The 72,089-nt window shown below is 37.5% G+C and overlaps 6 protein-coding genes across 6 annotated transcripts in view; 2 read left to right on the top strand and 4 right to left on the bottom strand.

Annotated features, from left to right (window-relative positions):
* Smp_000590.1 (hypothetical protein) overlaps window positions 1-1,270 on the bottom strand; it is a 4,187-nt gene extending 2,917 nt beyond the window's left edge. The window contains exon 1 of the mRNA XM_018790395.1: window positions 1,235-1,270. The gene's annotated coding sequence lies outside the window, so the exon portion shown is untranslated. The remainder of the gene's footprint in view (window positions 1-1,234) is intronic.
* A 19,852-nt stretch (window positions 1,271-21,122) lies between these two features.
* Window positions 21,123-39,191, top strand: Smp_000600 (notchless homolog 1; the record flags this gene model as incomplete). The annotated part of the gene is made up of 7 exons (XM_018790394.1): window positions 21,123-21,293; window positions 24,123-24,385; window positions 30,013-30,315; window positions 32,457-32,800; window positions 37,030-37,076; window positions 37,921-38,126; window positions 38,831-39,191. 7 exons carry the CDS (start codon window positions 21,123-21,125, stop codon window positions 39,189-39,191), a joined length of 1,695 nt encoding a protein of 564 aa, XP_018646306.1.
* A 112-nt stretch (window positions 39,192-39,303) lies between these two features.
* On the top strand, window positions 39,304-48,018 carry Smp_000610 (hypothetical protein; the record flags this gene model as incomplete). The annotated part of the gene is made up of 3 exons (XM_018790393.1): window positions 39,304-39,313; window positions 41,079-41,185; window positions 47,968-48,018. The coding sequence occupies 3 exons, from the start codon at window positions 39,304-39,306 to the stop codon at window positions 48,016-48,018; spliced, it is 168 nt and encodes a 55-aa protein (XP_018646305.1).
* Window positions 48,019-50,086: 2,068 nt separating this feature from the next.
* Window positions 50,087-50,818, bottom strand: Smp_000620 (hypothetical protein; the record flags this gene model as incomplete). The annotated part of the gene is made up of 1 exon (XM_018790392.1): window positions 50,087-50,818. One exon carries the CDS (start codon window positions 50,816-50,818, stop codon window positions 50,087-50,089), a length of 732 nt encoding a protein of 243 aa, XP_018646304.1.
* Window positions 50,819-53,215: 2,397 nt separating this feature from the next.
* On the bottom strand, window positions 53,216-57,922 carry Smp_000630 (isochorismatase family protein, putative). The gene is made up of 3 exons (XM_018790391.1): window positions 57,731-57,922; window positions 55,307-55,553; window positions 53,216-53,612 (listed from the first exon to the last, which is right to left on the bottom strand). The coding sequence occupies exons 1-3, from the start codon at window positions 57,915-57,917 to the stop codon at window positions 53,432-53,434; spliced, it is 615 nt and encodes a 204-aa protein (XP_018646303.1). The 5' UTR covers window positions 57,918-57,922; the 3' UTR covers window positions 53,216-53,431.
* A 711-nt stretch (window positions 57,923-58,633) lies between these two features.
* On the bottom strand, window positions 58,634-64,001 carry Smp_000640 (adapter molecule crk, putative). Its single transcript, XM_018790390.1, has 6 exons — window positions 63,966-64,001; window positions 63,817-63,933; window positions 63,597-63,786; window positions 63,439-63,564; window positions 61,777-61,932; window positions 58,634-58,992 (listed from the first exon to the last, which is right to left on the bottom strand). Exons 1-6 carry the CDS (start codon window positions 63,992-63,994, stop codon window positions 58,873-58,875), a joined length of 738 nt encoding a protein of 245 aa, XP_018646302.1. The 5' UTR covers window positions 63,995-64,001; the 3' UTR covers window positions 58,634-58,872.
* Between the last annotated feature and the right edge of the window lie 8,088 nt (window positions 64,002-72,089).

The following is a 72,089-nucleotide window of genomic DNA, read 5'->3' as shown; positions in this document are numbered from 1 at the left end:
CCGGATTGATGGCGTGAAGCCTTTTGAGAGTTTATTTGAGCACATAAATATTGATACAAAGGGGCACCAAATACATATGCGCCACACAAGCCACTTCATTTACGCGTGGGCTGTGATACTACCCAGGTGCCCAGACCGAAGCAGGTGGTTTTCTCAGGAGGCCACACCCGGAGCCTTAGACCTAAAGGTCTGGTCCACAAGGCAGTGGAACATCGCTAGGTGATGCAGTCCCATGGTAGCTAGCGGCCAATAATTAGTTCACACGTCCCTTGTTCCTTCGGGATCGTGGAGCCCGTGTGCACCACTGGTTTGGAATCACGGCTTTCCAACTCTCCTTGGTGGATTCTTCATATCCACGTGCGAAGTAGCCTTTGTTCAAAAAGCTGCTCAGCTAATCCTTTGAGGTTCATTCAATACAAAACAACAAGACAGAAACTAAAATTCCACCAGACGCTAAATAAGAACCTAACGATGCTGACTACAAAACGCCCACCCATGGACTGTAAAATGAAGCTTTATTACTTGGTGTTACCTTCGTCTAGATAGTTTCGATTAAGTCTTCAGCTTGTTTGCTACGAAATAGAGGTACAAAACAAGCACTCAAACAGTTAGGTTGCAGTCTTAAGGTCATCGAAACGAATATCACATGAATGGTCCAGAAAGTCGAAAAACCATGAGAGAGACGGATGAACTCCTTACAGGGATCCACTGATATACATTCGTAAGTTGTATCTAACAGGAATGCGTTAACGCTTTGAAAATAAAGTTATTTCGCAAGTGAAAGAGCAGTTTTCAAATGACCATACTTAATGCTAGGTACGCATGGTTCAAATGGTTGAGGACAGAATAGAAGAAGCTTTCGCTTAACGGGCTTCCGTGTCTGGTAGCAGTGGATCGCCAATACCTCCAGGCAAAAACCTAGGTATATGAACGATAATAGAGGAAAAAAAAGAATTTGGTAAATCATAATAATATGTTATCCTTAGTCCTTAAGAGTAAGTCAAGTTTCCTCTTAAAGGACTCCTGGGAGGTCGCTTGGACTAGCTCAGTCGGCAGCGAATTCCAGCACTTGACAACTCTAACGGAGTAGAAGTTGTATCTACAGTCTGTTCTGCTATGTAGGGTCTCCAATTTTTGGGTGTTACCTCTCATGGAAGAATAATGATGAAAAGGTAGGAGGAAAACTGAACTACCTCAATAATACTGAGACTTTCGACAAAACATGAGAAAGTACCGTAACATTGGGTTTTTCCGCGTCCTATTCAAAGCATGTCAAAGGGTACAGATGACAATAGACTCAAGTGGTTCAAATGGTTCTGGACAAAATATAAGAAACTTTCGCTTAACGAGCTTCCGTATTTAGTAGCAGTAGATCACCTATGCCTCCATCTAGGAACCCACGTATAATAACGGTAAAAGAGGAAAACGAAAACATTTAGTGGAACATAGTAAAGTAATGTCCTCAGTCCTTAAGAATATATCAAGTTTTCTCTTAAAGGAGCCCTAGGGAATCGCTTGGACTATTTCGTCAGACGGCGAACTCCAGCATTTGTCTCTCCTTAGGGAGTAGAAGGTGTGTCTACAGTATGTTCTGTTGTGTTGTGTCTCCAGTTTCTGGATATAACCCCAAGGTTTGTGTTCGTACTAAGCTTAAGTAGATGTCTAAGGTAATATTCAGAAGTATTAAAGATGCTGTAAGTCATTAGAAGGTCAAATTCAAGACTCCTGTGTTCTAATGGATAAATGCTCAGTGATTGGAGGCACTCTTCATAAGACTTGAATTGGAGTCCCTGAACAGATTTCGTGGCTCGCAGTTAGACACACTTCAGTGTCCTTATCCTTTGGGAATGAGGGAAGAAGTACTATTTTTCCAAACTCTAAATGGTGGCGAATAAAACTGATGAAGATTACATATAAGGTTCTTCCATCGAACTGGCCAAAAATGCTCTTCAATGTTACCCATGAAAGGTTTACTCGAAAGGCATTTTTGTCTCATTTAGAGTAAGACTTCAGATCGTAGGGTGCCGATACTCCTAGATGTTTTTTTACCTTGGGTTCCTGTAGGGGGGAGTTGCCTAAGTTGTAGTTGTGGTCTGCAACACGTTTCAGATGGGCTACTTTACATATTGAATTGTTAGGGATGAGTCAGTTTTCGTTTGCACAACTATAGAGTCGAGTCAGATCGTTCTGAAGTTCCTGTATATCTTATTGGTTGCGTACCTCTACCCAAAGTTTCACACCATCGGCAAAAAGTAATAAACCTGATGATACCTTTACTTCAAATTAATTCCCTGAGGTCTTACAAATATATTACTCCTATTTACCTGATTATACCTGTTGTGGAAGATCACCTATATAAATCAAGAAAAGAAGTCCTAGTAATGAACCCTGGGGGACTTCACCAGGACATTACATAGCCTGAGAGAAAGTGAAGTAAACGCTGACCTTAAAAAGTCGACCGGTTAGATATGAAGAAGCCAGACAATCAATGGTGATATGGTGCCTAATCGTTCGAGCTTATCGACAAGACATATATGGCTGATCATATCAGAAGCTTTTGGGAAGTCAAGGCAAATGACGTCAACCCTCCCCTTGAGATCAAGGATGGTCATTCATCTGTCTACTGCAGTCAGCAAGTTGGTTATACAATGATGACTTTTTCCGAGACTGTGCTGTTGGGGTGAATAGAAGTTTATGGATAGTAGATGGCCACGTAGGTCTTCGCATATCAGGGACTCCATAATATTTGAGGATATGGAGAGGACTGCTACCGGTCGGTAGCCTAAAGGTTCTCTGAGTCAACCTCCTTTGAAAATCAGTGTGATATGAGCCAGCTTCCAGTTTCCTGGTAATGTACCGCGGCTTAGCGAGTGTGAGAACATCACGCTGTGAGGTGCTACCAAGTTTGAAGTTGCTTTCCCCAGTATAGTAAAATGGCCCCTATCTGGACCAGGAGCAGTGTCTTTCTTGTGAGCTGTAATTTCCGGTGTACGAAGTCAGCGCCCAGGTTCACTTCTGAAAGTCCTATGGAGTTGGAGGTGAAGCTTTCATCAGTATAAGTGATGTGGGTTGTTTGAAATGTCAGGCAGTACTGTTCTTCCATAAGGTCAGCGGCGTCACCATCGTTGTTGGTTGGACTATTCGAACCTAGTAGTCTACAAACTCCAGTTTTGGCCTGTCGAAGAGAGGCTGCATGGCAGAACAAGTTTTTCGGATTGGATACAAATTTATTTATAAGCTCTATCTGGTACTGAAGCCTGCCCTCTCTTATTACCCTTGTGCATATGTTCCTTACTTGTTTAGATTGCTTGTATGCTCTGTTGTCACCAGTTCATTTGTATTCCACTCAGTAGTGTCTTTTGCAGCTCAGCAGACGGAGAGTGTGGTTCTTGATGACTTTAGGTTGCTTGTAGATTTTGGGGACAGTTAATGGAACAGACTGCTTTGTAGCACATAAGATCGTGTACATTAAGAAATCCCACTGAGCATCCACTTCAAGTTGAGAGCAAACTGACCAGTCTACCTGCTGTAGATTATCCTGTAAAACTGACACATCCAAATGTTTGAAGTTGACAGAATGGGAAAAACTATCGCTCAGCAAACGTTTTCACCTCTTAGCGGTGGGATAATAGTACTTGAGGGCGCAGATCTAATTATATAGGACATTTTGAAAAGAAGTATTAGTAAATTAACTTAAATTGTGCTTGAAAGAATGAACAAACTATATATAGCTTACGATTCATGTCTTGGGTAGTTGAAGAGCATTCTTACTTACAGAGGTGTGTGATTCTTGTTTGAGTTTTTTCGTAAATAATTGGCCAAACAATTTACTAAATGATAAAAATGATCAGGGAGCAATCCACAGCGAAACCCCACCAAGTGACTACAGGTGTGGCTTCTCCTGAAACCATCTGTAGCGGTAAAAAAAGATCCCCGGAACAAACAGTTCTGTTAGTCTTCCACATTGATGCAGACCTCATTAGGTTTACTAGACACACCTACCTGGAGGTGCTCGGTCACTCATCTGAACCAGATGACGAGTGAGTATGTCGTACTACGCACCTCTTACAAATGCTTACCAGCTTAGGCCAAACTTTTCTCGAGAAATCGACAGTTTTTCAAAATAACTTCGAACCTCCCCACTTCTGACTTCTGATTTGACTGGGTTAGTATGCTTCGAATATAATGATATTACTGGTAAAGGCATTGTAAAATTCCGAATAGCTCTGGCATTTTTGCGTTCTATGGTAGTAAGATTAATTTAACAGATAATTATAGGTGAAATGAGATTCTTTGGGCCAGCGATTTCATATTGTCTGACGGTATTCGAAAGAGAGTTACTGGCTGGTAGTTTTTAGCATCAACTCGTCAGGCTTCTTTGTTGAAGTGTCAAAACAGCAAATTGTTGGGATTTTCATAAAAGAAAACACCTCAAAGTTGTGGAGTAAAACATATCGATTTAATGAGGTGTGTGTAAGAATCTGATTTTTTTAAATGTGTGGTAAAATCTCAACATATTTACTCAAACGTAAAGTTTGTAGTATCGGTTGCTATGGTAAGCTCATGTAGCTTATTCTAGCTTCTTGTAAAGCCAATTTATTCATTATTCTTGAGGCACGTTTTCGCCATCACTCGTCAATACCAACTGTCTTTATGTAAGCGTACGTGTGTGCATTTCGTATCTTACTCACCACATATCTGTAGCTTATTTTTGCCTGGCTATAAATATCTATTCACGCTTAGTTAAATCGAATTGGCTAACAGGCCTTCTCCACCGCGCATCGATTCGCTTCACTCTCTTCCCTTTGATTTCAATCTCCAATCGTTTATCTGGATCAACGATCGTATAAAATATACGTATTCAAAAGTCCATTCTCGTATTTGACTTATTTAATAATAATTTTTTCTCAAACAACAATCTGTTACATGACGCATGCCATTTTACGGGAAAGATCAGTTTGTTACGAAAGATAGTCTTTACTGTGGTAGGTTACTCAAGGTGTTATTTTATAAGGTAGATAATGGGTAATAGAACTTCTCACATACGAATCCAAACAATATCAGTGACATTCGTATAGTCAATATAACTGCTGGCGCTCATTATGGACGTTGCGTTGCGACATGCAACTGGTAGTCACGAGTAGAGTCACGTAAAATCAAGAGCTTCTATGAACTGTGACCCTATATCCTTCTGGAACATTCGAGCCATTAATAATGGCACACGACGAAGTCACCTGTTCTATATACGTCTTCGGAGGCATATCTCACGAAGGCTGAAAAACAGGGTAAGAAAAAGATAGGACGAGAAACAAAATAGACAATCTTCATGCGTGCTGAAGTTTAGCCATTTGTGGAGGAATAATTAGGGTATGACTACTTAGTCTAATGCTCTTTTATTAGGATACTTTTTAAGCAAGTGTATTCCAACAGATTAAAGAAAATACTGGTAAATAAGACATGAGTGGACAAAGAATTATATAATTGGAGGTGGTTCAAAAACTGAAATTGATGGGTTAAGTGTGATTAACAAATATGGTACCGAAAACAGTATTCTGATTCACAAATGACTGTCCCTCTTTTTGTCGAATCTATTTCAGCTCATTTCTTTCATTTTTATAGATTTTATACTGTCATGAGCAGGCTTCTTTCTAACGAATCGTCTAGTTTTGTCTTTAATGAAATTACTCGGTAGAAAGTGTGTAGATTGTGTCGGGTTGCGATCGACTGTGATCACCATTACAAGAAGATTACGTGCCAGATATCGAGTTGGATCCCTCTGTAAGCCACAATCCAGAAGGCTGTTGACGGTTGAAATAAGATATATTCGTTGGCGATTTCGTCGTATGGAAAGGATACCGAGACGTGCCAGAGTTTGAAAGCGGAACTACCGAGCGTAAGCGAGTTTGCGCGAGGTCACAGACAACAGACGAAAGTGTGTCTTTGGTATACTTAAACAAACAGGTGCAGTGAAACAATCACTGGTACAAGTGGTTATAATAATAATTGTTTCCATTACATCAATCGCGTTCTCGCCACAACAAGTGGAACCGATTCAGCGTTGCGAACATGATGTGAAAAAGTATTTTGCGTAATAAATTAGCATCAATACCACTGATTCGTGACATTCCACTTGATCATAAAGGGTAGTAATTCAACATGTTCTGCCTTACAGACATGGGCGGATTGAGTTTATTTCCCCACCATCATGTTTGTCAGTCAGTAGTGCCGACCTACCTCCTTTCGTTATGTTAGGCTCTCTTATGTTTGTGGTTTGCATGAATATTGCCTTAATATAAGCCCCTCGTTGTAGAACACTATCTCTACTAGTTTCATGTTACAAGCAAATCAGATAGTTAAAGCTTTTTTATTATGGTTTGGACATCCATTTAGTATACCACACTGAAATGAAGATAATTAATGGTACAAGTTGTAAGATACTGGACAGATTACATGTGATTTAGAGATGTTAAGAACAGATAGCAAATCAAAGAATACGAAAGCATAGGAACCTTAATTTTCAGAACAAGGAAACAAAACATTGAGGAACTCACAAGAATTTAGGACATGATGAGCTTTTCGCGGTCGGCCTTAGTTGATCAGCATCCCTATGATTGGTGAGTTATCTGTCTACTTGTAACAGAAAAGAGGGGGCATGGCACTTAAGAAGAATAATCCAACTTTAACCATTAAAGAGATTCAGAATCTTCAAGCGAATAGTAGAAGCATAAGAGCATGATGATGTGAACCGCAAAACAAGAAGCCTTAACAAATTACGGAAGCTATTTTTGGGGACGTTAATTCATTTAATTCAAAGCTTGCAAAACTGTAACATTTACTTTTGTCCCTAGCCTATTCTACAGATCATAAGCTTTCGTTTGATGTATAACTCATTGTCATAGCATTTTCTGTTCTAAAGCTATTGTCATTTAGACGTAATCTTTTGTACCCTATTTTCTACTATAATCCCCCAGTTTTGGACATAATTGTATTTTCCTAATTATTGTACGTTGTGGTCAGCCTATCCATATATTTAGTCATGTAACTTTTCACCCTAATCTGAATCGGGAATTCGAGTGCTAGATCGGGGTTGGAATAAAGTGATTAGTGTTCCAGCTGTCTTTGTCTTCTTTCTCTCTCGCGTGCTTGCCAGCCAATCAGGGATAGAATAGTTTTCGTCTCTCTACCCCCACTTCGAACTCACGCATATCAGCCTCAAGGTTAAGCCAGTCAGCCTATCGGGTCAAGGTCTTAATCTACATTAGACAAGTCATACTCGGCACTAAAGTGGGTAGACAGGTTCAAGGACGTAACACATGACTAATAATGATTAATGGGAGAGGGCAAACATTGTGTTCTATCATTTGGTTATATTTATATCAATGATAATAAGGTCCGTTATATTCATGGTCGGTCTAGATACTGGGCGACCCACAATATAGTGCCTCATTGGTGGGCAAGAGTTCAGAGGATAGTTGATGATTTATGTCGATGATTACATGCGAGAACTGGCGATATACACAATTTTTATTATCAATAACAATCCTTCGTACGATCCAAATGGAGTCACATATCGGTTCACTAAACTCTTGCATGTGTTGTCTTTATTTTAAAACATGTTTTGATCCGTGTAAGATGACAATAGTCGGTTTCGTTCTTGATGTCAATTTTTCGATCTCTCACCTGCTATTACATGGATGGCTGATTATTATTATTACTATTATTCACAACCACCTTATGTATACATATGTGTTGTGAAGAAACCATTCCGGGTTTCTTCGAAAATGCAATAATACACAAGTTTCAATAATGGTAGCATTATATTCGCCATATTTGAAAAAGAGAAATAACTGAAAAAAACAAATATTAACAGTATGGTAATAAATCATGTTCTGCGTAACTGAGAAAAATATCGAATTGATTTTAAAGAAGGTGAGGAACAAACTAAGGAAATAGAAATAAAGGAGACGCGAAATACGTAAACAGTTTAATAAGCGTGTTTACGAACACAGAATAAGAATAAACGACTAGGTATGTATCGCTAAATGAGTAATAAAAATAAAACAAAATAAATTAATAAGTAAACAACTTGTTATTGTGGCAAAGTATGACGTCGGAATAAGTGTTTGTGCAGTCATAGCTTGGGGTGATGCTACGAAAGTCTCAATCAAGTGCAAAGGATAATCAAAATGTATGAGTCGTACATGCATGGTAACGATAAAATGAGTGTGATAAGTTTATTTAAGCCTAATACAAGTTATTTTCTTAATTACAAACTTCGTAATCTTAAGAATGATATTCTTTTAGAAGGAAAAAGGAGAGAGAAGAAATGAACACCTTGTTGGGAACGTGTATGGCCATTAAAAACTTTGATAACTCATCATTTGAGTGGATGGACTAGTAACCTTTCTGCGTCCCTGAATTTTCACGAGAGTATTATTTTACGGTAAGATGTTATTCTTTGAGCCCAACTAAACCCATGTGTCCTCGTTTTGGGGTACTTGTTAACCGCATAGACCCTGTTAAAGACTCAAGTGTTCCATAATTATGTGTTTCGTATACATTTTGTTCGAATTGGTACCACTTAGGTAACGAGTTATCGTGTCTCAGAATTTTCGGGTCAGTGGACACATTACTGCTACACCTACTTTCATGCAGGAAGTGGTTCCAGAGTTCCAATCATTCTAGAATCTGCAATTTGTCGTTATTTCCGTGATTTAGCCTTGTATTTTAGTTAACTTTCAAGATAATTGTCAACCTACACTTGAGGTCCTCATCAGTGTGGGTTGTAGATGATGACTGACATTTGAGCAATACTGTTTTACCAGTAGCTCAGAGTACGCACCGTCACTATCATTTAGGAAATTTTGACCAAACAGCTAGGAATCCTTGTATTTGACTTGCTGGGAATAAACTGCATCACCATCCAATCTGTTTATCCTGGAACTGGCGCCTGTCTTCTTCCAGAGCATTTATGTGTCGATCATTAGACTGTTAGGACTCCTCGTAGATACTGTCGTCAGTGTTGGACTTAAACTTTACCCAGCAACACACTTTCGATTTTATAATTTGAAATGTGATGTTTCCGATTATTTAAGACTGTTAGCAACATTCGAGGACCATTCGTGTAACTGGCAGATTTGTGGCATATAAATTGTGCCGCAATGATCATCCTTATCAAAATGAGGGCAGACTTTCGAATCCAACTGCTATACATTATCGTGTATGACTGGGACATTCAACCGCATGAAATTCGAATACGCATTATCAACAAGATGTCTTGGAGCTAAAATTGAACCGAGAAACGGAAATTCCACTTCTTCATAAGAGCGCCAGGATTGAGAAGTTATCAACTGGGAACTATCCGTTCGTAAAGTGCAATATGGGCATGACAGCATTAGGTTGCGTAATCATTGAGTTTGTGACATCAAATTTTCGAATGGTTTCAATTTCAAGTGAGGTTTAAGAACCATGATTCAGTAGAATCATTTCTTCTCTTGATTAAGCGATTAAACTCCGCCTGTATCTCTTCTAGAGTTACTGCCAGTACCAAAATCGCATAAAGTGGGGTTGGACATGGGGTCGACAATCCCATCATGCAGAATACAACTTTGCTAAAAGGAAACCAACCAGACTAAACAACTTAAACCATTTAAACTCTGTCATCCTAATTAAAGGAATAATTATGACACCCAATGATGAAGACCGAAATTCTTTGCAATTCTCAAAGCAACAATTTTTGTAGGTACATGGAATGTCTAGACAGTGTGGGAGACGGAGTCCAAAGCCTGACAAGATTTATTCAAGCAAGAAGAAACTAATGTGAAGGACAATAGCAAAAGGATCAAAGAAGCATTGAATTCAAAATATCAGGAGGTGGTGGGTCACAACAAGCACCACCATAAGCAATAGATCCCTATGGACATCCTAGTTAAGATTGGAGATAGGAAGAAGAAGGAGAAGAAGAAGACAGCAATTAACAACAGTCGAACAAGAACAGAGAAAGTCAAGGCATAGGCTGAATACACAGAAGCAAACATGCAAATGATGAGGAGCATTAGGACTGACAAGCACAAATATATGGAACAGCTAGCAACTAGTAGGGGAAAACCTGCAGGAGGTAATACGAAAGAACTACATGACACGATGAAGAAACCGAAAAGGAAATATAGTAAACTAGAGAGGTAGGTCAAAGACAAAGAAGGCAAACCAATCACGGATATTCAAGAACAAAGGAACAGATGGATAGAATACTTCGAGGAACTCTTGAACAGACCAGTTCCAGTGAATCCACCGGACATTTATAAACAATTGCCTACGTAGGATACTGAATATTCATTGACCGGATACTATCAGCAACAGGGTATTGTGGGAGAAAGCAAACCGCCTTAGCGCTGAATAGGAAATTGGGAGTTGTTGGAAGTGGATAAGATGCATATTGGGGAAATTATCAAACTGCTTAACGATGCAAGAGCTAACTTGGACTTCCAAATGGAAACGGAAAAGAGGGACGTTAAAGAATACACTTTGTCGGGAAATAGAAGCGGACATGAAGAGGATGAATAGGAACTGGAAAGAACTGAAGAGTTTTGCCCAGGGCAGGGTTGGACGGGGGGTGTTTGTGGGTGGCCTATGCTCATCTTCGAGGGATAGCAGGCCTAAGTAAGTATGTAGGTCGTGCGTTTAGGAAAGTCGAGTTCTAGAAGATTAAGGTCCCTTAAGATTCAAGTGAGTGTGTTCTCATGTAACAAACTGTTGTGTGAGAATAAATTATTATTATTACACACGATTATTTTAGTAGCGTTTGGTATGGTTCGGGGTATTTATCAAGTATCTATTGATAGGATGGATCGATAATTTGATCTTGCCTGTAAACCGGTATGCCTCATGTAACAATGTTATTTGAGAATAAATTATTATTATTATTATTATAATCTCCATTTGAGTGTGTCAACGATTTGGTTATGATGTTGTAGAAGGTCTGTAATAATGATTGGCATAGAAAAGTCTGTAACAACGAAAATCCAATGAATGGGTTTACGTAGAAGCACGTTAAGGAATACATATCGCTTACTGTAAGTGGGGATCGGTAAGTTGAAAATTGCCTCATGCAGTCAGTCGTTAGAAATTTCAGGAAGAATACCAACTTCTGCACCAGTGTCGACGAGATAGCGAACTTTCGCCATCATATCAGTGGTATATAACAGATAGTTGTGTTCGTCGGCTACGGTGGCCGTTTATAAATGTCATCAAGAAAGTTTCCGGAAACGTTTTTCGTGTCGGGTGGTTTGGAGCTCGAAAAAATGCAGGGCTCGCTGAGATTTCGTGAAGACTTACAATACTGATTATAGTGCCAGCACAAATCAGGGCGATCTGTCTCATATGATCTAGAGTCAGATCGTTTTCATGAAAAAACCTCTTCAAGGGGTTTGGGAGCGTCTACGGTCATGATAAATATTAGGGTAACCTGTCAGAGCATGACAGAGGTCTGTGACATCATTTCGTGTCATCTCAGGCTTTTCTTTGACAGAATATATCTTGGCGCTAGGTGCTCTAGTGAACTCCAGAATCCGGTTGACAAGTGTAACCGGTTTATCTACAGCGTTGTTTTGAAGTGACTCAAGTAAAGTCTGCACCTGTTGGGGAAGCTCGAACAAGAAGAGCCGTCTAAACAAGGCCTTACCCGTTAACCTATGACCTCTCACATTCTCAGCAACATTCCTGTTTCAGAGTTATGTTTCAGCATGACGTTGTTGAAGAGTTGGTCCAACCTTTGTCGGTCAGTTAGATCTCCATACTCAAGAATATCCTTCTTTAAAGCTTCATAAGGTTCCGAAACATCATTAGTAAACATACTGGGTCCAACGCACCTGTCGAAATCACGTGGTAGTGCCTTTACTACTGATTGTGCACGTAGATCTGAAACGCCGTGCTTGTAGACGCCAGATTCTGTGTAACAGGATGAAGCTGCGATATTTTCGAGCAAAAATGGCATTAGCGGGAATGAGGGAGGCGAAAGAGTTGTTATCTTAAATGACTTAGAAGTCTGTTCTTCCATGATGAATATAAAGTATAACATACAGCGGGAAAAATATCCGAAGATATGAAAACAATATCGTAATGTGTGAAGAATGACAATGAAGAAATGATATATGATTTTCCAACAAGGGGCAACACGGCGCATCCACTTGTGCTCTGGTGCGTTTGCGTGACCGAGAGCGTTCATCGAGGTGTGTCAAGCAAAGCTAATGCTGTCAGCATTAAATGTTGAGGGCCCACAAAGCTGTTTATTTCGGAGATTGATTTACCCACACAGCGGCTTCATTCTCAGTAACCGTACGATCTACTGACAAGCCGCCATTATGAGAATTAATCGTAGGTATTTCTTCAAGGGATCAGTAAGTTGAAAGATTCTTCGCCGAGAGTCATATTGATGGGAGCTTTCACTTCATCTAGGGGAGGGAGGCTTGAGGATTCAATTGATGCTGTGGGGATAAGGAGGAATACCCGATGTTTTACTCCTCTATCATTAATGTCATTAACTAAATTGTTCGGTTATTCAGTTTATGAGAGAACTACAACCAAATTCATATATTTTTAAAACAAGAATGCTCTTCAGCTAGCCGAGCATAGATCGTAAGGGATAAACAATTCGTAAGGGCAGTGACTTTCATACTTGTTGTGATTATCGTTGCTTTTGTGTATTTGTTGTATCAACAACTTGGACCGATGCATATATGTGCCTGGTCCTACGTTGTAGCTGACTGACTGATTTGTTGTATCAAAAGCATTCTTGGTCTACTTTAATTCAGTTAAGGTTTGAAATTTTATTGAAAAGTTTGTCTCGTGGTTCCTTCTTTTGCATATACTCTGACGCTTGTGTTATTATTGTGATCATATTGTTTTAAACCTAATCTGACTACAATGGTTGGCAGCTCATTCAAATGTGGACAGCCGAACTGTTTATTCCCCGTAGATGAAGGGATGCAGTGCGATGAATGCAAAAAATGGTTCCACAAGATGTGTACCCGTCTCAGTCCAGCTGCATACAAAAGATGTTCTAAGCCTAACTCGCACTGGCTTTGTATGTTCTGCTGTACCAACAAGACGACATTAATCCAGGAGGCTATGAGCCTATTGGCTCTAGCCTGTAAAAAGAACGATAGTGGGTGCGCTAGTAACGCAAGCACTGACAGTGAAGACTGTGTCAGTGTTGTAAGTGCTGTTACAAAACGCGCTGAACAGCCTACTCTAATTAATGACAAAGTGAAACTTCCGTTACAACAAACGAGGAGTAAATCACCACATGGTATTGACATGAGTAATCATGCATCTTTAGTAGAAATTGAGGACCCGGATAAAACCGTCGCCGTCCCCAATAGTCTCGATGCAGCTGTCCTGAATGACGAAAAATGGACCGCAGTAAAGGGGAAAAGGAAAGGAAAAAAAGCTAATGATAAAGCACACTTGGTTGACAAGGCATTGAGGAACTCACAGTCTGAGTCACTCAATGCACTATCGCACTCTGATAGAACGGCAGATCATCATCCTAGTGCGACTGAGAGGAATTTAATATCATCGAATATTATTGTGAGTAAATTGCCAGAGTCTAACGATCCAGATCCTAAGGTTAGACACACCCATGACTTAGAGGACTCGGAGGATATATCCGTAGCATATTACCAGATAACACTAAAGGTGTTCAGGTCAAAAAATTAGTTAGAATAGGTAAAAGGGCCGATGACAGTGTTCTACCCCGACCGTGTAGACTCCTTAAGGTAATCTTAGGGTCGGAGAAACAACGTAATCTTCTGTTAAGTAACGCTCGAAGTCACGACAACTCTGACATTCGAATTAGACCGGATGTGTCTCTTGAAGGTAGAATAAAAAGGAAGACGGCACTAGCTGAACTAGAAACCCGTCGATAAAACGGTGAAGAAAATCTCCGATTGGTGGGTTTTCGAATAGTCAGGTCTTGGAAGCGAATGCTACCAAGGCCTGTGTGGATAGGTCGTTCCCCCTAGGAGTTTTATATGCCAACGCCCGTGGTCTAAAACATAAATTCTACGAGCTAGGAGCATTAGTGGACAAATTAAGGCCACTCATTGTAGCTGTGACGGAAACTTGGTTAGTCCATGACTTCGATTTCACCCCAGAATTATCCGGATATCATTGTTTAGAAGTGATAGACATAGATGCAGGAAAGGAGGTGGCGTCCTTCTATACATAGCCAATAGTATAAATATCCGCTCCACCGTTTGCGAATCCCATGATAGTGGAACTAGTGAAGTCATTAGCTGTGAGCTCACTGTCGGATGTTGTACATTGCATGTCTTATTCGTTTCATCCTACACCTATGTTACAGCTAACTGTTATCACAGTCATTTTCAGCTGTGAATCACATGTGGAGAAATTCAAACACCTCACTTCTACCCGAAGTTTGTGCTGATGATGTCGTTCAGAAGGACGATGAAAGCTCCACGACCAAACCATCCAGCTTAGAGAACAAACCAACATCATAATCCGAGGATGAATATCATCAGGATCACTTAACTTATCAGGTTTGAGATGCTGAAGTAGGCTTAAAACAGTTTCTTTCTTAATGACCACAGGGTTCATCAACAAGTCGCCACAATCACAATTAATAGGTGATCGCTCCTCATTATTGGTAGAAAAAACTTTACTGAAATATTCCGAAAAAGCTTCGGCTTTTTCGGTATCATTTCTTGCCAAACTTAACGGATTTTCTTGTATCAAAAGTGATGGTATTCCACCACTTCTCTGAGTTCGCCTCTTTATATACGAGAATAACCGTTTTGGACTATGTTTGTAATCCCTAACCAATTGTTTTTCGTATGACCGTCTAGTCCTACTAATTAACGCTTTACAAGTATTTCTAATCTTACAATAACTGAATCTGTACTGTTCTAAGCCAGTAGAGATGAACATGTTCCAGTGTTTTTTTCTACGCCTAAGAAGTTTCTTAACTTCTTTATTTATCCACGGTGGACTATTGTTCGGTCTACGTGGCACCAAGTATGGTATGAACGGGGACGTGACTGCACTAAACTTGCCTTTAAATACAGACCACGCCTCGTCAACTGATGAGCTAGTATCTACTGACCAATCTATCTTAGTAGCACAATCCTGAATGGCTGGTATGTTAGCTCTCCATATGTTTGGGCGACGCTTAATCTGATCGTATATCATATCGCTAGCTCTAAACGTGAATGATAAAACAGCGTGATCGCTATTTACTAACGGGGGAAGAATATTTAGGTTGGCAATATCCCCAGTCTCATGGGTAATTACCAAGTTCAACAGAAAAGAACCTTGGTTTACACCAAAAAGTGTAGGTTTGGATACATGTTGTACTGTAGTGCCGCGATTCGTTAATCGTTTACTTCGATAACCGTTTTAATTCTAATCTCAACGGTGCGTACAATCATGTACAATCATGTACATGTAGCCCACAAACCAACAAAGTCCCTCCACTCAGTCTTATGCAAACCAAAAGATGAAATGGCAAAAGAGGACAAAACAAACATCATCTACAAGATAAATTGTACCAACTGCAACAAACACTATATTGGACAAAGCGGACGCCCCCTGCATCTTCGCCTACATGAACACCAATTAGCAGTCAAACGCCACGACATTTCTTCACTCATATCAATACACGTGGACAACTACGGACATACATTCGACTGGGAAAATGTGCAGATTTTGGACAGAGGCAATTCCAAAAATACCAGAGAATTTTTAGAAGCTTGGCACTCAGGTCAATCAGCAATAAACAAACATATTGAAATCAATCCAATCTATCAACCAATCAAGAAAATTATGCAGAAACATAGGAACAAAAATCAAACCAATAGGAGATACAACCAAAACAAAGAAATAAACAATAACAGATTTAAGGTCAATAAGAACCAATCAACATCGAGGTGCAGAGGACAAGCTGTGAATCACATGTGGAGAAATTCAAACACCTCACTTCTACCCGAAGTTTGTGCTGATGATGTCGTTCAGAAGGACGATGAAAGCTCCACGACCAAACCATCCAGCTTAGAGAACAAACCAACATCAAAATTACCCACCAGAGCTACAAATCTTCTCCACCATCCTCGGATTATGAAAGCCCTCTCAGATGTTATTGCTGAACCCTTAGCGATACAGTTTGATATGTCCCTACGGAATTCCAGATTGCCCAGAGACTGGAAAGACGCAATAATCAGTCCGGTGTATAAGGCTGGGAGTAGGGATTTAGTTAGTAACTATCGACCCATCAGCTTAACTAGTGCAGTTGTAAAACTAATGGAAAAAATTATCAGGATGGCTGTTATAAACTACGTGGAAAGACATGATCTTTTGTCAAAGGAACAACATGGTTTTCGAAAAGGTCTATCATGTTTGACAAATCTTCTCATTGCAAGAGAAGATTGAGCTGAGGCAAAAGATCGCAATATTCCTGTAGATGTCATTTTCATAGATCTAAGTAAAGCCTTTGATAAGGTTTCCCATTCTGGTCTTAAATTAAAACTAGAAAGTTTTGGAATTCATTTTGCAGTCATAGACTGGATAAGTAACTTTCTTCATGAAAGGAGACAAAGGGTAAGAGTAAATGGGGCTCTCTCATCGTGGGAACCAGTAAAAAGTGGCGTCCACCAAGGCACGATTTTAGGTCCTCTTCTCTTTTTACTCTATATAAATGAATTACCAGCTATAGCTAAGTCACCCGTCCTACTATTCGCCGATGACATTAAGATTTGGAGACCCATATATAGTATGTCAGACAGAATAGTTTTACAGGAAGATCTTAACTCATTAGTGGCATGGATGAATGGGTGGTCACTAGAAGTAAACCCTAATAAAAGTGTTGTGATGCAATTAAATAACTACGATGATTCGTATCACCACACAATATGTGGACTAGTGCTGCCCAAAGTAAGAAACTATAAAGATTTAGGAGTCATACTAAGTAATGATCTCAAAACAACCAGTCACTGTAAGGCTGCTGCTGCAAAAGGCTATAGGGTATTATGGTCTATTCGTAGATCTTTCCGGTATATGGATGGGGATTATTATACCCAACTTTCGTACGGCCACATTTGGAATATGGGATTCAAGCAGCGAGTCCTTGTTTCAAATGTGAGGCGGATATGTTGGAACGAGTCCAACGCCGCGGGACAAAAATGGTAAAAGGCCTATCTAGCCTATCTTATGAACACAGACTGAGACACCTCAACTTATTTCCGTTATCTTACCGGCGAATACGGGGTGATCTAATATTGGCATATCGTATCCTGAACGATGACCTTGGTACTAACATGTCCTATCTTTTCCTCCCGTCTAGGGCTGATCATTTGAGAGGACATTCAAAGAAAGTCCAAAAACCGAGATCAAATCGTCTACGTCTGGAGTTTCGTTTCTCGCACCGAGTAGTGAATTACTGGAATTCTCTACCAGAACACGTAATATCAGCACCTTCTGTTGATATATTCAAGACGAGATTGGACCTCCACAGTGTAACAAACTGCAAGGATTAAAATAGGTCACTAGACCTCCTATCCTTATTACTGAAGACTGAAGACTGTAAAGCAATTTTGGATCTTTGGTTGTGAAGACTTGTTGGAGGGCGGACGACTTCAAAGGTTGCGGTACCTTCTCGCGTGAACGCAAGATATCCAAGGTTAATGAGGTAGTTCTGTGTACTCCTTGTTTTTCTGTCCACAATTGTTTATGTTTGTTTATCCATAAATACAATAATTCGGGAAATCATTTGTCACTTTCAAAGTGTGATAACTTTGTTTATTGAACGTTAACTAAAATAACTCATAATGTCATTGAATGAGAAAAAGAGGATTCAGCGAAGCAAATTTTCTTTTCGACGAAACCATTTACTTAAGCTGTACATTCGTATATATAGTTGTATGGAAAATACATATAGGAAACTTTCCATCAGTTGTGCGTTATTAGGTCTATTAAATCACGCGATTTTGTAGTGTAAACAACTGATGAAGTTGGAGGCTTTTCAGTATAACATATGTCTTGTTCTCTCTATCTTTGTCAAAGGAACGGGATATTTAAAAAAAATTAGGGGGAAAAACTCAGGGTCAATGGTGATGCTGAAGAATTTGACCTGATTAAAAGGGTTATTTAAGTGGTTACTTTTCGGAATATTTCCCACTATCTGTTTCACTGTCATCCTTTTTATTCTGGTTTTACACAGTTACAAAGCTACTAAACTAGGCATCCTCAGTTAAGAAAAAACTCATGGCGATGTTCACACCGATTCCCCACCTCAATTTGTTTTGATGTGTATGGTGATACTAAACCATATGGTTTAGTGGCGAGACTATAATTTATGGACGACCTTTGGACGAGTCTTAAGTGAACTTGAAAAAATATTGGCGAGACTAAACTATACTGCCGACCTTTGAACGAATCTTAAATGATCTTGAGAAATATTAGACAATCAGAAGACAGTATACAGTAAAAATACATTATACAAAACTCAAAAATTAAAGGGGATACAGTTCTTTTACATGACTCAAAAACTTCTCAGGGTCAGATATAGGTTCAGAAGTTCTAAAATCATAGTGCATCCGGTACAGGAACACGTCCATATGGCCTCATGGTAGTCGACCTCTGGAACCATGATATTTATTTATTATTATTTATCTAAACACATAAATATTGGTACAAAAAAGCACCAGCTACATATGCGCCACACAAATCTCATTTGGTTTGTGTGAGGGCTGTGATACTGCCCGGGTGCCCGAACTGAAGCCGGTGGTTTTCTTAGGGGGCCACACCCCGAGCCTTTGATCTAAAGGTCTGATCCACAAGGCAGTGGAGCATCGTGAGGAGATGCAGTCCCATGGTAGCCGGTGACCAACGATTGATTCATACGCCATTTGTTCCTTCAGGATACTGGAGTCCATGTGCACCATTGGTTTGGAATCAGGGTTTTCCAACTCCCCTAGGTGGACCTTCCATGTCAACTAACCCGGTTAAAGCGCCGGACATTCGCTTTTCGTTCTCTCAATTTCGTAAACAACAGTGATGCCACGAGAAGGCAGTAAGTAGGAGTTCCTTGGTAGAGGCTATATATTCGCGTGGCCATAAGAGCATTTCGAGAGGGAGAGCAGACTCTCCCTACTCTCGGCCGTACCAGGGCATTTGGGGACCAATGATAAGGTCTCAACCATTCTTTTAGCCTCGACCATATAGCTTCAATGTTGTTGGTATGGTTTACGGTTTAGGGTTAGAGTTAAGGTTTAGGGTTAGGGTTAAGGGCTAAGGGTGAGACTATAATTTATGGACGACCTTTGAGCGACGCTAGAGTGACTCTGAGAGTGTCAAATAATAACTAAGACCAAATGAGGGCTATAAACCTGTAAGAAGAGCTCAAATTATGATTTACAGTTGATGATTAAGGCTAGGAATTATACTTGGGGTTTTCATCACGAACTGACATCAGCTATAATGCCAAAACTCTATTTATCCAAATCTTTTGATCACTTCTTTTGTAGACGCTAAATTATCACGTCTTCCCTAAAATCCGCTGTAAACCGATCGTACGCAAGCATCAAGTACCGAACTTAGCGCTATGACCTTAAAAACCCGCAAAAGCTTCTGATTGGCTCGGCAGTATACTTTAGTCTCGCCGCTTTTACATGGTCCAAAAGCTTGTCAAGGTTAGAAAGAGGTTCAAGGGTCCTAAAATCGTAATGCATAAAATAGCAGAACTCATCCACATGGCTCCACAACAGTCAGTCTCTGGAGCCATGATAATGTCGCAAAAACTCTCAGCCTCGACTACATAGCCTCAATATTGTTTTAGTGTACTCTGGTTGTGTAAGCTTGTCATTTTTATTATGCATATATTTCTACAATATTCATACCACTGAACAGCCGAAGCTTCAGTAACATCTGTGAATATTGCAGCCAATTTTACTGGTGCTTTTATTATACAGTTCGCAGAAATCATTATAAGTTGCCTTGGTCTCAATCTGGATCGAGCGAAGAAAGTTCCTATTCTAGCAGACTTCTTCCTCCAACATATATTACATCGAAGGATAACATCACGGTAGTCTGCATAAGGTCTACAAGTCATCTGATTACGGAAATTACAGAAGAAGGAACTTCTTAGAGGTCCCATTTATTGTAGCCGCCTAGTTGCCATTTACCTAAAATTCTCTGTGAACCGACCGTACTGAAATCGGCACCATGACCTTGAAACTTCTCAAAAACTTCTGACTGCCTCGTCCATAAATTATAGTCTCTCTGGTTTAGTTTAAAGCATTTTACTTGAGTGTTCAGTCATTTAAACAGTGCAGTTACGTCAATGGATGCATCCGCATACTAACCAGTCCCTAAGCAATTTTATGCACTATCTGGTACTTCAACATCTTGTGATTCGTGTGTTACATTGGCTTTAAATCAAAATTTTACTAATAATTGCACTTTTTGTGTCCACTTACCTGGCCTGCGCAATATTAATTTTGCAACCTAACACTTCTGCAGGCAGTAATCGGTTCATGGCTCTACGGAGAGTTTTTCAAAAGCAAGGTCTTTTCTATTTAGGAATAAAAAGTTATTTGTAGGAGTTGTAAATATTAAGAACGATTAAACTCATTGGCCAAGTATGTGTTTATAAAATTTAACCTCAGCCACTCTGTTTGAAGTAATGATGATATAATCAAACTGCTTAAAAAGCAGTAGGCTGAGTAAGGTTCCAACTTACGTATATGATTAAATGTCTGTCACTTCCACTATCATATCACTGTTTTGGAGATATGTACAGCATTAAATAGGATTCTCAAGTAGCTGAAAACGATCTAAACTGTAGGTGATATATATTATACCTCAGCGGCATCTAATATAATTTCATCTGATTTTACCTATCCGAAACTTTAATGTTGAGTGTAGTTCATAAAGTTTGTATTCTGAATGTCGTAATATATTAATGCTTTATTATTGGTAAACATTGCACACAAAAGCATTGCTAATGAAAATTTTTCAGTGTTTTAAATAACCGTTTCTTCCCATAAATTTGAATTAGCTATACTAGCATCCAGTTACCATTTCCTGGAGTGGAAAATGCTCTCAACCACTTGATGCCTATCGATTCTACTGTTAACACCGTCGAAACTAGTGACCAGTCAAAGGAATCTTCGTTTATACAACTAACAGATAGTGATGGCAACGAAGTTGGGACGCCAATATGGATTCCCTTAGATGTTGACAGAAGCAAACTCACAGATTTATTAAGTGATCTTCTTCAAAGAGTGAGAAAACTATTCTTACTACCTTCACTATTATTTGTTAACTAAAGCTTGTTTATACTCACAGACACTTCAGCCCAGTCCGAAAGATTCATGTCAGTTTATCAAAATTGAAATAGTAAACAACATCAACAGAGGGATTTAATTACCTACTAGTTGATTTCTATACCGTTGCGAGTATTTCATATCCAAATCAAAACAATTAGTTTTGTTATATCCTGTGAACGCCAATTGTCATAACTTGTTGCCCGCCCAACAAGTTTGTACCAGATAAAGCATTCTCGTGGCGGGGGTGTTGTTTACGAAATTGAGAGGACGAAAAGCGAATGTCAGCAGCTTTAACCGGGTAGGTGGATGTGGTGAGTCCATCTAGGGAAGTTGGAAAACCCTGATTCCAAACCAATAGTGCACATGGACTCCAGTATCCTGAAGGAACAAATGGCGTATGAATCAATCGTTGGTCACCGGCTACCATGGGACTGCATCTCCTCACGATGCTCCACTGCCTTGTGGATCAGACCTTTAGATCAAAGACTCCGGGCGTGGCCCCCTAAGAAAACCACCTGCTTCAGTTCGGGCACCCGGGCAGTATCACAGCCCTCACACAAACCAAATGAGATTTGTGTGGCGCATATGTAGCTGGTGCTTCCTTGTACCAATATTTATGTGTTTTTTTATAAAGGCAATTAGACTAATTGATTTTAAGTTTTGCACAGTATTGGATTCGCTTAATTTGTCACACATACATCGAGGATAAAATTAAAGAAATGTTCGAAGGATAATTTAAGGTGATAACAAAATTTTCATGATCTATAAAAAAAGGAATAGATCTGCGAAGTAATCGGTTTTGAGTCGTTTTTCATAAGTCTCATGCTGTGAACGAGGAAGACTACTCCAACTAACTTGGATCAAAGTGTGTTAACAATGAAGTTGATTGGATTATCTCGTTGATATTTTGAGTGAAATTCGACCAGTCTTGATTGGCATATGTGCATGTTTCGCGAATGGCCTCGATATATGCATCATGATACAAGTTAGTGTAGGATATATGGAATGTGGCTAGCAGTGAAATATAGGATGTGTGTTTCGTCCTATTCGGTACATCCAAATAACGATTGTCATAATGTATAAGAACTCGTCTAAATTAGAGCGAATAGTTTCACAGTATTTGAGCGCCGAGTTGATGTAAGACATTAAATAGGAACAATATATTTGTAAAATCTCAGCGAATGAATTTGTAGTAAATCCAAATGGTTATATTACGGTAATCCACACATGATCCATATATGTCGATCAAGACTGAATGAATTTCAGTAAAGTCATCAATAACAGGATAACCCGATCCATTTAAAACTCATACCCGTTACACGAGTGACTGACTATCTGGACTCAGTAGCTAAGTGGATAACGTGATGTTTGAGGCGAACGGTACTAGATTCGAGTCCCGGAGTAATCATCGACCATGGGATGCATGTAAATCCGACCGATAAGTCCCAAATAGTATAAAACATACATTCTGGATTCCACTGCTAGCCACATTTCATTTGTTTTGTAATTTTTTACTAACTATGGATTTGTGCTTCTTTTATTCCATTCTTATTGTAGCCAATATTGCAACCTATTTTTACTGTCGATCCAAATTCTTAGTACTTGTTGCAGGCATCACTGTTAATGTGAATCTCCAGAAGATCTTGCTCAGAAGTCAGTGCTGAATTTCCAAATCGCTCCGTTAGGGTTTCCACTGCATACTATATTTCCAAACATAGCAAAATTATACAATAGAGAAACTTGTTATCCAGTTTGGGCTCCATGGAGTTCTGTGGGACTTAATACCGTGTGACTATTGGTTTGTTACATAGGCTTCCGAACTTCTGCAGATATAGCTAAATTCAAGTCCCTAATGGAAGGAATAAAGTTGAATTGTCCAAACTAATTCCAAAAATACTTAAAATAGGGTCATGATAATTGTGTCGTCTACCTTGACCTGTTGTGTCTCACAGGGCACTGTCTCCTATCTAGTATACCGTATGGAGTGAAGTAACTTTGTTATATGCATTAAATTAAAAAGTAGAGATATAACAGGTTCATTCACTATTTATCTTCCTTTAGCCCCTAAATTTTGAAATTGTCTTACAGATTTTTTTATTCCACGAATTTTTCTTTTTGAGTCGTATCTAGTCTCTCCTGTTACAATTAGTACTGTTACTGTCTCTATTGATCTGAAATTTGTCCTGGCCATTTCATCTCTCTGTGCTCTGGCAATTTGAGACGATGCAAACATGTACTATATTCTACGTTGCGTATGTCCGACTGTTTAAGTAAAAGTGAATAAGATTTAAATAAAAACTAAAGTTTGAATGCAGAATGTTAGATGACCAACTATCGTCATAAATAGAGAGCAATAATCTTATGTCGCTTAATGTGATAGCGTGAAAACATTTCAAAATAAACCATTAGCGTTTTCGACTAGGTTTTCAGTAGTTTGGCGTCGTATAATAGGATGTTTAAGCCTTTTAGTTATTTACAAAATTTCATGGAAGGTTAATCAGTTGATGGTGTTTGAAATAAATATTGATTGGGATAAGCCTGGTTTTGACATGGAACCGTATTAAATACAAGCTAGAAATATAGTTTATAACCCTCTCATTGCCATCAGTGATCACTTTCACTTTTGAAATTGCAAGGACCCTACATTCTCGAAGACTATTTCTTGAGATAAAAGTAACTGTTTAATCTCACCTTCTGTTGCTTAATAATATTTCATCAGTATGCTTGTATATTTAACTATGCCTAAGTCTTGTTACCTAAAAAAGAAAATTTTCTAATTCAAAGGAAGATGCACATTCTTTGACGTATGACTTTTTTGTGGGCGATGTTCAAATCTTGGATGATTTAAAAACAGCTTTAATTCAAGCACGATCCAAAGGCACTGATCCTTCGTTACCGAAATTTGGATCAACTGGTCTTGAGGCTGTAGTCAAAGTCACATATCAAGCTCAAGCTGTTTTTCGAGTTCGCCCAGTTACTCGTTGTTCAAGTAGTATACCAGGTCATAAGGGTGCAGTTCTGGTTGCGCAATTTTCACCAGACGGAAGGTAATTGAAAATTTTGTCAATATTATTAACGTTTTTAGTGATCTATTTCTGGCTTGTCCTAAGACAAACCTTTCTATCTATAATCTCTGTAGTTAACTTTGCACTCGATGTCTTAATTTGTAATATATAGGTGAGATATTCCTTTTATATGTCTAAATGTTAATGTGGTGTGGTCTACTTATATCCATATAAGTAGTATATGGCGATGGTCAGACATAGAATGTATTTTGGCAGAAGACCGATGAGGGAAGAACTGAAATGAAGCGCAATCGGTAGAAAAATGCATAAACAATGGAATTAGAGAAGATGAACTGATATTTACAGAAGAAACAGTGAAGATTGAGACAATTGGTTGTTAATTTGCAAATTAACTGTTCATTGTATGGTTATCAAGATTTAGTGAGATAGTCTGTAATTTTTGCTTAAATACATCCGGTTGTCCCAACCAATGTTCTGTTCACTACATTAAGAAGTAAGATAGGAAACTTGGTACGTCTGGAAGATTAGAGTGGTAACTCCCAGAGCCAATATACGGATTATTATTATGAATACTATTGTTGTACAACCAATGAGCGACCAGATTACTTTATCTATGTATTCCGTTTATCATAAGGTTTCAGCTAACTCATTAAATTGTCACTATTCCCAGTTTGTTGTCCGGAAATGTCTTGGTACGGCCGAGGGTGGTGAGAGTCCTCTCTCTCAAAATGATCTCATATGGACGCTGACATGGTAATCCTACTCACCACTTTCTTGCAACGGTGTTGTTCACGAAAAGGGGAGGACGAAAAGCGAATGTCCGACACTTAAACCGAGTTAGTGGATACGGAGGATCCACGTAAGAGAGTTGGGAAACCCTGATTCTAAACCAATGGTGAACAAGGGCTCCAGAATCCTGAGGGAACAAATGGCGTATAAACCTATCGTTGGTCACCTGCTACCATGGGATTACATCTCCACTACCTTGTGAATTAGAACTTTAGGTCAAAGCCTTGGGGATTGGCTCTCTAAGAAAACCACCTACTCCAGTTTGGGCGCTTGGGCAGTATTCAAGCCCTCACACAAATCAACGATAATTACTACTGGAAAAATTACTCTTGCTTCAACGCTCATTCAGACAAATTACATTCACAATTATTTGATATCATTCGTTGTTATTTTTTTCGTACTATGTCGCCTATGTACTCCCCTTTATTCTCACTTTGCGTATTTTATTTTTCAACTTATACGCTAGTTCGTCTATGGTGGAAACCTTGTCCTATTTCAGTGGTCTCAAGTCACTGACCAGTCAGAAGTTAAATACCACCACAGACTACGAATACTGAACCAGTATTTCTGAAACCACGCATGCCATTCAAACTGTCCTCCTTCAATGTTCGCACACTAATGCAGATCGAACAACGGAAAGGGTTGGCTATGTCCTAAAAAAGTTTTAATATTGATGTCTGTTGTCTATTTGAGACTCGTATCCAAGACTCTAGTGATGTACTACAAATTCGCTCTCCGTCTGTAGCTTCCGAAATCTTGTTTCACCTGTGGTTGCCTGGGGACCCTGTGACATCTCCCTCAGGTTTTGCTCGAGTTGTCGCACTGAACACTAGAACTGAGGCAGCACTGGTCGATTGGATCTCCATTAATAGTCGATTATGTGCTGTTGGATTAAAAAGTGCCATCAAAGTGAGAAGAAATCGGTGTGAGAAACAATGTCTTTTCTCCATCTTCGCCTACGTTCCGACAGATTGCAGCCTGGATACGATCAAGGATGAATTTTACCACCAGTTAACTGTTCTTCTACAGAAAGTATGTTCGACAGATATTGTTGTACTAGCCGGAGACTTGAATGCTCAGGTCGGGCGTCTAGGCACAGAAGAGAGTCGTTTGGGTGGTCGCGAGTCAGATAACGGGGAACATCTGCAACTGTGTGTAGACTACAACCTGTTTCTAACTAGCACTAACTACCGGAATAGTTGTCGCTGATGTGTCGCCTGACGTCCTCTCTCTGTATTTCAACCCTGGACTCAGATTGACCACATCGCTATCAGCTGCTGCTGGCGTGGCTATGTACAAGACCGTCTCTGATCATGCTCTTGTTTGCGCTAATCTTACCTTACGTTTCAGTAACCAACAGACTCATCATCCTAAAGGGGTCAATGTCAGAAAATTGTTTTCAGCTTCTGTTGCAACTAAATATCAAACTGAGCTAGATTCAAGGTTCTCTGCCAACCCACCGAAAAGTATGGATGAACACTGGTTGTAAGTGCATGACGCCATGAAAATGGCGAGTAAAGTCGCTTGCGGCCTCATGAAACGTCTCTCCTATAAGCATTGAGTTTCTTCAGGTTCCATACAACTTGTTGGAGCACTTCGCTCTACTCCGGGTAACCACAAGTTTGACCACAAATGAAGACTGCTGCGCAATGAGATTGGACAAAGCTTGCGTAAGGACCGAGAAGGCTGGTGATCGGGGTGTGCCGATGAGTTGGAAGCAGCAGCAACATCTGGTGACTACCGTAAGCTGTTTCAGCTCATCCGAATCACTGACAGCAAGAAGTCTGGTGTGAGCGAAACAATCTATGAGGATGACGAGATGCCGGTCACTAACATCTACCGACGTCTTGGACGATGGGCAGAGTTCTTTGAAGGGCAGTTCAACTGGTTTGCTACCCCGAAGAAATGGATCAGATTGTCCTGCACTCTATGGCCCGTGACAACTGATCCAGAGAACGAGACGAAAGTCCGCAGGCAACTCCAACTCTTGAAGCGCCACAAATCATCGGACCCAGATGATTTATCTCCAGCCCTTTTGAAAGTTGGTGGCGACTTTCTGGTTATGGAACTGACTGAGTTATTTACGAAAGTCTGGCAATTATAGAGTGTTCCAACATCATATTATGGTTGATAGTTGCCCTTTTCTTTAAAAAGGGTTCACGTTGTTTCTGTAACAACTATCGTGGGATAAGTCTACTTCGGATTGCGTCCAGACTATCGGCTTACGCCACACTTCCTAGATTGTTCAAAACCAAAGAAAGATGGACTCGCGAGCAGCAGGTTGGTTTTCGTTCTGGTCAAGGATGTATTGATCATATCTCTACCCCCCGCCATATGTTGGAACGCCGTCATACTTATCACAGGCCAACGATCGTAGTGTTTCTTGAGATTAGGGCTGCCTTCGATTCGTTGGACAGGATTGTTCTCTGGGAATTTTTATCGAAGGGAGTGTCTGAAAAGTTTATTAACATCTTGAAGGCCCAATATACGAACACCTCATATATAGTGAGAGCATACAACCACCTCTCTCCATTGTTCCATTCAAACAGTGGGATTAGACAGGGTTGCCCAATCTCACCACTTCTCTTCAAATTTACCATCGATGACGTTCTGGAAAGAGCTCTGATAGATATAGGTAATGGCGGTGTGGATCGGTTGTCTGGAGAAAGACTTTTTGACCTTGAGTATGCTGATGATATTGTCTTGCTGTGCGGTGATACCCAAGTCATGCAATCCGCACTTAATCAGTTGACAATGTATCCGTTGTAGGATTTAATTTGTCCTACAGGTATTCTACTAGAATTGTAAACTCCATACTGGCGACCCAGAGTCTATGCGAAACCTATAGTCAGAACAAAGACAACTTGACTTTAAACTTTGTCTGTTCCTAAACGTAAAAACAATTCGATAAGTACAATAATTAAAGGAATTATGGTCATTTGGTGAAAATCACAAACATACCGACCGGTATTGCGTGTCTTATCGAAATGAATAAAAATTATGAGTCACTAATGTAATAGAATAATAATGTCGTTCAATTGGCAGGTCACATGCAACAGGGATAGTCTAGTGACACATCAGACCAGATTGACGTGGTTGACGTCTAAGCAACGATTCGATTGGATAGTTATGGACATATATATCTGGTGCCCCCCTGTACCAATGTTTGTGTTAAATAAATAAATATGGACATAACTAACATCCGTGGGTATGGTATAGGCTCCGCACCTCCCAAGTGCAAAGTACTTTTACAAGACTAGCAGGACCCTGAACCTACACTCACTCTGGGTAGTAAGTAGATAGAAGTAGTCGAGAAGTTCGTGTGTCGGGATAACTGCTTAAGTGCTGGTGGTGGCGTGAGAGATAAGATCGATGCATGTATAATGAAAGCCAGAGCGGCTTATGCCATTCTGGGCCATCTTTGGCGCCTTCGTGATGTTAGTCTGGCTGTAAAAGGTCGGATCTACAGAGCGTCGCTGAGAGAAGTTTTGCAATTGCTTATGAGATCTAGCCTCTCCGAGTTGAGGATGTTAGACCACTCTCTATGTTTGATCATCGTTGTCTCCGAATGATTGCTGATATCCAGTAGCAACATCACGTTGGTAATGTAGGGATTCGGCATTGTGTTTTCGGGCACGGCGACGATAATTCAATTGATGTCATCATTTTGAAACATCGACTTCGGTGGCTTGGACATATCCTACGAATGTCGTCCCGTAGAATTCCATGTCGTGCATCACTTTCCGACTATGGGACTTGTTGGAAAAAGCGGAGAGGTGGTCTGTGTACTTTGTGGTGTTGTGGTATGAAATAAAGCTGTATAGGACTGACTTCTGTTTGTCCTTCATGACTCCCTGGTTGTTGTCCAAGAGGTGGTGCAACACAGTGACTAGAGGCGTTATCAGACATGTCTCAGAATAGAAGTCAGTGGCGATCCTGCTGTATTTTTTTAAAATTTCTTCATAAAAGTGAACGTAATTTCTTTAACTAAAAGAATTCTTTCTGGTTGTATCTTTGCTAACTGAACTTTTTCTGGATTATTATTATTGTTATTATTATTAATGTTAATATTATTTCACTCACATACTAATTTTCTTTCGTCGTTGTTCATTTTTCTTATACGTACATTACATTCTCTACCTCTTCAGAACTTCATTGTTATTGTGTGGCGCATATTTATTTGGTACCCCTCTTTACCAATGTTTATGTGTTTAAATAATTATTGACATGGATCTCTTCCTTTTGTATACTATTTTTTGTTCCTTAAACAAAGCCTAGGATAGAGAGATTGATTTTATTAAAAGGCAATTTTCGAAACTGCCAATTAGTTTGGAGAAAATTTCGGACTACAAACACTAAGTTTAGTATTTAGCTCTCACTATGTACTGACTATCATAATGTGAAGGTAGCTTAATAGGTGAAGCAATTTATCTTACTTTAAGTTCCGTCTCACTTCCATGTAAAACTGGTTGGAGAACTAGGTATTATAAATAACACTTACTCGAAGGCGAAACTGTGAATTAAATACATCGGTCTGTAATTGTTTAATAAGTTGCACTTACTAGTTGTTACTGGAAGGCAGGGTTATTGTGTTAGTTTCTTTGTTAGAAAGCAATTACACGTGTCTTTGGCTATGTGTTTAACTGTTCTTACTTTTACTTTTAGATTTGAGACAAAGCATCCGTATTGAGACCTGTTTCCGCCCTTCATTTAGGTCTTATATTTAATAACTATGTAAGATAATCCTTAGGGACTGTTATTCTTGCTAATTGGATTATTTTCTCGTGTATATCCTTAATGATAATTCACGACACTGTTAGAAGTATACGAATGTACGCCTCATTTTAATCTCATTTCAGAAGTTTAGCTAGTGGCTCTGGAGATCAAACAGTTCGTTTCTGGGATCTCAACACCGAATTACCTCTTAGTACAGGATCGGAAGTGCACAAAGCTCCTGTTCTCTGTTTGGCTTGGTCTCCAGATGCAGTACGGTTGGCATCTGGTTGCCAAGGTGGTATGATTTGCTTGTGGCAACAAACAGAAGCCGGCAATGATTGGGGTTTATGCTCAACCAATCCTTTGATTAAACCTCAATTAGCAGCCACTCCAGCTCGTTCTAAAGGACGGTGGATACGATCTTTATCGTGGAGACCATTGCATCTGTAAGTCACTACTTGTTTCGTGTTATTTAAGTCTTTTTGTTACACTGATTAAACACATGATAAGCTCTGATCACAGGTCAAGTACGCCGCACAGCTCCTCAATTTATATTATTTTGTGACTGTAAAAAATGTTTATTAGGGTATAAGGCCGGTAATGGTTGCTTCTGCTATGTTGGCGGGATTAAGATACCACTTAGGATCGGCGAAAGGAGCGCAAGTCAACAACGCAACGAACGCGGATAAATACTACATGCGGTACGAGGTTTCTGTATTGTTTGGTCAATGCGTGGGCTGCCCATTTCATCCGAAATTTCCGAGAGATAATGTTAACGTCTTATGCTGTATTTATCTGTAGTCTAAATGAATGCCCATTAGTATTAAGAGCAATGAATTTTCTCTCCTTTGGGGTTGTGCTCTAACAGGATGCTAATAAGCTCAACGAATTTGTGCAGGATTTGGAAGCAGGCTTTCTAATACTTTTGGACCGATGTGGTGGTCGATTTGGTTTCCACCTTTGACAGAATCCATCTTTGTTACCAATGGATTTACATTTCATTCAGCGATGTTTGAACGGACAGGTTCGTACATAATGTCATGCACCACAGTGCCAGCAGGGAATCAAAAGACTAGTCTTCGTTTGTTGAACTGAGGTCGAGTATGATGAGCTAGGTATAGTAGGCTCGTATTTGACAGATTTGGATAGTTTTGGGACTACATGAACTTCGGTGCAATCGGAACCACCACATTAAACCACTGTAGTGTGTCACTGAATGTTAATAAAACGTTGATATTCATTTTCAACATCGCAAACAGTCAGTGTGGGGTCTCATTCCAATCCACATACTAACTGCGTTCTAATATCACTAAACTTTTGCGATTGGAGACTGTGGATAGGGATGAGGGCTTCAAACTGACCTTCAGTCAGCGACTTCAACCGAAAGCGGTTGACGGTGCCCATATGCTTGAGGAAGTCAGCATTTTCATTCATATTCATCTTTTAACATCGATAACTTGTATTGAATAATGAGGAGTTATCTCCAAACTGTTGGCTTAATGACTTGACGGTGTCAGAAAATTAGCGGTCATGTGGGTTCAGAGACAAACTCACATGAACTCGATTTTCGAAGTAGTAACCGAACCTTCCAAACATCATCTTGTGTAATAAAATAACACCGGAACCACATACCCAAAGTAACACTAGCACCATGATCGTAGTGCAGTTCTACAATACTGTTTTTAATGCTGTCAATTTGTGGTGCAGTAGCAGAAGTGTAGTGAACAAGAACATGAGTGGGGACAACCGAATATATTTGAGCACAAAATTACAGAATATCTCACTAAAATCTCACAACCATACAGTAAACGGTTAATTTGCAAACTATCAATCAATTGTCTCAATCTTGACTGTTCCTTCTGCAAATATCAGTCCATCGACTCTGATTACATTGTTCATGCATTTTCATACCAATTGCGTTCTGTTTCCGTTCTTTCCTTCTCGATCTACTAAAATACATTCTATGCCTGACCATCGTCATATATTACTTATGTGGATTATGAATACAGTGGTCTTGAGTGCTGTTATATACTACCACCACTAAATTAACTGTTTCTATGAATCCGGTGTTCATCTTGTTGTGCTAACGAGGTATGGCAACTTGGACCGATGTATATATGTGCCTGGTCCTACGTTGTAGTTGGCTGACTGACTGACTTATATGGATATAAGTAACCCGCACCACAGAAGTAAATGTTCTAGGTTGGGAGGTGGGCGTAATTTTCGTATCTGCCAACATGATAATAGTTCCACTTTTACAGGATCCATTCTTGCACCAGTCTCATCGCCACAGATGTTTTAGGGATTAAGATATCACCTATGACTAGAGAACGGAACGAAAGTCAGCAACACAACAGCTAGTATTTTATCATAGATTTTTTTAGAGCGTTGTTGCCGTGTGATTATGGTGAAATGCTTAAAGATGATATGTAGTTGGTGAAATTGCAAGTGTTTGTAGTTTCAACCGAATAGTTCAATCCTCAGTTGTTTGAACTAAATAGCCGAAGGTATATCTTCATATTTGTAAATAATCTCTTCATAGAGCCATTCTGCAAGTCTATTTCACATTAATATTTTTTTTATCTAGAGATGGAGAATGCAGACAACTTGCAGTTGCTTATCAAGATTGTTCAATAGTTATTTGGGATACGTATACTGGCCAACCGATTCATACAATTACTGGTCATGATAAACCAGTTGTGGCTGTACGTTGGGGTGGAACAGATTTAATTTATTCTGCTAGTCAAGACCGTACGATTCGTGTATGGAGATCTAAAGATGGTGTGTTATGTCGTACACTAAATTTGCATGGACATTGGGTAAATTGTTTGGCCTTGAGTACTGATTATGTATTACGTACTGGTGCATTTGATCCTGCCTGTGCTCAGTTGGTCAAAACAGTTCCCATATTATCAAAAGATCCAGAGGCTAGTAAGTAATTTATGACTTTCAACAATCTAAGGAGTATTTCTCACTGTCATGCAAATTGAGATTTGTAATTTTTAGTGTAATTAAAATGAAACTCTCTGAGAATTCTACATTAGAACACACCTAAAGATAAAATACTACATATGAACCAAGACGATAAGTTGTTGGTTACTAACCCAAGGTTCTGACTTATACTTCTGGTACTTAGATGCTTAACACTGACTGTTAACGACCTCTTAGTTCTTCAGAAACTTACTCCTTAGTCCTGAACAGAAGACAAAAGGTGGAAGTGTGCAGGTAAAATCTAATTAGAAAAGTAGTTTAGATATATAAAACAACGACATTTTTGGGTTTATGCTTGACGTTTATATCCTAGTAGCTTTTGGAAACATGCTAGATTTAGTTACAAAATTGACGATTATCCAGTCAGGATATGACACAGTTATTATTTTCCCATAACTCTAATTGAATGAAGTATTATCAGTCTTTTCCAAGCTTTTGAAGACTTTTCTGAAGAATTCTCAAGGCTCCCTAGCACTGACTTGATGGATTTTGCAAACATGTGATGTACTCTGTTAGAAATCAATCAGTCAGTCACAACGTAGAACTTCGTACGTACGTACATCAGTCCGAGTTTCCATACCACATTAGCACAGCGATGCAGTTATCGATTCAAATCCCATAGTGGTAAAAGAAGTAATAGTATAAGCAGTAGTCGAAAAGATTAGGGTTGGAAGATGTTATTGAAGGAGTATAATACAGTGAAATAAATTTGGAAGGAGAAAAAGAAGCAGACATGAAGAATTTATAAGATTAGAATTTGGGAGAACACAAAGAGTAGATGTACCTTCACCATTGCAAACGATTTTTAGCCATATCATTCAAGGTCTCTAACTATCGGTTGTAATCATCTCGCGGATCCCAATCAGGTAGTCTACACCTACCAACATGGCTCAGTCCAATGGTCAGCCACTTCATGGATTTATGCCACGTTTTGGTCTGGCCGCCCCTAGCTTTCTTCCAACCTACTCCTACAACATAAAGCACTGCACGTCGGAGCAGTCGGTGGTTGGGTCTACGTAACACGTGTCCCAGCCATCTCAACTGATGAAGTTTCACTACTTCATCAATCGATTTGCCATACTTACCTAGTACCCGTTTCCTAACAACTGCATTACTTACCCGGTGGTCCCAGGATATACGAGCAATGCTTCGAAGACACATATGATCGAATACTAGCAGCCTACGAATATCATTTACTCTTACCGGCCATGTTTCACTGCCATAAAGTAGAACGGAACAAACTGTTACACAGTAAACCCGTCCTTTGGTTGCTAGACGGATAACTCGCTTACGCCTTAAATGACGCAAGTTGGCGAAAGCTAGACGAGCCTTCTGTATCCGTGCTGAGCTTTCGTCACACACCAGACCACAAGGGCTGATGAGACTCTTAAGATAAGTGAAGCGGTCAACAAGCTCTACTACTTCACTCCCTATCATTAGTTCAGGTGTCGATGCAACCCAATCCTGAAGTAACATTTTGCATTTCGAGGGAGAGAATCGCATCCCGAACATGCCTGCATAGTTGCTTATAGTGGTCAGAAGACTCTGCATTTTGTCAGTGTCTTCACCAAATAGAACTATGTCATCGGCGTATTCTAAGTCAACAGGTGAGTCTCCTGATACAAGTTCAACTCCTCTAAATTTGGATGAGGAACGTGTTATTTCTAAAAGCACGTCTACGATAAAGTTAAACAAGAATGGGGAGAGTGGACAGCCCTGACGAACACCACTTGAGATAATCAATTCTGATGACAGTTCGCCATAAGCTCTAACTCGACCAGTTGTGTTCGAGTAGAGAGCCTTTATGAGGTTAATGTACTTCTTTGGTACTCCTTTCAGTGACAAACACTGCCATAGAACCTCACGATCAACGGAGTCAAATGCCGCCTTAAGGTCAAGAAATACTACTATTGTGGGACGTCTGAATGTGTGTCTATGTTCTAGGACCTGACATAGAGAGAATATCTGGTCTATACAACCACGTTCAGGTCGAAAACCAGCCTGGTTTTCTCTAGTTTGCTCTTCACGAGCTTTGGTTAAGCGTCGAAGTATTATTGAAGCTAATATTTTAGACACTATATTAGTCAAACTGATTCCTCTGTGACTGTCACAAGAGGACTTTTGTCCTTTCTTATAGACTGGCGCAATCAGTGATTGGGACCAGTCAGATGGAATTACGTCCAGTTCCCAGATTCTACCTAAGACCCCAGTCAATCTCGTTGCTAGTACTGGACCACCATCCTTAAAAATCTCAGGGGTAAACCTGTCAGGGCCTGCTGCTCTCCCTCGCTTCAGATTTCCTATAGCTTTTTCAACCTCGTAAAGAGCTGGAGGATTTACATTAACTTTCCATTCAGGACGACTAGGGATCGTGGGAAACCGAAGTGTGGCTGAAGGCCAGTTGAACCGATCCCTAAAGTGTTCTGCTCATCGATCCAATCTCCTGGATTGAGAATGAATGATATGTCCTTTTTCCAAGATAGTTTCGCTGACAGTTGGGTTCCTAATACCGGTTTCCTTAACAAGTCTAAACAGTTGTCTGCTGTCGCCTATTGCCGCTGCTTTTTCCATCTCTCTTGCTTTCACTACCCACCACTGTTCACGATCATTGCGTAGGCTTCTTATTAGCTTGCGCTTAAGCTGACCCCGCTCTTCGTTATGTTTAGAGCCATATGGGATGAGTTTTCGAGCATCTATCAGTGCAGTAGATGCTTCTGAGATCCAGTGTTTCTCCCTAACCTTATGGTTTACCGTACTAGCAGATACCACTGCTGTTCCTACAGCTTTTCGAATGTCATTCCACGCTGCCTCGGGGTGGGCACAACTTACATGGCTGTCTAATTGTTTTTCTAGTTGTTCCTGAATCATATTCTTAGCTTGCCTATCATTAAGTAGAACTCTTAGAGGTTTCCCTACAGTGTCTTTCCTACGTCCAGTAAGACGCAGACAGATACGTGCCCGCACTAGAGCATGATCTGAATCTAAGCATGTGCTCCAGAATAAGCGACAGTCTTCTATCATACCCTTCCATTGGTGGCTGATAGCGATGTGATGTATTTGGGTCCAACGTTGGGACGAATTCGGGGGTCGCCATGTCAAAAGATGTTTTTCCGTGTGCTTAAAGTTGGTATTTGTAAGAAACAGGCGGTTATTTGAGCATAGCTGCAACAGACGGTCGCCATTATCTATTCTTTAGCCACGACACCATAAGATCCACCCAGGTGTCTTTCCCTTTCGCCTAGTTCACCTACTTGAGCATTAAAGTCACCAGCCACTAATACTACATCAGAACGCCTAGCTTTTCGGAGAAGGTCGGAAAGTTTCCTGTAAAACTCATCTATATTGTCGAGAACTTTGAAAATTTAAAGACGATGTACTTCTATATAAGATTATGTCTTATTCGATTCATATTTTGTCCATTTAGGATTATTAAGCTTTCGGAAGCCTTAAACAACCGTTCTAGTCATTGTTTGACACTTCTCAAAAGTAGGTTTTGCTGTATTGTTTTCTACGTCACTAGTAGTAATAAATCCAATAACTCTGTTATTATATTCGTTGCATGATCGACAGACTATTCAAATTCCCATATCACCAAATCTCTAATTTAATTACTAGAAGGTCAGCTAGATAGTTACAAACACTTATATTATTTCGGTTATATAAGTATAATACAAGACCGCAATTTACTACAGTTTATCTACCGAGATTGGTACACAAGTAAGTTGTTTTTTGATAATATCCCGAATGTCATGTTTAAAGTTGTAATTTCTGAACGATAAAACATAGAAGCAATGGGTCAGTCGAAATCGAGCTTACAGTTAGAACTATTTTAGAAGTAGTACAGAAGAACTTTTAAGACCTTATAGAATCGTACAAAATAATTCATCAGAAGAGTAGCTACCAGAGTTTTATAATTCTATCTCTTTGCCTTTTGTTAACGGGTTATTATCTTCTACGAATCGAAATCCTCTGATTAACATCTAATAACCTGAAGTTATACACAGTCCTAATCTAATATCACTAATCACTACTTATTGTCATACATGTTCCTAACTGTAATTAATTAGCCTCTCTGTTTGATAAGTATCAGCATTGTTATATGACATATGTTTCGTTTATTCGGATTAAAACAATGAAAATTTCCACTTGTTTATTTTGACCTTTTCCAGAGCTGAAGTTGGCTGAAACAGCAAAGTCACTGTATGAAAAAGTTAAGGTAACTTCCTTTGAAGAGAGAAATACTTTGTGTATTCTAAGCAATATTTTGGATGCCCGGAGTAATTGTTGATATTGGTGTTTTTGTTCATATAATTTTCCATTTTCCGTATTTGTCGTAAGGAGCTTTGAAAATTCCATTTTCATTTGGCCACTCTTGATCTGTTTATTTTTCTGTAGGTTGATAAATTTAAAAGAGATGTTTACAAGCCTAGCTAAATGGGCTTTATATGTAGCACAACTACTTGACTTTGTTTCAGGTTGAGATTTGAAGTAATGTCATGATTGTTATTGCGACTCATGTAAGGCATTGTACTTTTAGTTATGGTTTGTAAAACAATAAAAAAGCAATGGCTAAATAGTTATTAGAGCTCAAAATGAGTTGTTATTGTGCCACAAATGCATTTTTAATCTTTCGCCTTTCAATTGTAACTACCATTGTCACTACTCTTTATCTTGGCCTCTTTTCTGTATTCTTAATTTCCCATTCATTTGTTCATTTGCAATTTGTTAAATTATAATTGGTCTTAAAAGTAAGGTGTATTAGGCAATCTAAACCATCGACTACAGTCACAAGTTACATGTTTGTAGTTATTAAAAGTAATGTTCAAACGATGAAAATAAACAGGTGTGGATTTTTAAATCGGCTCAGGCAAAATCAGTTTACTAATTTCGTTTCCTAACTGGAGTGGGAGTATTCATTAAATGAGGTTTCCCATTGTTTATTTTAATATTTATCTATACTGCTACATACTGAGTGACTTAGTGTGAGATTATACGTTGTTATCCCTATCTGTGGAAAAGGTATATTTTTGCTAATATATTAATATTTCTGTTTAATTTAGGGTTCTAATCCGGAGAGATTGGTTGCAGGATCCGATGACAATACACTTTCTTTATGGCAACCAGGAATTGATAAAAAACCTCTTGCTCCCCGTATGACTGGTCATCAAGGAGTTGTGAACGATGTGAAGTTTTCTCCGAATGGTCGTCTTCTTGCTAGTGCTAGTTTTGATCATTCCGTCAAAATTTGGGATGGTTTTACAGGGCAGTGAGTTTTTTCTTGATACAATCATTGTTAAATAAAATCTTGAAGTGTGTGTGAAGTTGGGAAATGTTAATCATAATCCAGATGTCTCATTTATTTGAGTGTAGATAAGGAATACTTAACTTTTGTAGTTAGAATGAGGCTCAAACTCATAAATACCTGAGCAGACCTCCAATTCTACCACAAATGTACTACAGTTAGAATTGTTATCTAGAAACCACTGCTAAACTTGTGATTATAAGGTACGATAATTTCAACCGTTGGAAAAGCATTCTTTGTTCTAAGCTGGTTTTGACTGGCTTACACTGCTTCTAGGTAGGAGATCCACAGACTCATTCAGTGTATAACATTTTAATATCGAGTGAAGAGTGATTTGTTTAAGTTTGCATAATTTGATTCATCAAGATTCGTCGATTAAAATCCTAGAAATCATGAAACTAAATGGTTTATGATGCCATCGAATATCGTTGAAAAGCAAATCCATTGGCGGTCCTACTCTGTTGTGTCCTTGGTAAATACTCCGATGATTGAAATACATGCAGATTGTATTTCTGCCAATATCATATCGCTCAACATTGAATCACATGTTTCTTTCTACTGTATTTTCTCCTGTAAAGTTAGCTTTTATCATAGACTGAGCATATGATCTGATTTAATGCATTATTATCTTCAATATATGATTATCGTATTATCATATCGTATTTTAGATTTTTAGCTACTATGTTTGGTCATGTTCAAGATGTGTATCTAGTCTCTTGGTCAAGTGATAGTCGTCTAGTTGTATCTTGTTCTAAAGACTCAACGGTGAAAGTATGGTCTGTTAATGAAGTTCGTCGCTGGAATCAAGAATCTCTTACAGTATCTAAAGAAGAAAAGAAAAAACAAATATTTGCTAGTGATGTAGCCGGTAAAAAGCGATCCAGTTCATCATCGTCATTAGTACATCAACGTAAACGTCATTTGTTACATGATTTACCTGGGCATTCAGATGCAGTTTATGCATTAGACTGGAGTCCTGATGGACAATATGTAGTTTCAGGCGGTAAAGATCGAATATTGAAATTGTGAGTTTTAATTATCAGTACTTTTTTCAAATAAGATAGTTTTCGCCATTAAAAACAGTAAGCAGACATATTTTTTATTTACATACAAAAATAATAAAAGTGGTTGTATTTCCCTTATGGAAATCGGTATCTATCTTTATCTCCTAATGTTTGTAAGTTTTAATTTCAGCTGTATCATGTACTTCATCAGTTAAGTTAACTACCCTATGTTTTATATGATCTCATTCTTAGTGATTAAGAATGTACTTGCTTACGCCTGGTACCCCTCAAAGCGGAGCATAGACCACCCACCAGCATTCTCCATCAAACTCTGTCATGGGCAATCTTTTACAGTTGCTATTAATCCTTTTCATGTCTGCTTCCGATTCCCGACGCAGCGTGTTCTTCGACCTTCCTCTTTTCAGTTTCCCTTCAGGATTCCAAGTTAGCGCTTCGTGATGCAGTTTGGTGATTTCTGTAATGTATGTCCTATCCACTTCCAACGTCTTTTCCTAATTTCCTCTTCAGCTGAAAGCTGCTCTGTTCTCTCCCACAGTAGGTTGTTGCTGATGGTATCCAGCCAACGGACATTCAGTATCTTGTGTAAAAAATGTTTATAAATACTTGAACATTTTTGATAATGGTTGTAGTAGTTCTGCAAGTTTCGGTTCCGTAAAGTAAGACTGTCTTGACGTTCGTAATGAAGATTGTTACTTTGATATTGGTTGACAGTTGTTTTTAGTCCCATATGTTTTTCAAGTGTAGGAATGCTGTCCTTGCTTTGCCAATCCTCGCATTTACGTCTGCATCAGATCCTCCTTGCTCATTGATGATGCTTCCCAGGTACAAGGAAGTTTCCACTTCTTCCAGAGTTTCCCCATCAAGTGTGATTGGGTTGGTGTTCACTGCATAGTATTTAATGATCTTGCTTTTTTCGTTGTGTTTGTTGAGACCTACTGATGCAGAAGCTGTAATAAGAATGTTTGAGATAACAATTTTCACAATTGTATGCTATATGTTGTTTACTGATATTTGTACAATCTAGTGAAACCTAAGTTACTGAGATGGGAAATAAATTATATTAAATTATCTGTTCATATTGATGAGTCTAGTTTATTTATTTGTTATCGTGTTAAACCATCCACGAAATCGTACTAACCTGTTAAAAAGCGATATACTTTAAAAGCATATTGTTTCTACTAAGGTTGTGATAATCGTCTTCATTCGATTCTAAATAAATGCACCCAAAGAGTCACTCTGACCGTTAATTCTTACACCTGATTAGATTTTTCAAAATATTTCGTTCAGTCACATAGAAATAGTAATCAGCGGTATTTTTCATAGACCCAATTTTATGTAAACGTTAATTCCTCTCGTTTCCGAATAATTATTATTAATGGCCATCGTTTGTATAAAACTAAAGTATTTCACTACTGAGATCAGTTAGTGGTTATGCTTTTTAAAAGATTCGTTTTAATTGCGTAAACATTTACTATAATTTTATGGTCTACATCACTAACTGAAGACCGGAAAGCATTGAACAGCTGTTTCGTCCTAGTACGAGACTCCTCTGTACTGCGTGTTCATTGTCACACTAAAGGTCAAGTCCAGGGCCTACGGATCTGACAACAAGCGCTTAACTTTAAGACCACTGGTCTTAGATTCACTGACACATCTCATGGATGTGCACTACTGACAAGTATCATAATAAGATGAAAAAGTTGTTGAATGGTTCATGGTTTTTCAATAGTTGTTTTTAACTATTGTTGGTCTGTGATGTAAACTATCAAATCAAATTAATCTCCTTAAACACCATACAGTTGATTAACTTAATTAACGGGGAATATTTTCTGTTTTTGTTTTTGTTTCCCCCTACCTTCAATAATTTACCTTTTTTAAATTTCTGTTTCAGATGGCGAGCGTAAAAAGTATCAGAACATTAAAAGACTAATATCAGAACATTATTTTATATTCTTTACAGCCATCACTGAAATTTTGATTTTTGACACCATGTTGATGGTAATTTTCTAAAATAATTTTTTCCTACCTGTATATATAAACATGTATATGAAAAGAATTAGTAATTAAAATATATTACAGTGGATAGCAGTTTTGTGTTTTTTTTCTCTCCATTAATATTTTCTCCAAAACAATTTCTGTATTATCTCCATCAGAGAATTGTTTCTGTACCCTTAGTTTTCAATTATTCAGTCATAAATTGCATGATCAGCTTAATTGACCATGATTTAGATGTGGGTGTCAGTCAGTCAGCTACAACGTAGGACCAGGCACACATATGCATCGGTCCAAGTTGCCATACCTCGTTAGCACAACAAAATGAACACCGGAATCATAGAAATAGTTAATTTAGTGGTGGTAGTATATAAAAGAAAGGTTGTATATAAGGATATAGTATAGGAAGGAAGAACGTTATGAAGCAATTTTAATCTTAAGGTTTAAGGGAAGATAAAGAGTGTATACACCTACGCCATTGTGATCGATTCTGAGCCATGTCACCTAGAGTCTCCAACCATTGGTTACGCTAGTCACGCGGACACCAACCAGGTAGTCTATGTCTGCCAACATGGCTCAGACTAGAAGTTAGTGACTTCAAGCACTGATGCCACGTTTTGGTTTGGCCACCCCTTACTCTCTTCCAACCATCCCCTACACTAGTCAGCATTGTGCGTCGTGATATTCGGTGTTCAGGCATACGTAACACGTGGCCCAACCATCTCAGTCGATGAAGATTCATGATCTCATCAACTGATTCACCATCATTCCCCAATACCCTGCGTCTAACCTCACTATTACTTACCTGGTTATCCCAGCAGATGCGAGCAACATTTCTAAGGCATCTGTAGTCAAATACTAGTAACCTACGAGTATCTTCTACTCTTAATGGCCATGTTTCGCAGCCGTAAGGTAGAACAGAGCGAACTGCTGCTCAGTATACTCGTCCCTTAATTGATAGACGGATATCTCGTCTTCGCCATAGGTGACGTAAGTTGGCAAAAGTCAAACGAGCTTTTTGAATCCGTGCTGAGATTTCGTCAGACACCAACCCATTAGGGCTGATCAGACTTCCAAGATAAGTGAAGTTGTCGACGCGTTCGACTACTTCACTCCCTATCCTTAGTTCAGGTGTTGATGCAGGCCAGTCCTGCAGTAACAATTTACATTTAGATGGGGGAGAAACGCATCTTAAACATCCTGGTATTGTTACTCAGTGCTATCAAAAGACTGCATTTTGTCAACGTCTTCTCCAAAAAGGACTATGTCATCTGCGTATTCTAAGTCGGTTAGTGGACTTCCTGGTAGGAGATCAATTCCTGAAAATTCAGTCGAAGAGAGTGTTATTTCCAGCAATAGGTCTATAATGAAGTTAAACAAAAATGGGGATAGTGGAGAACCTTGTCGGACATCACTTGAGGTTGTAAAATCAGATGATAGTTCGCCATAAGCTCTCACTCGACTGGTAGTGTTCGAGTAAAGAGCCTTCACAAGGTTTATGTACTTCTGAGGTACACCTTTCAATGGCAGACACTGCCACAGAACCTCTCGGTGTACAGAGTCAAATGCTGCTTACAAGTCAAGGAAAACTATCATTGTCGGACGCCGATAAAAATGTCTGTGTTCTAAAACCTGACGAGTAGTGAATATGTAGTCGATGCAGCCACGACTAGGTCTGAAGCCAGCCTGATTTTCTCGTGTTTGCAGTTCACGAGTCTTAGTTAGGCGCCCGATAATTATTGAGGCTAGTATTTTAGATGCTATGTTAGTCAGACTAATCCCTCTATGGTTATCGCAGGATGATTTTGACCCCTTCTTATATATTGGGACAATCAGTGATTGTGACCAGTCAGATGGGATTACGTCCAACTCCCAGATTTTAGCCAGAATATTAGTCAACCTAATCGCTAAAATTGGACCACCATATTTAAAGACCTCTGGAGCCAATCCATCTGGACCAGCTGCTCTTCCTCGTTTCAGATTAGTTATGGCCTTTTGAACTTAAGTTAGAGTCGGGGGACCTACTTCAATGTTCCATTCAGACTGTCTGGGAATAATGGGTAGTTGTGCAGTAGCTGAAGGCCAGTTGAACTGCTCCTTAAAGTGTTCTGCCCATCGTTCTAAACGTCCGGGCTAAGAGCAGATAAAGGTTCCGTCTTTTTCCGATATCGTTTCATTTACATTTGACTTATTAATTCCAGCTTCTTTTATTAGCCTGATGTTGCCTACAGCCGCTGCCTTTTCCATCTTTTGTGCTTTGGTTGCCCACCACTGCTCACGTTCGTTCCTTAGACTTTTAGTCAACCTAGATTTGATTTGTTTACGCTCTTCGTCGTGTTCTGAGCCTGATGGGATGAATTTACGCGAATCCATCAGTGAAATAGACTTGGAAGAAATCCATTCGCTTTTTGGAACCCTATGGTTTAAATTACTAATAGATGTGACTGCTGTTTCCACAGCTGTTCGTATGTCTTTCTAAGCAGCATCTGGGTCAGTTTCGTTTACAGAACTGTCTAGATGTGAACTCAGTTGTTCCTGGAATTTGCATTTGGCTTTCTCGTCCTCCAGTTCAATTCTAATGGGTCTTCTTAGTGTAGTTTTCTTGCGTCCATTGAGGCGCAGACAAATGCGTGCTCGTATTAAAGCGTGATCAAGATGTGAGTGTATGTGTGTGCATATGTAAGGTTAATTACATTATTTACCATACAAGAACATTACTACCTTAAAGTTAATGGGAAAATAATCCACTTTTAAGTAAAATGATAAGAATCAACATTGAGGCAAATGTATATCAAATTTTAACAGTCATTTTTGTCAAAGTTGTTGTTCAAAGACTTTCTCAGAAATCCAATGATATATTTATGATTTTATGTTCAATGAAATGAATGATAATCAACGTAAAACTTGGCATAATCATTTGTTAACTAAATTTACCATACCACATTAACACAAATAGATGAAACTAACAAGAGGAATAGTAAAACTGATCGAGATAATATAGTATGAATCATAATAAGAAAGAATAAACATTAAATTATGATCTGAAAAGATGAAGTAGAAAAACATGTACAAAAGAATGCTTTGCCTTAAGATCTAAAATAAAATAACAAGTGAGTACTTCCATATATAATGGATACCATGAAACAAATGTTAAATGTTCCTCGTTTCAGTTCTGAATTCACTAGACTTAAATAAATTAACTAGTTAACCATCTAGCTGTATGATTACTTTTTCAAAAATTAAAAAAAGATGGCTTTGTATAGATTTTCATAAATCTATTCAGTTATGGTATCGTATTCAATACAGTATTGAGGACTTGTAAGTGTTGTTTACTGTTGAGAATTCGTCAAAAAAGGTGAAATAATTATTTACTGTTGTCTAGGTGCCAGTGCTTCAAAATTCAACTTAATTTCGAAATATGTCGTCACTAAATGACTATTTTTCTCCTACATATGCTTCGTCCTTATTAATTGTTAGCCATCGTCTTTTTATCGGATTCTCCAAACTTGATCATAGGAACTAATTGTTTTTAGTGTAAGATAAAACTTTTTGTTAGGGTGGTTTTCGAGAAGCACGACGAAGGCTCTGAAGGAGCCTAAGAGACTCCACCTTATCAGAACCTGATGGAACTCTCTAGAGTGCTGCGATTGGACGATAACATAACTCCTACCTTGCAAATTAGCTAAATTTTAATTATTTTATACCCAATGCTAATAACTATAAATACCCATGTTTTTCTGTACACTTTTGATTCTTACCCAATAATCACTTCCCCTGCTTCTTTCGTCCTTTAATTTGCGACTGTGCTGTTTTACACTTTCAAGTGCCGTTAGTTAGATATCGTATTCGGCCGTAATCTGGTAGAGGACGTAACATGTTAGTAGGTCATTCACTGGTCGTTTAAATTAAGACCTGAATATCAGGCATATAATTTATGTCCACTGGTTTTATTTAGTATCTCAGAACAAAGTAAGGAGCTTTTATATTGTCGAAGAATCACGCGAAGTAATTTTATAGTTTTTAATACTCAGTACGAAAGAAGTCACCAATCCACGATCCTATGTCTGAATATTCTTTTCTTCTCAAAGTTACTTTAAAGATAATGCTTATGTTAACCATTTTAAAAGTTCCACCTCGAAAGCAGTATCTCACGTATCAGTTCACATAAATTCATATCTTATTGAAGAATTTACAGTCGAGCGTGGGGTGAACCTGCTCTCCTCGAAGTGTTTCTTTATAGCCACTGCCAAGGATCTCCTACTCATTTCATTATCAACGTAAGAATGCTGTTCACGTTGTAAAGACACAAAGCGAACATCCAATGGTTTAACAGTTTTGATAGGTACAATGGTTTCACTTAGAGGAGTTCAAAAACCCTGATTCCAAACCAGTGGTCCATATGACCTCTAGGATTCTGAGAAAACAAAAGTCGTATGAGAGTATTTTATTCACTAGCTAACATGATGCAACATCTGATGTTGCATCACTGCCTTATTGATTAAGCCTTTTGGTCAAGGCTCAGGAACTGCCCCTTGAGGAAAATATCTGTTTCTGTTTAGAATCTCCGACAGTATCCTTGCCCATTTACAAATATGACAATTATGAAAAAAAAATTCTTTAAACCTGTCGATTATGAGATAAGTTATATGTTTGATACAATCAATTCTTTATTTTTTTCCTTTTCTAATCACAAACACTTTCAAAATGATATAAGTAGTAGATAAAATGAATTTTTACTTACAAATTTATCTTAATTCATCATTTCTTTTCTTCATAAGAAGAAAATAGTCATAGACAAATGAATTTATTCCTATTTATAAATAAATTAGATATAAACTAAGTTGATCATTGAAATAACAAACACATCTAACTTGATGAATAAATATAAAAAAAGGATAGATAATTTAATCAGAAAATAAATGACATGAATAGGGAAAAACTTTTGTAAAGAGAACGACAACTAATAGGTGTACATAAAGAAAAATATATTCAATTATTCGGGGGTATATTTATGTAATAATGATTATGTATGTGTGTGTGTGTGTGTGTATCTGTTCCTATTTGTGATTGCTGTTATCACTAAAATGTAGACGTAACCGTTTATTCACTAATAACAATTATTATCATTTCCATCAATTTATTATTCATATAGTGGAAAAAATTAATTATTATTGGATAAAGCGGCAAAATAATTGTACATTGAATGGAAAAAAAATGTCTATATTGTGATTATGGAAATGATAAGCTAATTCCTTTTTGTTTTGCTTGTCTATGAGTGTGTGTGTGTGCATGTGTGTTTGTTTTATTTTAACCTCTTATTTTTTTTTGTTTTCTAAGTCTATTCTTTTTGAAGTGTTCAAATAGTGACAGAAATGATGAAACAGTTGATAATTGTAATAATTACTTATTATTCTTTTTTTCGGAAAATGAGTTCTCAAAACGATTAACTTGATAAAGAGATTATGTATATATATATTGCTTATTAGAGATGAGTTTTATTTTAAACCTTGCCTTGAATATTCCTTACATTTTGTATATGTAAGAGATTGGTAAATAAGAATAATGCACAAAAAAGGTGATTAATCATTTCCTTTTATTATTATACCTATTCACAATTTCAGGAATAGACTATCATTGTGAATGTGTAATAGATAAGAAGTTACAAATTAGTGAATGTTTAGGGTAAATGTGGTCCATTTTATTCGTTTGACTAAAATGGTAGGCGTATTTGTGTGAATTTTGAAAGGTAATTAACAATTTCTTTAATGAACTGTATGCTCTAGAGTATATCAAGCACTTTGACAAAAACTGGTCTATATGGTAGCATCTGGGATTAAACGGAAGGTATTCAGATATTAAAATCAACTTTTGTATTTCGGAACTTCATGTATTCACCATGAATTATTCTACTTTTGAATTTTTATTTATTGTAAAGATTTGCTAATAGCAAAAATTAAACGTTTTATGATGATAGAAATATCATTAATTGGTTGTACTTACTTTGTTAATTCATAACAAACAATTGTTGCTTTGATTAATTGAAGCTAAGTTAATACTCTGTGTTATTTTATGATTAGTAAAGGCCTTTTTTTCTCTAATCGTCGGTATATAGGACTGAATTCTGATCAGTCTGTTTTTGCATATGTGCATCCTGTGTCCATTGCCTCGAAGTTACTTAAAATGAATTGTTGCTAGCAATGAAGTCCGTGATCTACATTTCACTTTATTAGGGGACTCATCAGGGAAATTTCACAACGTGATAGCATTTTGTATATATAATAAAGTCAGTGATTTAAACTGTGTAGTAACTTACTTTCGATATTGAAATGTTTAGAAGACAAGAAATGATAACTGGTGAATTTATTAAAGTCAATACTATGATTGATGGATACAAATAAGAGAGATAAAGGTAACTTATATCGACTTGACATTAGTTAAAGTGGTTGATCTAAATACGAAAGAGTAAGTGATCCTAATTTATCAATAGGCAGATGATTTATAAACCTGAAAACTATCGGTTCATTGATTTATGGTACTTAAATTATTATATACTCGAGCAAATCGGTATTTTGTACCGAAGAAAGGTTTTTTTAAGACTACCAACCTAAGATTTAAATAATATAGTTAGGAAGTAATAATACAGAAACAAAAACAACTTAGTGGTTGTTTCACAATGACTTTCTTTTTCCACACTACTGATGAAGTAAAAAGTATCAACATGAATTATGGTGCTCAAAGTATCTGGCCAGAATTGTGGTAATTATTTAGAAATATTTCCTTTAGTTTAGTTCACAGGACACACTATTATCGATGATCATGAATTCGAATTAGTTGATTGAAATGTATATAACCTCTGTCTAACTACAAAGAACAGCTGTTGATTGACTTAACCATGTACAACTCTTTATCCATTAAAGTGACGTATACTTTAAAAACAACATTCTCATGTAGTCGACCACACTTGGTTTATTTTTCTTATTATAATATTACGACTCGTATTCGATTACTTCGAGAACGTACATCAGAATTTCAGCTCCATTATTGTTCACTAACATATTCGACATCTACAATGGACTTTATATCTTGATAATTTAATTTTGCACTTTTTTCTACAAACTAAAGACTGGGATGTGTATGATCCCAAGTTCTTAGAAAATCATATTCAAGTAGATATCTTCGTCCTTTTGTCATTATGAAGACTACTATAAACTGGCAGTTTCAATTGGATATCCCAAGTCAGTCAGTAATCAGTTAACTTTAGACTATTACACATACTATTTTATTATAAATGAATCTATTAGTTAGGTAGAGAGAAGATAATGATATCCTGATTCTTTCTCATCTACAAATAATAAATGTAACAATAATTTAGTTTCAATAGGTTAAAACAACTGTTTATCAACCGATACCAGTATTAAAATCGTTAAGCAGCAATCACCACTAATTTAGTAATATGTCGGAATATATTGTCGAACTAGATGGCTGTAAAACAAACTATCTATTTGCGTGAAAACAAGAATATATGTAGCAAGAAAGTAAATAATACGAGAATGTTAAGACCTTTAAGATCTAAATACTAATAACTTGAGAAGTTGACTTTCTTTTTGCTTAATATACGTGAAATTCGGTGCATGTAAGCCCTGAAAATAGTATGTTCTGTACAAATAATATTTTTTGTGCGTTAGGAGTCTACTTTGGCGCTCAAATTCGGGGAGGTGCTTTTTATAGGTGACCATTCTTCAAGTCTTCGATTAAAGCCCTAATTCACAAAACAGTGGAGCACTATCGAAAAATCTAGTCTCATGGTGGTCGGTGACCGAAATAGGTTCATTCGCCACTTATCTTTTTTAGGATCCTGATGTTCATGTTTACCACTTTTGGAGCAAAGTTTTTCCAATCTCATTAGATGGATTCGCGATATCTGTCAACAATATTTTAGAGCTAGGAATAAGTATTTGTCGTCTTATTCATTCTAAACAATACCCCCATCAGCATAGAAGCAATGAGTGGGGGAAAGTAACCTCACGATTGTGATCACTTTGATGGCTTTCACTCGGGGATCGTTAGTCAGTGAATGTTTTTATCTCATAAAAATATACTTGTTCTAGTTGATTCAATAGAATATTATGATGTTTTCCTGGGTTTTAAGCTCAAACTTCGAACTTGATTCCCTTTAAGATATTATGATTTTTAAGTGGATATGTTTAGCTCACATTGTAGTTTGTCGATACAGATTTACAAAACATCAACTGACCTACTGTATTACCCAACTATCTATGATTAGTTCACCAATGTTCAACATCACCAGAGATATCACTAATAAATATTACAGAAAATCATAAATAAATGATTTCATTTCATTGAACAGAAAAAAATAAATTACAAGTCGTATTCAAATAAAAACTCATAATTCACTTTTGTTTTGATTTACCCTGTGTATATTATATTTATTTATTAGTATACACAAAGCAACTGCCAGTGAGTATTGTATATATAGATAACGAAAGACTTTTACTGACATAAGAAAATATTTCTAGAATGTGTATGTGATTCGATTATAATTGATTAGCAGTATATGTAAACGGCTCCCATCGGAGCCATGTTACAGAGGAATGTAAAACAGTCATGATAATGACAAAATTCTAAATTGATCAGAAGAAAACTAACTAATGAAGCATCTGAAAAGATTTCGAATTATAGTTCAAGGTTAAATAACGTATATCAATTGAAATAGACGTCAATTAATACCCAAATAAACACTTTCACAAATGGTATAAGGAAATCCATTCAAATTGTTTAGTGAAATCAATAGTGAAAATGATCAACCACATCGTACTTGAACTCTGAAGATCTCTAAGTTATTATTATTATTCAAAAATGTAGTAGTTTAGTGATAGACGCTTCGTTTTACTTATTGGTTTCTGATGAACTGGACATTGAACATGGAGGTAGTTGAGATGGGAACGATATCGGATTGACAGGAGTTGTATATATAACATTACTTGAAATATTACAGTTGCTATCAATGTGAGTAGGATCCAACGATTCCGACTTGATGGGTTTAAAAGTGACGCTTTTGTAATCATCATTTAATAATAAAGAGTCTGCCTGTTGTATTTGTGAGTTAAGACGTATGATTAATTTGTATAGTTCATCAATCGCATTCGCTTGCATTAGAATGTAGTTTTTCGCTAATAACAATGTAGCGATTTTTGACAATTTTCTTACAGATGGACTGTGTGCATACGGGATAACACTGCGTAAATCATCTAATGCATCATTCAAATCATGCATTCGTCGTCTTTCTCTAGCATTTATACTTAGACGAGCATTTCGTTGATGATGATGCTGAACGTGATGTTTGGTTACATTTCTTGAATGGGCATTTGAAAACTGATGACGATTTAAACATGTTAATGAATGAGATGTTGTTGTTATTAATGATGATGAAGATGATGATAACGGTGTTGTAAATCTCCATAGTAGATCATTTTTCTTTCTATCGTAAGAGGTTTCGCATTTAATACCTGGGAACAAGATAAGGTCATCATTATTTTTTTGTGATTGAGTGATATCGTGTGAAGTAGTAGTAATGGCGGTAAATAAACAACTTTCATCAATGTCGTATATTTCCTCCATTTATGATAAATATAAATGGGAATAATCTGTACCGGTTTGAAACGTCCTCACACCCTTTTCGTCGTTTATTGGTCAGATCTGTTGTCCAATCAGAAAAGGACCATGATGAGATGTCAGCCAATCACATCTATTCGATAGTTTAACCATTCGTTACAAGGCTGGTTCGTTATATTTGTATCATACAGAAATAAAATTAGTAAGGGAGTAAACCAGGATATTCAGAAGTTCTATGAAATCTTCGGTAATGGTATAAGTGTCTCTAAAAGACTATTCAAAAAGATTCACATTTTCTGTACTGTTCATGATTATATCACTAGTAAATCCTTGTCGTTATAGACTAGCTTTAGTCTGAATAGAATGGTGACAGATTAATAAATTAATAACTAATTTAATAGAAAATTCTTCCAGTTTTGGGAGAATAGTTTCGAAATAGTTTAGCACGATATGGTGAACAGTAAAAATGAAACTTTTTACGAAAACCATAACTGAAATCCAATAATTCAAATGTTTCGTTAGACAGTTTGATCCGATCTTCTTCAGGAAGATAATCCAAATTATAAAATATAAACGGGGTCACAAAGCAACTATGAGCTAAACAACCGTTTAATTGTATTTGGATTTCGAATTTGGTTAGACGTAGCGATGAATTAGTGTAAACAAAAGACAGTTGCTTGTAAAACTAGAAATATTGATTCATTACGACTGTAACATAATACGTTAATATCAAACACGAAATGGTGCTCTATTTGTGGCCATGACTGTTTCCCATTAACTTTATTTTGTATTGTTTATTAATGTTCGGTATGTACGTATTTCACTGTTAGTTTTACCACCTTGGCTTTGATATTCCAAACTCTTGAACAAACTGCATTAATTTACGTTTTAGGAACACAAAGTTTTAACAACTGAGTGTCACGTGTCTTAAAATATACCGATGTTAAGACAGTAATTCCAGAGTTTCGTAGGTCTTCCTCGAAAATTATACCTAAATGCAAAAATAGTCTCTCTCTCTCTCTCTCTCTATATATATATATATATATATATATATAATGTGTATCAACATTCTTTATTGTGGTAATTTCGAAACTTCTTAATTATGGCAAAATGGACGGAATACTATCAACAATTCTGAGATCTATAGTTCACATATTTTTGTGTATGTAAAGCATCTAAATGCAGAGTATTGAGAATAAATCAATCTTACATATTAGTTCAAGAGGATTTTCATTCAATTGATTTCCATTATATTATATAATTCAGTGTGATTTTTTATTCAAGCAGATAGAGAAGAAAGAGGATAGAAATCAGTCTTGTTCACCACCATTTTAAGTTGGAATGGTGAACTATTGGCTCAGTGTACGCTCGCATCACATACATAAATATTTGTTTATAAATGGAGAACTGATGCAACCGTTCCAGTTTTACAAAATTTTATAGCAAATTTTTATTTCGCCTTTATTGAGTTTTTTTTATATAACCACACTGTAAAATGATCACATTCAAAAGGATAGTCAAGATTTAATATAACAAGGATATTGTAGAAATGGTTTATCAGGGAAATATTTATGCTGCTTCAGTAAGTTATAAAATCAATTTTCGTTAAATTAGGTTATACTCACTATTCATTCTAAATGAAGTTTTATAAATTAGTCTGTTTATTCAATGATATAGATGTGATTTACTGATGATGTAAGATACCCGTAAGTTACTAGTATTTGACCACAGATGTCTTAAAAATATTGCTCGCATCTGCTGGGATCACCAGGTAAGTAATAGTGAGGTTAGACGCAGGGTATTAGGAAATGATGGTAAATCAGTTGATGAGATCATGAATCTTCATTGACTGAGATGGTTAGGCCACGTGTTACGTATGCCTGAACACCGATTACCACGACGCGCTATGCTGACTAGTGTAGGAGATGGTTGGAAGAGAGTTAGGGGCGGCCAAACCAAACCGTGGCATCAGTGCTTGAAGTCACTAACTTCTGGTCTGAGCCATGTTGGCAGATGCAGACTACCTGGTTGGTGTCCGCGTGACTAGCGTAACCAATGGTTGGAGACTCTAGGTGACATGGCTCAGGATCGATCACAGTGGCGTAGGTGTATACACTCTTTATCTTCCCTTAAACCTTAAGATTAAAATTGCTTCATAACGTTCTTCCTTCCTATACTATATCCTTATATACAACCTTTCTTTTATATACTACCACCACTAAATTAACTATTTCTATGATTCCGGTGTTCATCTTGTTGCGCTAACGAGGTATGGCAACTTGGACCGATGCATATGTGTGCCTGGTCCTACGTTGTAGCTGACTGACTGATGAATGTTAGCAAATACAAAGACCAGTTTGCAGCTTAAACTCTGGTTACATATAAAAAACAAGGCAAAATAAATAGCTTGATTTATTTTAGGTAAAAATATTACCAGCTAGTAAAATTAAAATTTTATTCAGTAGCTGAAGTATGTATCCGAGTTTTAACAAAGATCATTAAAATTCATACTTGAACATAGAAAAGAAATATAGAATAAAATAGCATACTCTTATTACAGTATTGTGATTAAAATAAAACTGTATAAAGTTGTATGAAAAACAGATAAAGTTTAAGTATTTAACTAATTTTTAGTGTATTGAATCCAGTTAATAGACCACTATCTGGACTAGGCTTTAAAATAATCTTTTGAATATCACGAAATTGAGGATGATCAGAACCACAGAGTATGGTTAATAGAGCTGATTCACATGTAGTCAAATAGACACCTGATTGACTCATTCGTTGAAATCCAAACATTCTACAATACATATATGCAAAGTATGAGAATACGAGAAACTAAAATAGATTTTCAGTGAATTTGATTTGGTCGTATCATTATATTTAAGCAGCAAGATAGAATATAGTTTAAATATTAGACTAGATATTAGAATACCGTAGGGCTACATTTTGCGGTTCGTCGAGTCTACTAATGTTAAGTATGCTTCATATATGAGTTCTCAAACCAACTACTTGATTAAGAAAACGAAGAGTAAGTAGGAAGATTTCTGTAGACCAACTGAATCGGAAGTACATCCACGAACTAATTCATAAACATAAATAAACATCCCTCAGAATAAAAACCAATTTTTCAACCAGTAGCGTATTTCTACTTCATCAGAAAGTCAACCCTAATCTTGACCAATAGTGTGTGTTTGTCAGCATCTTTCACTGACTATTTGGCATATATTTGACTGGCTCAGCGCATCCATCAGGCAATCTAATCTCGTAAGTTTATATTCAAAAGTTTGGGCTGGTATGATGAAATGAGAAGTATACTTAGCACGTAGTGAGACGGTTTAGTAGTTGCAGAACCTGACTTCTAGCCACTGGACTGTAGGATAAGAGTGTATGGAGAAATTCTACTCTCTAGTTACTTGAATATTAAACGATTTTATAAAAATAAAAGTAGCTGATTAAGTCTTTAAATTATGGTTTAAATTAATCCTATGGTATTTTAATGAGTTAGTAACATTTTAGATTTTAATAGTCATCAAAAACACTGGAAGTGATTTAGCTCAAATTAATTCCAAGTTCTTGTTAAGAGATTCTTGCCTTAACTAGACCAAAACCTCAGATGAAAATGTGAATAAATAGGACTACTGTGACCAATGTAAGTCAAAATAAAAAACCAATCAAATCATCAGTGAAATGATAGTAACTCAACAACGACTGAATGAGGATATCCTCCCTTACATATTCACTGAACTCTGAATTATTACTTAAAGCTAGAGTAGTCAAACTGAAAACTCAAAATCTTGAGTTTCACCCTGACTGAAAGGGAGGGTCTATATGGCTGAAGTCTCAGAATAGAGCGAGACAACAGGATAATACTTCCTGATTTTCAATGATTATCCAGCTGATATCAGACTGAGATAGTCTAACAACAAAAGCATGGATTCTTCAAAGAGTCAATGGTTTCATTTATCATAGTAATTGATTTTACGTGATATTTAGAACTACTAGGCTCTATAATTAACAAGAAGCTTCATTAGTGATCTTTTTCCAAATTGTTGGTTCTTATAAAATTTTGGTATCTATTCAGCTTTATGTAGTGAACAAGAACACAAGTGAGGTCAACCAAATGTATTTGAGCAGAATATCTCACTAAAATCTGACAACCATACAGTAAATTGTTAATTTGCAAACTATCAATCAATTGTCTCAATCTTGACCATTCCTTCTGCAAATATCAGTCCATAGTCTCCGATTATTGTTCATGCATTTTCATACCAATTGCGTTTCGTTTCTGTTCTTTCGTTATCGATCTTCTACTGAAATACATTCAATGCCCAACCACCGTTATATACTACTTGTGTAGATATAAGTAGCCCACACCACATTAGATCGTTTATTACATAAACTTAATTACGGTCGAATGTATAAGATAATTACCGGTCACATAAGTGTAAAAAATCTTGTACAATTATGTAACGACATAAACAGATTAGTTACCTGTCAACCATATTTCGTGAAGACACAGCATCTACAATACAATGAACTTGTATCCCACGTTCAATTAAATCTAATGCAGTTGACTGAACACAAACATGTGTTTCAATACCACATAATAATACAGAATCAATTTGTTTTCGCAGCTCCAAAATATTGGCCACTTCATCTGTTAGCATAGTAAATGATCTCTTTGAAATGATGGGGATACCATTTAAATCTCCTAACTCTTTAACAGTAGGACCTAGGCCTGAATAATAAAAAGATTTTCAAAGTACTTTAATACTAAATTTCATGTGAAACTTCGTAAAGAATGCACTGAAAAGCACTATCGTTGGAAAAACATAATTTTAGCTATTATTTTCAATATAATATTTTATTACCTAATTTTTAAGGTCCTGTAAACAGTTATTTGCGAGTTGTCTTTGCCTATATGTAGACTTTTATAGAACCATAAAAGTCCTGTCATAAAAACTAGTCTTTTTCACCTAAAAGTAAAATGATTTGTCGTTGTATAAGTTTACATGGTCAATAATATTCGCATTATCTACGTCTACTTATTAGTGTTATCTCTAGACCTTTACATCCCAGTGCAAAGCATAACAAGTATATTACCTTAAGTAATTGTAACCCTAGAAAATTCAAACAGGTTAGATTAAGAAGTCAATAAATTGTATCTAACTCTTTGTCCAAAGCATGTGACGAATGCATAATATTTTTGACTGAAATATAAGAAATAGTTGAGATTGATAGCTTTAAATCCCAATCGATATTATCTAAGATTAGTTTTACAGTCTAGGTAGCATCCGTTTTTTATACTCTTCCATTGTTAATTAATATTTGTTGACTCCTTGCTCACACCGACTTCATCATGGCCAAAATGAAAGGAGGGTAGATCTTAAATTATTTGAAAGTGTTCCAAAAACGTCTATGAACAAGAGAAAGAACTATTTTAAACAGCGCAATTACCAAAGATCTTTCGGACACAGGATATCGGGTCGACACTTTGAAACCACTTAAAGTGAGCAATAAACAGCCAAACCCCAGTTTTCTGAAGCATGCTAAAGCCACCGCTATCAGGCATCAGGAATCTGATTGATGTTCAAAAGGGGTCAACTATTAATCTTTCCTTGTCTTGGTGGTAAATACTCTTGCATTACACCATAAAATTTTGTCCAACTCTCTTACAATTAAAACACGAAGGGATCTCTTTCCAACGAATTTATATATTTCTTACAATTGTCCACATTATTTCATCGTTTTATTTCAACTATCTTGTCAACTAGTAATTTCATTCTAACTAACTGGACTTGATTCATTTTATTCTTAATTGTTATCAGAATTTACTAATTACGTAACCATTTGTTTTCATACCTTTGAATGCCATTACTATCAACTTTGTGAAATTTTCTTCCACATGAGATATATATTTACAATATTTTGTTTAGTGTATTAAATTTATTTACACCCTTGGTATAGAGTACTGATGTGTGATCAAACTACTTGTAAATATCACACGTTGTAAGCAGCTGATGAGAACCAAACGAAATAAAATGAATTCGTACTGTTCTTGCTCTCTTTAAGATGATAAAGGGAAATACGTCCATAAAAAAAACCCATTTTTATCTGAACTATATACTATTAGTGTTATTCTTGTCATCTGTTAAGTTTTTGTTTAGTTTATTCCTCCGCCTGTAGAATTTGACAACTTGAACTTATACGCTAATACTGCTTTTGTCTTTTGGTTGACATTTTCAACTTAGATTTTTAAATGGTTTATTTATGTAAAACTTCCTTACATGTATGGTTTCATTTTTTTTGTGAACGTTTGAAACAATCATCGTAGCTCAACTATCTAGTTATTCTGAATGTTTATACTAAGTCAAATAAAAAGGTATAAACTTTATTAATCATCGCGGGGACTTAGTTTAGATGCAACGACAACACAATCATCATACTCCCATTTAAGATGCTTTTTATCAACATATGTAATACATGCTTAATAGACTTCAGGTTATGCAGTTTTGAAACAGCAATGATAAATGATAATTAATTAACCAGATACAACTTTTATCTTGAATTATAACATTACTAAGACAGATTTTCAACTTAACACTTCGTTGATAAACCCACAACAATACCACCAGGTTTATACAAGAAGACTATACGAAGATTATGTCGACCATTGTCCTAAAACAGGATAATTCTCAGAATATGACCAAAAACAGGAATCTATGTAACCATGTCACTATACATTAGTTCCGTGCAAACTTAAAACACTGAACTTCGCAATACAGAACTAAGAAATTCCTCAAATACGAATAGATCGAGGTGTTACAGTTAACGGGTTCTTTTTACAAAATATCTTACAAGAATATGAACCACAATTTAAAAATATGCTAGAATATTCTTCTTCCCAAAACACACCTTTAGGGTACATTTCAGTGACTAAAATGCGCATTCCTAGCATACGAGCAGCTGTTAACATCCGACTAGACGTTTCGACAATTGCATCAAAATGACTAATAGTTGGACGAAATTTTTCTTGGATATCGCATAACAATAAAGCAGTACGTGGTAGTAATAGTTTGCCGACTCGTGAAATGCCAGACATAATACTGCAACAGAAAGAGTATACAACACAACTTTTATGTTATAGCGACAAAAGGTAATCGAACAAACACGTCTAACGATCGACAGAAACAGCATATACGTTTATTGAAATTAGTAACGAACACGTCATTTGTCAGAAGTGGAATGGCTCAAAATCGATTGCAATGGGGAAGAAGTACTCTTTATTATCCAGTCAGCCACGAATATCTTAAAACCCTTTAGTCGTTTGTTAACCATCGGCCCGTATTTTACTTATTTGTTTTTTTTTGTGTCTATATATTTTTCTGCTCCCCTCGACCGTTTTTTAATACTGAAACTCAAAGCAATATACTTGTCTTAGAAATTTTACATAGTTGTAATTTGTGTTAAAAGGGAAAATATACAATTTACTTATGGGTTTTCACTACAGATTATTAACCTCGCTTATGGCTAACTGGACGATTTCGCCAACAGTGGTATATTTGTTAGGTCTTGCACACCTTTAGAAAACGGCAACCAAGTAGAGGTTAGATTTCTTTTGCATCTTCAATCACTAATTTGCGTTGTTTCGCAAGCCTTACTGAGATATCGTCAAATTCAATACAACTTAAATCCAAAATAACTCTGTAAATCACTGTAATATCATAACACATGTTTAGGGATTTGGATAATTTAGTACTTGAAATCTGTTGTAATTCAAGTCAAGAGAAGACAAATAATGATGAAAACTTGTCTTGACACTAGGACCAATAAGAATAGGTTTTGAATGCATGCACTGACCTTCTTGTAAACATACCCATATAAAAATATTTGTCTACCATTTCAAACAGTCTATTGTTACAAAAGAAAACAAACATATACACACAGGATTAAGTACAACTGAAAAATAGAGAAGTTTCAGAAAAGTATAATTGGATGTTACGAAATTAAATCACAACCTCATCATTGAATCACAGTCGACATATGATTAATATTTATTAATTACATTCAATCTTAAGGAAATTAATTGGTACTAAGCCGCCAACTTGATCACGTTCTCGCCAGACCTCACAGAATCCATCAGGAAGTAGTTTCCTGATTTGAACTTCGTCATCGCACTGCAAGGCATAATGTGAATAGTAATTGCAAATCAACGTTATCATTAAATATACTAACGTACGAAATAGTTTAAATCTTAAAATGTTGTGGGTAACTACCCGAAAAAACGAATAAACTAGGTTGTACAAGCCCACATTCTTCAAAAAAGATTCAAAGGTTAATATAACATTTGTAATTGTAACTGAGGAATGAAACACAAAAGCACGCGGTATAAGTTCAGTCAGTCACAACGTAGAACTTCGTACGTACGTACATCAGTTCGAGTTGCCATACCACATTATCACGGAGATGCAGTTGTCGATTCAAATCCCATAGTGGTAGAAGAAGTAATAGTATAAGCAATAGTCGAAAAGATTAGGGTTTGAAGATGTTATTGAAGGAGTATAGTCTAGTGAAGTAAATTTGGAAAGAGAAAAAAGAAAGGAACATTAGAATTTGGGAGAACACAAAGAATGGATGCACCTGAGCCATTGCAAACGATCTTGAGCCATGTCATTCAAGGTCTCTAACTATCGGTTGTAATCATCTCGCGAATCCCAACCAGGTAGTCTACACCTACCAGCATGGCTCAGTCCAACTGTCAGCCACTTCATGGATTTTTGCCACGTTTAGGTCTGGCCGCCCCTAGCTTTCTTCCAACCTACTCCTACAACATAAAACATTGCACATCGGGGCAGTCGGTGGTTGGGCATACGTAACACGTGTCCCAGCCATCTCAACTGATGAAGTTTCACTACTTCATCAATCGATTTGCCATACTTACCTAGTACCCGTTTCCTAACAACTGCATTACTTACTTGGTGGTCCCAGGATATACGAGCAATGCTTCGAAGACACCTATGATCGAATACTAGTAGCCTACGGATATCCTCTACTTTTACCAGCCTTTTTTCACTGCCATAAAGTAGGACGGAACGCGGTATAAGTTAAATATATTTTATTAATTGCGGCGAACAGAAAAGCTAGTGAGGTTATGGACTAGGAATTTACGAGTTGGTGAACCCGGCCTGTAGTTGTTAAAACAAATAAAATGTGGCCAACAGGTATAAAGTAGTACGGTGTGAACGAGTGATGGTTGATCATGAGACCGGATTAATGATATATGACTGTGAATGATTACAAATTAAAATGAGACCATTAGCTAGAGGAATAGGGTTTTTTACCAAAAAAAACTACAGGCTTGTATACAAAGACATTCACAAAAATAACGTGGTTTCATGTCACGAATGATCGGATAAAACTAATTTTGTAGGTCGTTCATTCTCCAGTGGAGTAAAGCCAAAATGGTAGGCTTCACCATTATATCGGACTTAACAAAGTTTAGAAATGACTTGCTTGTGATTTCTTTAGAGAGTTCATGACTACAGAGAATTTTCAGCCAGGACAAGCAAACGGAATTTCTTAATCGGAAATCACCTAAACTAACACCAGGCAAATTCTGATCAATCTGATTAGAGTTCAGTAACATACAAATAAATTACCTATAGAATATATATGTTAAAACGTCATATTTCTCAGGCTTTCTGTTGATGTTAGTTACGTAGAATCTCGGATAAATGCACACAGATATAGATTGTTACGTTATACAAAAGCACAAAGCAAGAAAATTAACAAGATGAAGTGGATGAATTGGACTGAATGAGTAGTAAAATAAATGGGGTATAAGCTAAGGATGGAGATTAAATTTCCGAAAACGACAACATCAGAAACGTCACAGAGAGGAAATGAACCATGGTTGTGAGGAATATAAATTGGGATTTAAACCAAATTTGACCGACATCACTCAAATTCTATAACCATAGATTAAGATTACCTAAGGAATTTCAACTTGCAAGTCTGGAAATACTTACACGACCTAGTATAATAGCCAATGGTTTTATGGGCTAATGCCACGCTTTTGTTCTCTGAGCTGAGTGGTTTGGTCGGACAAAGCGGACACCCTCTTCATCTTCGCCTGGATGAAAATCAATTAGCAGTTAAACACCATGACATGTCTTCACTTATATTAATGCACGTGGACAACTGCGGACACACATTCGACCGGAAAAAATGTGGAGATTTTGGATAGAGGTAATTCCAAAAACACCAGAGAATTTTTAGAGGCTTGGCACTCAGGTCAATCAGCAATAAACAAGCATATTGAAATCAATCCAATTTATCAACCAATCGAGAAACTATGCAGAAACATAGGAACAAAAATCAGACTCATGGGAGATACAACCAAAACAGAGAAGTAAACAATGACAGATTTAAGGTCAACAAGAACCAATAAACATTGAGGTACACAGGACAAGCTGTGAACTACATGTGGAGAAATTCGAACACTTCACTTCTACCCGAAGTTTGTGCTAATGACGTCGTTCAGAAAGACGATGAAAGCTCCACGACCAAACCATCCAGCTCAGAGAACAAAACTCCATCAAAATCATTCACCTGAGCTACAAATCTTCTCCGCCATCTCAAAAACTAATGTTACGCTTTGGTTAAGTTACATACAGTCATTACTAATCTATTTCTACTTCACAGTAGGTGGTACCTAAGATGTGCTTATAGCACCAGGCACCTTGGTCAATAAAGAGTAAAGATTGTATTGGCTATTTTATTTTGATACACATAAGCGATACTTTGAAGAAACGTAGGAAGGAATACCAGCAACCTAAAGTCATCCCCAACAGCAGACTCAAAAAGCAGCTCTTCGGGTTCCCGTATTATTTAATCTACAGAATACGATATCGCGAGGTGGTTTAAACATAACGTTTGAAACATCTAAAAAAAGAACTAACCTCCACTTTCAAATGATTTGTCGCGAAAATGCTGGGATTTCTAGCCCTTACAACCTTCCCAGTGGCTGGTAACTGAACAGATTTCAGCATATGACAATAGGTTAAACCAAGTTGGTCACCAAGACCCTTTAATCTAGCAACAATTTCAGGTGTAAACTAAAAAAATAGGAATATCATGGATACGTCAGTAAATAATATGAAAGATATTGTGATGGGAATACAATTTATAGGTGACTTGAGCGATGCTAGTGATATTGAGACAACTCACCTATTTACCAAAGTTAGAAGAGGGCTACAAATCGATATGAGGAATTAGGATTACGATTTACAGTTAGAATTTAAGATTGGGAATCAAAGTAAGGGTTTTTATCACGAACTCACATCAGCTATAATCTCAAAATGCCATTTAACTATGTGGATGAGTGGATCGTGAGCTAAAATCCAATACTTACTATCCTTAATTTCGCTGGTTTGTCCATGAATAATAGTCTCTTTTTTTAAAACAAACCGAGTCTGTATGTTAACGTGACGAGACTATAATTTATGGACAAACGAATCGGGTAAAAGATAACAGGTCTCGAATTTTTGGAGCGAAATTCACGCATTATAGCTGATACCAGTTCGTGATGAAAACCCTGAATCTAATTCCTAACCCTAACCATCAACTGTAAATCGTAATCCTAATCACACACTGGTTTATAGCCCTCATTTGTTCCTAGTTATTACGTGAACACTCTCGAGGTCAGTTGAGTGTCACTCGAAGGTCGTCCGTAAATTATAGTCCCACCGTTAACGTAACAGAGACGTTATTACAGATGTGATAGCCAGTTACAGCACAGTAAAGCCTAAGTGATCTAGGGTTGTGTCGTAAAACTGGTTCTCACAAGCGGAAAGCTGGCTTGGTGGTCAAAATAACTGAGTTCCAACAACTTGACTGTTATCTTCTATTTATTTATTTATTTTATTACTTTTATTTAAACACATAAATATTGGTACAAAGGGGCATCAGATATATATGCGCCATACAAATCTCATTCGATTTGTGTCAGGGTTGTGATACTGTCCAGGTGCTCAAACTGAAGGTGGTTTTCTTGGGGGACCACACCCGGAGCCTTTGACCTAAAGGTCTGATCCATAAGGCAGTGGAACATCGTGAGGAGATGCAGTCCCATGGTAGCCGGTGACCAACGATTGATTCATACGCCATTTGTTCCTTCAGGATATTGGAGCCCATGTGCACCATTGATTTGGAATCAGGGTTTTCCAACTCCCCCAGATGGACCTTCCATGTCAACTAACCCGGTTAAAGCGCCGGACATTCGCTTTTTGTCCTCCCAATTTTGTAAACAACACCCCTGCCACGAGAAGGCAGTGAGTAGGACTTCCCTGTCAGAGGCTCATGTACACCAACCGAACAATCAGACAACCCCCTGGATGAAATACTAGATCGAAAATCAAATACATGGACGTTTAGTTAGTTTCTAGGACTTGCTGACTTAGGTTGTCACGAGATAGGAAATTTCAAAACAGTGGTCAGCAAAACACTGAGATTTGGGATGAGAGGTATCATCATGTCATCCTAACCATTTCTGAATCACAGATTGCTTGTAGCAAAAATACAGGAGATATGTGTCATTAGTTCAAGGAAACTACATTACTCACCGGAGTTAAGTAATTTGAAGGAACCCAACCGATACGGTTATCGCCTGATTTACATAGAATCCACTCCCGCTTTTGTCTTATAAACGTTAACAAATCTCCCCTCTGAAAAGACAAATCTCCCTCTTCCTAGAAAATAACGAGAAAAAGGAATGGATAACCTGTGCTTGAAATGAATATAAAGCAGCATAAGTAGCCTTCTGGGCTGGCTGCCTCATACGAGTACTGGAAGAGTGTGAAGTATGAAGTCTAACCAACTCATCCAGCGAAGAGTAAAGAGTGTCGCCAAACTTGAACTTTTTCAGCTGAGGTGCCCATGTAAGTAAGTAACGTTTAACTTCGTTCGCCTCTCTGATTATTAGCACATAAAAATAGACATACTTTATCGCCAGCACGTAACCTGACTTTGTGGTGCTGTCACGTATCAAAAATGTTCCAACAGGCTGGTCAATTAGAATCTCATTAGCTTTTTCCCTGCTTATTTCTCCAAAATACCATCTACAATATCAAAACAAATTATCTAAACTAACGGAGCGTCGGGAACTAGTTCGACCGCCATGGTTTTCAAGGTCAGGAGTTCGGATTTTCTTACTAAGAATAGAAGGCCCCCTGCATGTGTTATTCCTTTTCTAGCATGCTTCTGTGAGTGTCTAGTCCTATCTCGAATGAGTTAATCGTAAGTTCGGAAACCATTGCTTCGGGTAACAAGTTCTTAGGATTGATGACTTCGAGTGAGAGCGTGTATGCCACGAGTATTTTGTTCGTTCTTGGCTTTCCTACTAACTCGCTATGTCCTCTGAGTTGTTCTAGTCTGATAGAAAAAAATGAGAGGATATATCAGATCACCTCTTAAACTGTGGCTGGGGCTACGTCGCAGCCTATGTCTGTATGATCTAACTCAGGGTTCTGAGATGTTGAGATAAAGGGAACTGTCGCCACATTACCCAAACACATTTTACCGAACCTCGGCATTATAAACATATTTATGCCATTGAATGTCGGAGGTGCTTCGGAAACAAAAGTGATTGAACACAAAGAGTCTTCCAACATTCTCAGCTCTGAGATCAGAAATGCTCTCACTAATTTGTCCTAAATAAGACCTTTTACAGCCAGAATAATGTCACGAAAATGATGGCTCATGCAGTGGTGAGCCGCTCTTACTTTTATTGTGCATAGGTTGATATCATCTGATCCGTCGTCATCACTACTTACACAGCTATCCAGATGCACAAAATTTTCTCTTGCATCTAACAACTCACCATTAAGAGTGAGAACATGGACAGGTTTCTACCAATCTCGTAAAAGTGCCTATAGGACGTGTCATGTCTAAAGACATTGACTGTTAACAGAATAAGTGTCGGTCGGACGTCTTTGATATCATCTCATAGTTAGACAATATCACCCAAATACTCAAGGTCGAAAAGTATTTCTCCAGACACTAGGTTACCCTTTTAGTAATTGGCTGTGCTTCCTATAAACAACTTACATAGACTAACTCACTGTTAATGAACTTGAACACCATTTTAATCATGTTTGTCTCCAAAAGATTAAATGGAAAGAAGGAATGACGAATGAATGAAAAGGTGTGATTGAGTTAAACAATGGTTAAATACACATATGAGTCATAACTGAAGTACATACAAAATGTCTTGAACCAAAATTGCAGCTTCTAATTTTAATGAAACAATGTCGTGAGACAAATGTAATTCAACATTTTTGCTCGTACACAGATAACACTTCAGAATTACTTGTGAGTTTGAGTAAAACTTAATCGATAAAATTGTAATTATGCATGAGACCGCTAAGTGTTTGTCTCATATCTTTTTTTACATTTCTCAAAAATATAGATGTACGCAACAACTGAAGGAAGTAAAATGGATAATGTGTTTCAAAACTGAAACAGAGTTCCTGCAACGCTCTTACTACTTTCTTCCACCAGAACCGTTTTCGGACTCCTATCGATGACGAAGCGGAATAGTAATAGTGAAGCTGGCCAACTATATGAAATATAACTGCTTGATAGATCAGTGAATAGAGATGGCTGTATGCTCTCACTTTGCCTGGTGTGTCTGGATACAGTCCCTTCAAGATGTTACTAACCTTCTCATTGGCATCACTTAACAGGCAATGCCAGGGAACGATGCGAATGACCGATCTGAAGACAACCTAGGTATCGACAAACAGAACGAATGCTGTTCTGAAATAATTATGGGGATTCTCTAACGTCTAAGATAAACTGAGGAAGGGACCAGAGAATCTATTACTTACTTACTCACGCCTGTTACCCCTCGTGGAGGAGTATAGGCCGCACACCAGTCTTCTCCATTCAACCCAGTCCTGGGCAACTCTTCCAGTTCTTTCCAGTTGTTATTAGAGATTCTATTGCTACAACGAAATTCACCCTGATTCTTACGGGCCAGTCTCTTACAAGTTTTGAACAATCTCTGAAGTATGACCGAAAACAGTAATTTGGGTGCAATCGGAATTGGACTTATCCTGCTAAAGTTATAGTCTAAGTGAAACAGACCCACATCACATGTAGGAACGACGATGGGCTTATCCCAAGAGGTCGGGATGCACCGTTTTTCATTATTTTTTCCAATTGACTCGAAGTTTGCTACCTTCTTTATTATGCTTCGAATTTAACTCGTTTGCAACTACGGATCTGTAGCGCTTCGGGAATCGGGTTTTAAATTTGACTTCCACTTGATCAAATTGGCCAAATGTCACCGACTGTGGCGGAAGGAACAGTTCGATCGATGTTACTGAGGCAACGGACCGGCCAAACAGTTTTTTTGGAAAACGTTTATCGTCGTCCAAAATATAGCTTAATTTAATGGTTGGGGTTCTTTCAGATTTACAAACTTCATCACTTACATTGGGCTTCTTGATAGCAATGGTTAGATGAGTTGAGAAGGCCTTCGATAGTTACTTTGTGTAACTGTTTCTTAAAACCCATCAGTATTCCGTGACCATATGGTCTCGACGTTTACAAAAGCGTTGTTGACGTTCGTAAAGTACGAACTCGAACTCGTAGCTGGTGAGCGTAGATCGATGTGACTCCATGAACTGTAATTAGCCTGCAGAATATCAGTGTTGGATCCATTTTGAAAGTGAAAATCCCTCCATGCATACATTTGTGATTTCTTCCTTACATTTTCTTTATTTGTATATATTGTTAACTTTTTTGATGCTAATTAAGTCTGTAACGTTTAATTTTCTTGGTTTTACTATCGCTTTTTATTGAGTCTCTATGTTCCTTACTGAACTGTATCTAGTTTGTTTTAACTGCTATTATTCTGGCCGCTGCCATATTGACTACTCGCTCTTTGATTATGCGGTTTGATTTTGACTGGGATCGTGCATTTTTGGTTGTAATTTGGAGCACTTTCCCAGAAATTGAAACACTTTGTGTTATAAAACAGCCGCTCAAACGGAAACCTACTTGATCTATGCAGAAGGGATAGAATAACACTCACCTTTTGGTGTTTTCGGTAATTTTCATATATTTCTTACCACTTTGCTATTCGTTGTAATTTAGATTGAATATTTTGGTATCAATTGTTGGTTGAATAACGGGGTAGTAATATTTGTTTAGGTAAATTTGTACATTTGTATATATGATGGGATTTAGAACTGTTATTACTCCAAAACACTTTGTTCTGATTTCGATTGAAACGAGCTTCTAAACTTTTACTGTAGTTATTCAACCACATCCAGACCTTTTGGAATCTAGGTTTGGATCTTACAATCAGTCCTCTAAAGTTGGAGTTTGTTCAGGGTCCCAATATACATGGCCAGCGATAGTTGTCTGCGACTTTATAATTGGGTCTAGATGATATATGCAGCAACTGCAGAAGGATACATCTATTATCAGTATGAAAACAATACTATTTCGCTATATGAAAATATACAAGCCATGCGAATCATAGTAACTACCAGCACACGACTCTTATCAAGGACTTCATTTTCTCAACAACTAAATGTCCACTATGAATATCTTCAAGGATAGATTTACATAATGAAGGAGGAATAACAACACAATCGTGTAAACACGAAATACCATCAGAAGTAGTGGATAACTCACCCCGATTTACAAAATGGACAATAATTCTACTTTTCATATCAGCATTACAACCTTTCATATAGCGCTGAGTATACATCCAAAGCATGTACGAGTTTCTTTAATCAGATCTAGACGTCTCGCGAGTAAAGGTTGCACTAACAAACAATCCGAAGTATTAACAGGTCTATCTTGTAGTAGTCAATAAGTTTAATTTCTTTGGCACTCCTGTGCTGAACCGTATAGTCATAGCCACTCAAAGCAATATTTCACAGTTGAACCATAGAAGCTGAGGAAGGTGCTAAGGATTTCTCAGGACGATAAATGAAATTTGAAGCCTCATGATCAGTAACAATAACGAATTTCTTTCGAAACAAATATTTATGAAGTCTTTTAACTGCCCAAAACACGGCTAATGCTTCTCGCTGAGTCTGTGAATGACCTTGTACACTAACAGTAAGTTTGCATGAAACATAGATTACTAGTCTATCTTCCTGCCCTGAAGCTGCACCAATACACACAGGCGGTGCATTAGTAATAATTACAGAATGTACACTGGTTGAGTAAGTTCAAGGAACAGCATCACTTTGAAGAAACTTTAGTAGACTCCCATTTGAATGGATTGGATATCAAACAATTGGTATGACAAGAAAAATTAGGAACAAAACGGAAATAGTATTGAAGAGCACCCACTAATGAACTCATTTCTGTAAGATTCTTTGAAGACAGTGCATTTGTCAGTAGAGCTGGTCGTTTCAAAAATGGTCTAAATCCATTGCCATCAACTAGGTATCCAAGACATTTAAAACTAGATAAACGAAGTGAACACTTATTCGGATTCACTGTAATATTCTTCTTATTAAACGACGCAATAAAGCAATAAGTCTCTGGTTATGAACTACCATATCAGAACCATTGATAATGAGATCGTCTTGATAAACTTCAACGCTTCCAAGATCACCGACTACCTCATTCATCACTTCCTGAAATATGGCTGGGGAACAACTAAGACCGAATGGAAGGAAGTTGTATCTGAACAGACCAAAAGGAGTGTTAATTGTTGTCAAAATAGATGAAGATTGCTCTAAAGGTGCTTGAAGAAAAGCATCTTTTAGGTCGACTTTCGAGAACACTTTAGAACCATGAAGTCGATTTACAATGTCTTCAGCCTCTGCCGTCTTGCACGTTTGCTTCAAAAAACGGGAGTTCAGTGTTATACAATCTCCTGTAGATGGCGTCGAGTCGCTATTGATTATGATCACCACTACAAGAAGATTACGTGTCAGGTATTGGTTTGGATCCCTCCGTAAGCCAAAAACCAGAAGGCAGTTGACAGATGCAACAAAATATATTTGTTGGCGATCTCGTGGTATCGAAAGAATACCGAGACGTGCCAAAGTTTACAAGCGGAACTACCGAGCGTAAAAGAGTTCGTGTAAGGTCACAGGCAACGGAAGGAAATGTATCTTTTGTACACTTGGACAATCAAGTACAGTGAAACAATCACAGGTACAATGGGTTATAATAATAATAATTATTATTTCCATTATGCCAATCACATTCCCGTCACAAAAGTAGGTCGCGTCACACCACATATTCTAGGGGTCTTGTCATCCGACTTCAATGGCGTAACAATAGGAGTACCTAATGCTGAAGACTAGTTCTGTTCAACTGTACCTTTTTCACACAAATCGCTCAACGTCTTATCTACTATTTCTCGAAGATCATAAGTAATTATTCGTTTTTTAAGAAAGACCGGATAACCCTGTACTTGAGGTTGTATAGGCTGAATTTTCATACTTGCACTATACTTAACACATGCAGCTATCAATTCTTTAGATAAAGTATCAGAATTCGTTTTAGAAACTAGTAAAGACAACTCCACTTTAGGCTTTTTCAATTTTTTTAAACCCATTATTGACAGTTCTGTTATGCTTACTAAGATTTCACAAAATATGTATGAAGAATTATCATTTCTTATTAGAAATTCACAACATCCTAGTATGGGCAGTTTTTTCCAGTAATCCTCAATATTGAGATTTCAGTGGGTCTGATCACAACGTTCGAATCTGAAGATTTTAAATTCTTGAGTGAAATAATGAATTCTATACTGTCTGTGTTCACAATAAGGTCATGAAAAACCTTCTAGTTCTAAACCGATTACCAAAAATATTTCAACGGCTTTACCAAACAAAAGTATAATTTCTGAAACTATGCTTAACCCTACTCATCGTAAGGGAGGTTATAAGGACACATTTCGTTCAAACGTTACACGAGACGGCCACTACAACCATCATGTAAGCAGGCCTACTATTAGACAGACGGCAATAAACCAACGTGCCCCATGGTTTCCCCCATATGTAATAAATAATAAACCTGCAAGATGTAACTCTTATCATCACTCTCGCAGTGGAGAAGATGGTATACTAGGTTATGCACCATCAACGCAACCCCAACATGCAGGCACCTGTCTTAATTGTCCACCAAAACAAGTACAACAAATTATTAAACCTTACCAAAATAAGGATTTTTTTTTCGGCCTCCAGAGATCCCTTGTTCCACTAGCACTACAGTTCGCTCATGCTATAGCCCATGCGATCCGGCAAACACATTAAACCATAGTCCAGGCATAGCTAGAACTCATACCATCGATAAGGATGCTCTCGGTTTTTTTACACTACACACTCCCTTTTTAAACTTATTACTCATTAACGCACGTTCACTTCTGAACAAAATTTCAGCCTTGAGAACCTTAGCCTTCCTAGCCAAGCCTTCTTTTATACTTATCACTGAAACGTGGTGTTATCCAGCAGTGGCCGACTCCGAATTAAATATCCAAAACTATCGACTCTATCGTTGTGACAGAGAATCTAAGCGAGGAGGCGGTTGTCCTATATTTGCTTTGAATACCTTAACAACTAATAAAGTTGAAGATAGTATCTTGAATAGTTTACCAGAATCGATCTGGATATCAATCAATACCCTAAACCATAGTCTACTCCTAGGTTGTATATATAGAGCTCCTGATAGTACTGATAATTTGAATGATCGTATTATCAATGCATTTATACACGCATCTACTCTAAACTTCAGCGCTAAGATTATCACTGGTGATTTCAATTATCCTGGGATTAACTGGAGTACCGATAGCTGTCAGTCTAGCAATGATGAATTTTTATCAATCCTTAATCTGTACTGCTGGTCACAGTGGGTTCGTACCCCAACAAGGGGTGATAATACACTTGATCTAATATTTAGTAGAGATATCATTCCCCTATCTGTACAAGTATACAACGAGTTTGAAAGCAGTGATCATAGGATAGTAGCTTGTGCTCTCCCCATCTATCCCTCCTACAACCGACCAATTCAAAGAACCTGCAATTATAGAGACTATAAGCATGCAGACTGGGACCTCTTGCGCTCACTGATCAAACTGTCAGACTGGGATGAATTATTCTCATGTAATAGTCTGACAGATGCCATCAGCATATTCTATTTCATTGTTAACTCTTGTCTAGACTCCTGTGCACCAATTAAGACTTACAGGATTAGTAAACATTACGAATTATATATACCAGCTAAATATCGTAATAAACTAAGACGCCTAAAGAAACGTTATTTTAAATCTAACGACTTCACGGCAGTCACACAAATAACAATAATTTTTAACCAAATTAGAGAGAAACATAGGTTAAAAGCCATCAATGAAGAGCTATTAGCACTACGTACTAGCTCAAAAGTGCAAAACCTAATCCACCTTTACAATAAACGTGCTAAATCAACTCAAAATGTTGATATACCATGCATCCTGCATAATAATAGTTTTATATATGACCCAAAAACTATAGCAGACCTTTTCAGTGGTAATTTTGCAAATGGCAAAGAATCCTTAAATGGCTCTGTTTCTAGAGTTATATGCATGACTGGTCACTCAATTAAATCTATCTCCTTCACATGTCTGAAAATTGGTAAGGTTATAAATAAGCTCAAGGTTTCGAAAGGTCACGGTGCAGACGGGATTTCATCATTTCTCTACAAATATGGTGGTCCAGATATCCAACTTCTTCTCCTTAAGCTGTTTACTCTCTCTATGGAATCCGGCTCTTATCCTGACCGTTGGAAAACCGCGTACATCATACCACGTTACAAATCCGGAGATAAGACTGACATGAACAACTATCGGCCAATAAATATTACTCCAGTTATCTCTAGGATTATGGAAAAAATTATTAGTGACGAACTATCCAACTATTTATTGACTGAACAATTTATTGATGATTCGCAACATGGATTTCTTAAAAATCGATCCTGTATGACATGTCATTTTGACTTCTTTAATTTAGTCTATTCGCTTCGTAGCCAAGGATATCTAGTATTAGTGCTATACCTGGACATTTCTAAGGCCTTCGACATGGTCAACCACCAACAAACAAACATCCAAGTCTCAACGCCTTATAGGTTTCATAACTCGAAACCTTCATAACAGCGAATCTCGTATTCTAATGTACAAAGTCTGTGTTCGACCACTCCTCGAATACTGTGCGTTTCTCCTTAGTAGCATGCGCATAAAGGATAAATTAAGACTGGAATC

The sequence above is a fragment of the Schistosoma mansoni genome, assembly GCF_000237925.1.
Source record: "Schistosoma mansoni, WGS project CABG00000000 data, supercontig 0113, strain Puerto Rico, whole genome shotgun sequence".
In the NCBI taxonomy this organism is placed as follows: domain Eukaryota; kingdom Metazoa; phylum Platyhelminthes; class Trematoda; order Strigeidida; family Schistosomatidae; genus Schistosoma; species Schistosoma mansoni.
This window is presented reverse-complemented; position numbering and strand designations above follow the sequence as displayed.

Coding starts and splice junctions, on each gene's coding strand:
- Smp_000630 (XM_018790391.1), bottom strand. CDS start 57,917: ATGTCTGGCATTTCACGAGTCGGCAAACTATTACTACCACGTACTGCT. Junction 55,554..57,730: donor CACTGAAATGTACCCTAAAG/GTGTGTTTTGGG, acceptor TTTATTATTCAG/GCCTAGGTCCTACTGTTAAA. Junction 53,613..55,306: donor TCACGAAATATGGTTGACAG/GTAACTAATCTG, acceptor TATGTATTGTAG/AATGTTTGGATTTCAACGAA.
- Smp_000640 (XM_018790390.1), bottom strand. CDS start 63,994: ATGGCGGTCGAACTAGTTCCCGACGCTCC. Junction 63,565..63,596: donor TATATTCATTTCAAGCACAG/GTTATCCATTCC, acceptor GTTATTTTCTAG/GAAGAGGGAGATTTGTCTTT. Junction 61,933..63,438: donor CTTCAAATTACTTAACTCCG/GTGAGTAATGTA, acceptor CTATTTTTTTAG/TTTACACCTGAAATTGTTGC.